The following is a 71,453-nucleotide window of genomic DNA, read 5'->3' as shown; positions in this document are numbered from 1 at the left end:
CACACACAATTCAGCGGCAAGGGAAGCGTTTTAATTGGTGAAACCCATCGTCAGCTGACATTGCAGCAGCTACAGGCGGGCTACAAAAGAGCCCCCTGGTCAAACAGTGGGGGCTCTGCATCATGGCCACAACTTTCCTGCCCAACCCCATTGCCAAAACATAAGACTTGAGAGCACAAAGATGTTTTTCCAAGTTAAATGTCACTTGTAAATATTCCACATTACAGTAGTTTCACTTTATTCATGTGTGCTTAATTGTTATTTGTTGAGCCTAGCTTAGTCAGAGAACTAAACACCTCGTGGTTGGCACGCATTGGTGGTTACAGGGAAGTTAGGGACATCTCTTTTATTGAGGAAGAAACAATGTTGTTTTTGTTCACTCTTTATTGAATGTTCGTGTTCAGTGTTGTACTGGCCACTCTGTGCGACTTGGCTGCTCTGGCAGGCTCAGCTGGCCCTCCCTTCTATACATTGTAAAGGACATTTTCCCGAGATCACTCTCAGCGGGGATAATTGAAATGTTGTAGGTGAACTCAAAGCCCTGTTAGGACTCTGCCAGCCAACTGTCTGAGGCAGATACACATTTGGACAGCACCGACACTGCCCTTTAGGCCCCTCATTTTCTTGCCTTGACTGACTGTCCCCACCATCACACCCCACCTGGCCCAGGACCTCCCACTTCACTCTTCCATGCCCCTGGCCCCACCCTTCAGTTTTCCCCTGGATCCCTCTTCTACTTCTCCATGCCCCGACACCACTGACTCACCCTTGCCAGTTCCAAGCCTCCATTCTCCTGCTCCCCTCACTTGTGCTGCCGAGTTCAACAAGAAAAACTGCTGAGCTTACACTCAAAGGCACAAAGCCGACATGTATACACCATCTTTAAACGATTGTGAATCGGCTGCCACGAGATTCTCCTGCACTGCTGACTTAATCCCAAGTGTAGGACGGTTTCATACTAATGAATATTTATGGATGCTAATGTATTACAAGCAGAAACACAGCACAGGCCGGTGTAATATCAAACATACCGCACCCTGACTTTACAGACCTCAACCTGCCATTGAGAAATCAGAATTTCACATCCTGCCTAATTGAATCACCCTGCACACTAAGTTCCTGCTCTTGTGGGCTCCATAAAACCCCCCCAGCCCCACCTTCAGTGTAACTCAGTAATTCACTGATTGGTGCATTTCCTGAACAACTGGGGCAACAATTAAACTTTTCATAAGATTAGAGTATGAAGTATTCCCAAAATAACAATTGCTTCTGTGGTTACAGCTCAGTGCTTTAAAATCAGCCTAAGGAATGAGAAAGCAGTCACATGGGGACTGTCAATTTGGAGAATAAAACACTGGAAAAGCAAACGTGCAAGTATATGATAGTGGGTTAGTGAGCGAGTATGTGAATTAGTGCCAGTATGAGTGTGAGACAGTCTATACAGTGAGTAAGTAGGTATATGTTAGTGACTACACATTCCTCCCATTTCATGATATTTTGTGTTATTTTTAAGGAATTTTGATGATATGCTGCTGCTGGTGGTGTAATCATCAGTTGGTCTTTTCACAGAAACAAATGCTCAGTGAAACCTTGAGCAAAACCAGTATTCAATCTCCTACATCATCAGCCTCGCCTCATTCTGCTTTGTAGAATTGGACAGGAATCTTAAAAATCGAAGGCCCAATACACTGGAAGGACAATGTTAATACAGGGACAGCTCCATGTACAGCATCTCAATAACATATGCTTATCTAATTTTCCCAACTTAAAAATCAAACTTATTTAATAAAGCTCAAATATTCACATCAAGTGATACATGGCAACAGTCATTGCACTAAAAGTAATTCACTTTGGAAAGTACTTTGATGCTTTGTTGTGATAAGATGCCGTATGAGTACAATTGTTGGCTGTCCCACAATGTGAGGATGATGTCTACACATGATCACAATTTTTACTATGGTGCTTCATGTGATTGAACAGGCCGATTCCCGACCTGTAGATCTTTGGACACATGAAGTCCCACAGGATAGTGGGATCCGGAGTGCAGTGTTTGCTTCCTTTTCTTTCCTTCTCTGCCACCACTCTGCCTCATCATTAAGGTGTCTGGACTCAAAGTGTGGATGCAGATTGATGGACCAGTTGCTCCTATTTTAAATGATGGGGTAGCAAGCTCCTGCCACTGTCATTAATGTCAATGCTGCTGCGCTTCCAGGGGAGCTTCAGAGTGTCTTTGTAGCTTTTGTCTCATGCTCCCAGGAACGCTGGGGGAAGCTGAGAAAACAGGGCCTAGCAGGGAGATGCTTTTTGGCCATTTGAACACAATGTTCTTTCTTAATTATTGTGCAGGAGTTTTGCCTTCAAGAAGGACACTGATAGAACAATTAATAAATGATAGAACTGTGTGAAATAATCCAAATAGCATTAACTACTAGGTGGCCATTCCAATGGTTAGTGTTGCTTTCTAGCAATCTCATTGGTCAAGAATTAGCCACCTAGCTTTAAGTGTTGATGACATTTCCAAGCAGCTTAATTGGTCAATAGTAAGGATGTGCCGATTGTGTGTGTCACTTGCGACCAATGCCATTGGCTACCAGCAAGCCTGCTTCCCCTGTGATTGGTAGGGCTCTGGACCAATGCCAGGTGAGGTAAAGGCCGGTATGTAGGATTATTTGGCTGACTTCCATAGGAACCGCTGTTTATTGGGCTCTGGGACTGTAGGAAGGTATATGGCTCTGGCATCAGAATGGTTCAAGCGGGCTACAAAAGAAATTGTTCTCAGGATAGAATGCAGACTGGAAGGAGAGGCCCAATATTTTCATCCAATTTACTATAAAAGTAATACAGTAATACTTTAATAGATGTAATGCAGCAAGGGGAGTGACAGAATGGCAGAGAAGAGACTTAGTCTATAAACGAAGAAAATCGCCTGTTCATTACCTGGTTATGAGTATTCATCATTCATGATTCTTTTTTTTTTAAGTAGAAATGGTGAAGACTTTTTTTAAAAATGTGATTCTTGAACTTAAACTTATTTTTCCTCACTGAGGATCACTTGATGATATTTGGGGCTGAACATATTAACAATGCTCAGGACATATCATGGGATTAAATCCAGTTGCATCTTCCCTACATGTCTAACCCAGCCACAGGCAGTAAAGCCAATTAAACGAGTTTTAGAGCTTTTGAATTGTTCCTATTTGTCTTTATCTTCCTGAAGTGTAGGTTTAATGAGATTGTGAACATTTACTGAAATGACCACGTAAGGGCCACCTGCTGAATCAATTGGAGTTTTATTCTAACTCTCCTTTCGTGACTAACATCCGAGCTTTGAGATTGATTTGCTCTGAAAGGCAGTTAAAGAGGGTCTGAAATTGCCAGAAGGCGCGCGTTCCATCATCGTTACTACTTCATCTTGGCATTTTTCACACACATCTTAATCCTGGGAGATCAACAATGTTTTCATAACTTGAAGTTAATCAACTTCTGTGCCTCAGATAGCCCCTGAACTCAGTCCAAGCTTTTATATCAGCTTAATCAAGAGAGGATCATCTCAAGCAGAACTAAATAAAAATATTTACACATTATTTAAAAATAATATTCGTCAGTTCCACAACAAATTCTTCTAACCAGGGTTCCACTCCTGCCACCATACTGAAATAGCTCTTAAAGTGACAAATGACATCCTATGTGACATGATAAAGGTAAACTATCCCTCCTCAACCTGTCTGCAACCTTTGACAGGCTGACCACAACATCTTCCTCCAACACCTTGCCATCATTGTCCAGTTGGGTGGACCTGCATCACTTTGGTTCTTATCTGTCCAATTGCAGCCAAAGAATCCCTTGCAATGGCTCCTCTTTCTGCTCCAACACCATTACTTCTGGCATCCCCCGAAGATCTATCCTCACCACCCACCCCCCCAACGTTTCTCATCTACTTGCTGCCCCTCGATGACATCATCCAAAAGCGGAGTCTTAGTTTCCCATGTATGCTGGTGACCCCCAGCTCTACCTCACAACCTCTCTTAACCCCTCCACTGTTGCTAAGTGCTCACTACTTATCTGACATCCAGCACTGGGTGAGCAGAAATTTCCTCCTCCTAAATGTTGGGAAGGCCAAAGCCATTGTCTTCATCCTCCATCACAAACTCTGTTGCCTCTTCACTGTTGTCATCCCTCTTCCTGGAAAATGGCTGAGGCCAAATCAACACTTTGCAACCTCGGCATCATATTTATCTCTGAGAAAAGTTACCAACCACATACTTGTGTCATCATTAAGACTGCCTATTTCCATAACACTGCCCCACTCCACTCTGCCTAAGCACATCCGCTGCTGAAACCCTCATTCCTTGCCTTTGTTATCTCGGGACTGACTATTCCAGGCCACTGTATTCTACACTCCATAAATTGAAGGTCATCCAAAACTCTGCTGCCCAAGTCCTAGCTTGTACTAAGTCCTGTGTTCGATGGTCTACATCGGCTTCCAGTTAAGTAATCTCTGTTTTAACATTTTCATCCTTGCTTTCAAATCTGTCCATGGCTCGTCCAATCCCCATCTCTAACCTCCTCCAACTGCACAACCCTCCACCATATATGCCCTTCTCTAATCCTGGCCTCTTGGGCGATTTAGGCTGTGCCCCCAGCTGCCCAGTCCCTATGCTCTGGAATTCCCTCCCTCAATCTGAGTCTCATCATCTTTTTCCTTATTTAAGGCATTCTCCTGAAAATCCACCTTTTCACCAAACTTTTGTCCATCAGCTTGCTTTCAGAATGTGGTGGTACAATTCTGTGAAGCATATTAGCGCTTTAAGATAACATTAAAGGCGCCATATAAATACAAGCTGTTGTTGCAGCAAATGAAGTGTTTCCTGAAACATTGTGGACGCTGTCAAATAATAAATAATTATGGCATATTTTTAACTCGCCTTATTTTCTTTTACAAATCCTCTCGTAGCTTAATTTCCCCTCCACTAGACCCCACATTCCAACTTATTCCCTTCATTTCTGATGGGGCTCAACCAAGCCTTCAATCGGCTCCCCAGCTCTAATATCTATTCCTTGCTCACTTTTCGGAAGTAACTTTGGACATTTCATTAGGTTAAAGGCGCTACAGACATTTAAATAGCTGTTACTCAAAGTTGATCATTTTAACCTGCAGTGCCTGAGGCTGGCTCTGTTCAAATGTAGCAACAGCGCCATTCAATGGTGATGTGGAGGAACAGACATCAGCAGTCCTTCCAGCAACCACAGAAATGTCTGGATGTTCAGTCAAGACTAACTTATAAGCGAGATGAACTAGAGAGAAAACAATTTGCTCAAAAAATACTTTTCAGAAAGTCAGATAATCTCAACTTTCTGAAGAGCCAAGTGAAGCGTGATCAATCTCACTTTTTATCTCTGATGTCATTGCTGTATTTTTTTTTTACACTCCTTCAGTGCCTCTTGTACTTGGGAGACCACACACACGAGTATTTCACTATTCTAAGTGTAGTCTAACCAAGGTCCAAATAAGTTTAGCATATAACTTCCCTGCTTTTCAATTCTGTTCCTCTAGAAGTGAGCCTCAATGTTCTCTTTGCATTTTTGTAGTCTTGCTAATCTGCATTGTTACTCTCAATGGTTTGTGAATCTGTAGCCCGAGATCTTTGTTCCTCTACCCCATTTAAATTTATTTTCAAAGGTATGTGGCTTTATTATTCCTCTTACGAAAATCACATTTATCTATATTGAAGCTAATTTGCTATTTACACATACTTTCTGCAAGTTTATTAACGGTAGATATTTGTTATTAGATATATACATGTGAAGTACCTTCACCTGTGTTGCAAGTTTGTGCATCTTCCATTAAAAAGCCAAGTCACGGTGGTCACACCCCTGGCTGATAAATGGAGTCTGCTAACCTGGGCACAACCTATTAGTGTCACAAAGGCGGCACCTGCTGGTCAACAACAGTAATTCAGTCCATCATTTGAAAGCCACTCACCTCTAATTCAGGCTCCCCAACGGAAAAGTCACCAGGCAACCTGCAGCCAAGGATCTGGACTCCTGGTCAGGAGGATAGCTGCATCCTATGAGAAAAGGAGGAAATGTCAGTAGCACAGGGAGAGGATGATGATTGGAGACCAGAGATGGAGACAGTGTAGACCCTTGCTGATTTCTCCCAGACCCCAGCCTGGACACATCCTTCATCACCTCAACTAACACACCAGAACTCAAATCTGGGCCCCTCCATTCATGTGCAGCTCAGTACACTACCAGGTGGAGAATCATCATGGATTTGAAGTTTTTGAAACACAGGAGAAAAAGGAATATAAAGAAGTTTCCTTTTTAAAAAAAAAAACAATGCCCTTTACATAATTAACAAGATCACAGGATTAAGGAGAAAGGCCAGTCTATTTTTATATATAAATTAAGAAAAACAATCCCCTCACTTCAATCACCAATTTCTTGCAATAATAAGACAAACACACAAATAGGTTTTTTTAAACATAATTATATGCTCAAAAACAAATTAACCGTCCATTGTACAAATGTCAACATATGAATTTGTTTAAAACAAAATTGTAAACTCATGTATGTACAGGTTTTACAAGTAGAGAAAAATACAATAAATTCAATTGCAATAAAAAGCATTTTACTGGAAATATATTATTGATCTCTGCCAAGAATTGACAAGTAACCTCCTGAATTTAGCCGAAAATCAGCCACAGTTTGTGCCGAAAAGGCTTCCCTTTCTCACTGTGCTGACAGGCAACATTGACCTAGGTTGCACCTTCACTAAGCTGAGCACGTTCTTCAGCAGAAAAACAGGCCATCAATAAAGCAAATGAGATCACTGGCTTTGTAAAAAAAGACACATGAGTAAAACAGCAAGGAAATTATGGTAAACTGTTACAAATCACCAATTAGGGCTTTGCTGAAGTACTGTGTCCAATTCAGGGCACCGCACTTAAGACGACATGTCAAGGTCTTGGAGAAGGTGCAGAGGAAGCAGGACTTCAGTTATTTGGAGAGACTTGAGAAGCTGGGGCTGTTCTTTGAATGGAGAAGGTTAAAGGGAGATTTAGGAGTGTTCAAAGAAGGGTTTTGATGGAGGAAACAGTTTCACCCTATCAGGAGAGTCACTAAGCAGAAAATACAGATCTATGATAATTAACAAAAGATCTAGATGGGAGATGAAGGGAATTTCTAATACTGGGCAAGTTATGATGATCTGGAATACATTGAAAAGTGCAGTGAAAACAGATTTAATAGCAACTTTCAAAAGAGAATTGGAAAAGGAAAACATTGCAAAATTATAGGGGAAGAGCAAGAGAGTGAGGATAATTGGATAGGTCCTTCAAAGAGCCAGCACAATCACGATAGGCTGAATAGCCTTCTACTTTGCTGTATGATTCTATCAAAAGCTAACAAGATCAATAATACAGCTCAAAATTTAAGCATTAGGCAATTGGAAGCATTTAAATATTTTGTTTGCTTCAAAAATTGTTTTGCTAATTAAACAGAATTTTATGAAAGCAAATATATTTTATCTCAAATTGTTCAGGTGTTGTCAACCCCATTTAAAAAAAAACTACATTCAGAAAAGGACAAAATCAAGTATAAAAAAGCAGGAAGATGAGGAACACAACTCAAACAGCTTCCTTGGTATATGTGGAATACAAAACAAGCACTTACATCATTAAAATAATATTTAAGATTACAGTCACAAGAAACACAACCAGTTCAATATGCCAAGAATTTATTCAATTATAGAAAAAAAACATTAAAAGAAAACCTGTTCCATCACGGTTTCCAGCCAGTATATTAGGAAATACAATGTAGTACAATCAAAATGTAATGAACTCATGAAACAGTTACCCTTTAAGTTGGTGATTTAGAAATTGTCACATCACTATTTACAAAAATAAAATTCCCTCCTAATACCGGATGCCCAAGACAGACCAGTTAATTTGAATAAACAGAGAAAGATCAGCTATTAAAAGGAAATGTGCTTAATCATACAGTTTAATGTACCTCCGCTCACTTTCAACACTGTGCTGAAAACACAAAGGAGACCAGTCACCATCTAATAGAGGTTCACATCCAAGGTGGGAATCCTTTTTAAGAGTTTCTTCAAGACCATGAACTGCCCTTCCGTGTTCCATATGCTGACAGACCTGCTGTGCATTTCCATCATTTTCTACTTTCCTTTGCATTGTGCAAGGCCTTCCGGACCAGAATCTACTCACAGATTGTGGTAAGTCAAACATTAGTGCACTCCTTCACAAACCAGCGCTCTAAAAGTGAGACACTGGGATATCAGTTTAAGTCCCTAAAAAGAAAAAAAAATCCCTTTGGGCTGTAACACTTCATATTAGGGGTTACATATAACAGTTTATCTCTGGCAAGATTTTAGTTTGGAGCTCCCCCAAATAGGTCAACAAATGTTTTCCTTGCCTCCATTTGCAAAACAACTCGGGAGAGGGAGAGTTCTTACATCGAAGTAATTACATTACAGTGAAAATCTGGAACTTTCTTCCCCCAAAGAGCTGTTAAGGCCAATTGAATAAATGAGGACTATTGAAATGACAAACCTGAGATTGATAAGATTTGGCTAGGCAAGGATTGAAAATTACTCAGGCCAACTGCGAATTGAACATTTTAAATAAATTTAGTATTTTCAAAAGGTCTGAGGAATTTGTTTGGTTGGGACAGGTTCCCTCACTTCCCTGGGATGGGGGGGGGGGGCGGGGAGCAGTAGCGAGGGTGTGTTCTTCTGGTTAAAAGATGGGCTCAATCTCAGTGTAAATCAGTTGCATTTCTAAAATAATTTCAATAAACTTGTGGGAGGACATCTGCTGCCAGCAAAAATATCAACCGGCTGTCAAAGTAAGTTTCTGTCAAGTTGCTCAGGAATGAGACGGTGGAGCTGTCTGCAAAACTAACCCAGGTAGGAAAATGGCATGACTTGTTAAAAATGCACAAATTATTGGCAAAGAATTCCAAAAGCGGTTAGAAATGTGAAGACCGATTTTTTAAAAAAATGTGCAATTTGAAATAAAAAATGTTCTTGTTGCACCCTTGGATAGAATGGAAAGTACCTGAGTAAACTTCTACACATCAATTAGTTTATGTAAAGTGCAAAGTTATCAATAGTCAGTTCAGGACAAACCTACATCCATTACACACAATTATTAATATTTGATTTTTTGTTTTAGATAATACTGTGGAAAGTCACAGGATGTAAAAATCATTGTTTTTAACTTTAAAAAAACAAGATGAAAGGTCAAGTCCCAGGATGAAGACAGCAGTGAACATTCCAAAGGTCAGGAGAGAAAAGCTAAAGAGAGGCTGAACCAAGCTTGGGTTTTGAGAAGCTTGTCTAAATATAGGGAGGAAAGGAAAATGAAAGGAGGTGATGAGTTCCATGTTCTTCCTCAAAAACTAAAGAAAAAGTATCTTGAGTACATGATTCCACAAATCTAAATTTCTTCACAGGGGAACATATGGAGGAGGAGGAAATGCATTTAGGAAAGAGTATTTGCAGCTGATGAGGAGCAGGAATGCTGATCACATCACTAACACACTGAAAATCCAAACTCTTTGGCATAGTTAGGTTTTGCTGCTCCCTAACCCTATGAGAGGTGAAAATCTCTCATGCCCCATGAAGAGATCCTGATGATTGAAATCAAATTCCAGCCTAGTTAATTATTTTCCTTTTAAAAACAAATTTTATAACCGTATCCCACAAATTTCAGAATAAGACCTCAGTGATTTCATCCTAAATGTCATACATGACATGGGAATATATTTCAGTTCCAATTCGCATTGTGCATTTTTAAACTGGAATTTATATTCACTGATAACCTGCACAGAGGCTGAGGGCTGGATTTTCCCAGTGGGTTTCTGAGCCTGCCCTCGGGTTCAACCGAAGTTGAAAAGCTTGCACCTTGTGGGAAACAGTCACTTGTGGTGATTTCTCCCAGTGCGTCCAATTACTAGCCAGGGGGCAGGCTCGCTGTCCAAGGTTGAAGCTAAGTAAGGGAGATAGCGCTTCAAAACAGAGCCGCTCTCTCTCCAACTCAGTTTAAATTAAAAATTAGCCAGGTGACTACTGTCGAGTCAGTTCGGCAGGTGGGGGTGGGGGCTTGGGGTGGCCTCTACGGGTGGTCTGCAGCTAATCCTGCGCCCAGGCTGACAGGGCCTCAGGCTGTCTATGGCACTAAACCGGCTCCGGCTGCCTGCAGAAATCCAAAGGCTGACTGGAAAGTCCCCCATTGGCCTTCTTTATCTGGCCTCAAGTAACTCATTAACAAGTGGATCGTTTTCCACCACAGGGCTGTCCTGCTGAACACCCCCACCACCAAATTCCGCCTCTGTAAATGGCTTGAGGGTGGGATAGAGCCAGAGGATCTGCACACTCGCCGGCCCACCTCTGATTCTGGTTCTAGTGGAGACTAAAAATTAAATGTCAATCATTCAGGTTCCCCCTCCATACGCATCGACTCACTGCTGGGATACGGGTTCCTGCCCAAGTGGCCATTTCCCATCCATGAACCTAGACAGCAACTGTGGAAAGGATCACAGCCTAGCCTGAGTATGCCCTCACCCAACATCTGCAGGCACTCTTTCCACTGGAGTTACTGGTACTAGACAATACAATTATCAGTGAGCTATACCCTCCCAGATTTAAACAGCTTTTTTGTATGTACTGGCCTTTTATGTTTAGCATTCTTGTTGTAATAACCATCTAAATGTAAACCAAATTGAACAAAAATATCACCGTATAGTTAAGAATAACAATCCTGTGCGGGTAGTTACATCAGCCACCCTGAGTAGCTATGGTTTTACTGGGTTGTAACAGGTATTAATGGTTCTTCGTTTCTGAATGTCACAGCCCCTCGACCACGACATTCAAAATGGGATTTGACTTTGACACTTCCAGCTCCTTGAAAGCGCCACTGGTCCACCTTACTGATTGATATCAACATGAAAGCAGGTTAAGTACCAAACTCCAATGGATCAATAATGGCATTCCTTACACCTGGATAGAAGTGACAAATCACTTGGGGCAGCTGAGTGGACAAGCCAATATGAAAGCACCAGTCCTGAATGAAGAATTGAAGTGGAGCTATTAGGTGCGCTTTACACCCACTGGGTCCTTATATTTCTGTCAGTGGCTTCACGTGTTGATTGATTTCCAGTGGTAGCAGTATCGTGTGCCGAACATTTATCTTCAGTCAGTGGCAACATGATGACATACAAGGAAAATTGTGAGACAAGTTTTTGTGTTTGAGGTTTCTCTGATGATTTTACATTGAGTATTTGCCAATTTATTGCTTCAAAAAAGAGTTTTCTAAAATAAACCAGGTTTTCCCACGAGACTGGTTTAATTTACTGTGGAGTTCATCATTTTCATCTCATTCTGCCTCACTGGTAAAGAGTTCTGTGCCCATTTGCAATAATTAATGGCTTTCTTTCATCGGAGTTCTGCCCTTGATATATGAAAAACTGAAACAAAATCTGCAGAGGTTTTATTAAGGATAAGCAAATTGTTTTGTGTGCTCAAGGTAAATCATGTTGGTACGTGGAAAGGAAACATATCCCACTTTTGGCACCCAGGCTCATTTATAAAAAACTCCAGGTCAGGCATAGCAGGGCCAAGGTCTAGAGTGAACCTCCATCTGCCCTGCTCCAATACATCCTAAAACAAGTTCCTCCTCTCTCACCCTCAATTTCACCAATAAGACATTTCCTTCCAATACTAGCCACCCAGACAGCTTGTTAATTTGCCAATTAAACGCTAAACATTACCCCCCACCTCAAAAAAAAATCACCTGGTCATTCTTCTTTGTGCTGTTTGTAGAATCACATTTACAAAGCGGTTGCCATTGCTTCCTACAAAATAGTCCCCACATTTTCAAAGTAATCCAGTGTACACAAAGCACCTTTCAGAAGATCCCCGGAGGTAAGATAAAGGTAATCATGTATAATTTTGGCTTGTAGGCCCATGTTCACTTGAAAAAAAGGACTGAACCAGCCAAATGCATTCATATTGGATATTTCCTACATTGCTAGGGTGATAACACTTCAAAAATATTTCAGTGGTTGTAACATGCTTCGGGGTATGAATAAATGTTTTTTTTTTTTACAACCCACAAGAGGGACTTTCACCCTAAGAGTCCAGGTTGGATTATTGCCTAAGTCCAGTTTGCGCTGCTACAGGAGAGTCCAACAGGTATCAAAGAAAATGTTAATCTTTAACAATTAACCTCAAAGCAAAAAATCCCCCATCACATGACATCTCAGCTCACCTGCTCACAGGTGCACACAGCTGTCCTAAAAGAGCCGCCACTCTGCCCCTTTTCCGTGAAGTGCATTAGTGTTGACTGAACCTTTACATTCATATGAGGAAAACATGCCCCCTGCCTGGGTATATTCAGTTAAAGGTTTCCTTAAAAAAAAATCCAACATCAATAAATAAACCAGAATAAAAAAAGACTCTGGTTGCTTTGGCAATGTCAGGGCCTTCATCAATTGATAGGGAAAGAACAATTATACACATCTAAAACTTAACTAAAAATCCCATATGGAAAGATGCTTGCTCTCTTCCAAGGGACTGCTGGTTCTATGCAAAATTCCTCAGTTATTCAGTCTCAAACACACAGGTGCAGAGGCAATGAACACCATCCAGTTCAAACTCTAGCAGTGTCCCACTCTATGAATATTACCTGAAGGGCCCCCAATGCTGCTTCTAAATTGTCCAGAGGCCTCCTTTAATGGGATATAAAGAGCTGATCTTCCCTCCCCTTCTTCCAACTGTGAATGGCTAACTTAGCATTTGGAAACGGAATAAAGTGAGCTGCCTGTAGTATACAGCAGCTGCAATCCTTACTATTCGCACTGGGATTAGTGACCGTGCTGAGCTGGTATTTTTGTAGCAAACACTAATTCACTGCCCAGTGATACCAGTGTGGAACACTTCACTCAGCTTCCCTCTGATGTTCCATTACTGCACTAGATGCAGCCCAAGGGCAAAGTGGAGAGACTGGGTCAAGGCTGCGTCGAAGGCACATTTACTACCTCATGCCATATTCAGACTCTTTATCTCTATTTTTCTCTCTCCTCCTGTGCAGAAGGTACTATCTAGGGTTTGATTTAATGAGTAAGCCACCCTTCTGTCCCTCACTCAAGTGCACATTCTTCATGTCTGAATCTAGATTGTCAGGCTATTCAACTTTTGTAAGCATCACAACGAAGCTCAATCCAGTCTTGCCCCTCTTCTGTACAGAGGCAGTGACCAGCAGGAGTGATTGGATAGTCGTGGGGATGAGCACCAGCCCAGCAGGCACTGAGGCCAACTACGGCAATACTACTACTGCCATTCTGGCTGGTGCCAAACACTCATTAGAAACTAGAAATGAAACCTGGGCCTTTCAGGACCTCACAAAGCTATTCCACACCGGGTGGCACGGTTATCTGCAGCCATCAGCGGAGCCCCTCCAGAATATCTGGCCATGAGGCACAATTGCAGAAGCCAGAGGAGTTTAGGAGGGTAAAAGGATACCATAAGGTCAAGTCCCATAGTTCCCAAGCTGCCAATCAACCAGGGAAGATGATGCACCACATAGTTGCTCTCACTTTGCCCTCTTTTTGGGGCTTTCAGCAGCACACTCAGGCCGTATGCAAGATTCCCTATAATCATCAGAGCAAAGAGGAAGGGGGAAATGCCTTCTGTGGACTTCCTTTTCATCTGAGAAGAAAAAAAACACAATTTTAAAAAGGAAAATACAAATAGCATTTCTTCCCCTCACTCCACTCCTCTGGAATCTTTCTGGGATTTGGATGCACTATAGGCTTCAGTACCACACAGTGTGCGACCATCAGCATGACAGCCTCTCAAACACTTACGGTTCTGCACAGCTGAGGTAATCTAGATGCGAGGTAAAATACAGACGAAAAGGAACCAATTGTAAATCCGATGATTTCTTGAGTAGTAAATACCTGCAAATGACAAGATGACAGACTGAATAGAAACAGTTTAATGTGATAAATAAAAGGAGAACCAATATTACAAATGCTTATGAACGTAAGAACTAGGAGGAGGCCACTCGGCCCTTCACGGCTGCTCCGCCATTCATTTAGATCGTGGCTGATCTTGTTGAATAGCAGTTGAGCTTTTATTCCCTGTAATTGAACTTTGTGGTTCTTCAAGGACTGGACCGATTCCAATGGAATCAGGGGAGGGAGTGTGTTACAATCAAGCTTTCTAACCAAATATTCAAAGGGTTGCTCTCTTACCATGATAAAAATACGAAAGGGAAGTTATTTAACTGGATTTACAGTTTTGGTGGGGGGGGGGGCGCTGGGAGGGAGAGAGAGAGAAAAGAGAGCACGAGAGCAGTTAAGAGAGAGAGAGAGTAGGTAGAAAGAGGGGCGGAGAGGCAGCTGGATGGAAAGAGAGGGAGAGTGAATAGAGTTCAACTACACAAATCTTTATTGCATTTTTTTCCTGCAGCTGAGAAAGCAGAAAAGCATTGGGATCCTCAGCTTAATAAATACCTCGTTAAAAAAGAGGAAATGTTACATCCGTAGAAATCATTGATTAGATCAACGAAAACATGTTCAATTTTGGATGGTCGGCTATAGGAAGGCTGTTAAAACCATGGGAAGGGTGCAAAAGGGATTTACAAAGGCATGAAAGTAGTTTAGGAAACACTTGAGAACTCTTGTGCAAATGCTGGATTAATAGTAAATTTTGAATATGATTGGCAATTTTTTATTAATCTGAGGGATTTGGGGCAAAGGCAGGTATACGGAATTAGGTCACAGATCAACCACTAAATGCCAGACCAGACTTAACTGGCAAAAATCTTCTCCTACATCATGACTGAGAGGCTCTAGCTATGAAGAGAATCTAGTGAAATAAAGGGTAAATGGGTGCTGGGTGGGGTCTTTTCATTAGGACATAGAAAGTTAAGGCAAGATGTGAAAGAGCTCTTGATCATGGAGAGGTTTGATACAGGCTCGAGGATTAGGGCTCTGTATGTCCATCATTTTATCTCTCTTCAGTTAATCACTTCTTCAATTCCCTTCCCTTGAAAACTTGCACTTAAAAATAGAGTGGGCATTCAAACTCCTGCTTGGAGGCTCCTGTCAATTCAGCAACAGTAACCCAAGCATCTCTGCCTTTGTATTTCTCAGTTGTGGGTTTGTCCAATTTGATGTTTTTGGAGCCTGGAGGTTTGCAAAATGCGGTTCCTAGTAGTTTTGACTCATTGGTGAATACATCTGAAAATGCCAAGATTTGTTTGTTATCAGCAGCCTCAGACATTTGAGAGCAGATAAATTCTATACAGCTGGACCAGACTCCATGATACACAGTAAAACAGCTCATGAAGACAAAACGTTTGGACATCTTTGCCTTAAAGGATGCGAGTGGATGTGAGTAAACGTGCATGGACTCAGGCAGATGATATCTTTTGTGCAGAAAGTGATGGTTAAGTTAGAACTGACCTGGTTAGCAGATAAATCAGAAACAGCCAATAGAGAACGGCTAGTGAGCCCCGGCCTTTCTTGAATCGGAGACCCAAAGTCTTTCCCTGGTAGCAAGGAGACAGTGGCTCCAAGCATCACAAATGCAACAAGAGTGTTGATTGCAGTTCCATCTGAAAGAAACCACAGCTTTAAATTCATTGCACATTGGAAACATTGTAATATTTAGGAGTAATTTGAAACATTTGCTCAATGAACAGAGATGGTTAGTATCCAGAAAAACATGAAATGCTGGAAATATTCAGCAAGCCAAGCAGCATCTGTGCAGAGAGAAACAGAGTCAACATTTCAGACTGATGATGACCTATTGTGCCAAAACTGGAACAACGTCAAGAGATGTGAAAGGTTTTAAGTACACAGGCAGGGAAGGGGCAGGGGAAGAGGCTAAAAGAACAAAAGGGAAGGTCTGTATCCGGGTGGAGAGGAGAGATTAAATGACGAAAGGGATGATGGTGCAAGACAAAGGGGATGGTAATGGGACAAAAACAAAAAAAAAAACAAACAAACATTACCTGCTGTCCGATGACAAACTGGAGTAGTGGTTATGATCTGATATTGTAGAATTTAATGTTGATTACAAGGTTGCAAAATACTCAATTGAAAGATGGGGTGCTGTTCCTCAAGCTTCATTAGAACAGAGTCAAGAGGCCACAGACAGAACAGGAGGTGAGGAACATTCAAATGAAAAGCGACTGGCAGCTTAGCAAAGCAATCACCCAGTCTATGTCCCAGTGTAGAGCAGACTCCATCGTGAGCTAAGCTGCCAATCTGATCTCTATTCTCTGCCTCCCACATTGTTGTAATGAAGCTCAACAAGAGCTCAAGGAACAGCACCTCGTCTTTCAATAGAAAGGGTCAGCTCAGTGAGAGATCGTGGTGGGATGTATGTATGGCACGTGGAAAGCTAGTTGAAAGGCACTTACCTTCTGGAACCAACATCTTTGCCTCCCTTTAGCTTGTGGGTTCGGCCAGGGTGAAATCGAAAATAGAGATTGTTTTGAAGCACGCAACCTCATTATAATATTGAAATGACCAACCTGCCCCCTGGGGGATGGCTGATTGGTTGTCTGCCTCTACTCCCATCTCAGTTAAAGCCAGAAGTGAGCAGACTGGAGTTGGGTCAGATGGGATGTAATAATGTAAATCTCAAATCCAAAATTTGGGGGTTAAAATTCCTAGCTACATTCCTGCACACTGCAACAGTCATGAATTTGGCCAGCAAATTTAAAATTCTAGACTCTTCTTCCAATTGGCACTAGACCCAAAACCCACTGGTGCATTCGTTTCAAGAGGAGTGCAGCAGCACACTTCCTTGGAACCCTTGAAATGTTACATTCTGGTTCATGTTTGACAGGTTTATCCTTAATAAATTGGTAATAAAAGCCCAGAAAAATAAGTGGCATTTGGATTTATCCATTTTCAAAAGACTATACAGAGCATCATTTCCCCAACACCAACCTCAAGTTACTCTTCTCTTCCCTCTTTACAAAAGGTACTCCCCTCCAACTAACCATCACACTGCCCCTCCAACCACATTATCATGGGCACTCTCACTGGTCCATTTAGCTAGACAAGGGGTCTTCCCACACTCTGATCATCCCAACTAATACTGACCTGGTGCAGCTGCTTTGAAGCTCCTTCTTCACCATCATTGAATCCCCTACTCCACCACCCACAGCACTATTCCTGCTCCAGTAGTGAAATGCTGTTCTGGGCAAGAATTTTCACAATAACTCTGCATTATCAAACAGCAGATACTCAGAAATTGCAGAGTCATAGCAACAGATGAGGCTGGAAACAAAGCTCATTTTTTGCCACTTTGGCAGCTTCGAAGTGTACACACGTTGCTTTTGCCCGCTGTGTCCATAGCAATACCAAAGATTAGCATACATCAGGGAAAGATAATCAAGAAAATCAACTGAGCTTCCCAGCTTTGATCATCTAATGACTGCTATGGGGATGTATATGTAGATTCTAGGTGAGGGTAGGACCAGGTTCTGATATGATGCCTGCACCCCTCAGCAAGTATCCTGCCAACAGAGCTCATGCAGGAATAATGGCTACTTTGGTCACGCACCAGAGCACTGTTGGCTTCTGTGGAACTGTATTGGAATAACAGTCTGGTGAGAAAAATGGAACCGCTTCATTACTAGTAACCCTTCCCAACCAAATTCAAGCACCAACTCTATGTCCAAAATGGCTGCAATGGACAGAATGCATCATCAAATAATGTAATATTCGATATTTCATTTGTGAAAACCAAGAATTCAGTATTATGTCCACTGAAAGGATGACAACTACAGCCATCACACTAATGCATGGGCTAAATAGTCTTCAGTGTTGTATCATTCTCCAATTGCACATATTGTCTATGCCTGGCTTCCATAAAACCTGTAAGCAACTATAACTATTGCAGTACATGAAATGTCAGACTTGGCATACTTCTTACAAAGACAAGCATAAGATATAAGAGAGAATCTGGCAAAGGGACTCAAAGAGCAACTAAATAGCAATGAACTACTATTAAATAGTTAACAAAGAGTCACTCACATTGTCTGGACCTATTCTTCCAATTGTAATAAGCATACAGTGAGACCATTATCACATCCACTATGACATAATACACAGCGGTGTAAGTCTGGAAGAACAAACAACAACAGTAGAGATAGGACAGGCATAACTAATTAAAATAGTTCACTTAAATACAAATCATCAGCAAAACATGTTCATTAAAGCAACATGGCCAGACTCAAGGGTAGTGCTGGTGTCTGGTGGAATTGAATCAAAACTATCCCAATGCCTCAGTGCATAGAGTTATTAAGCCACATTGACCAGACGCTCCAGGTTCCAGGCCTGATCTGTGTGGTGTTCGCTGATCTTGTTTTCAGTGGGGATGGGGTGATAGGAGGCTGCATCTAGACTTCTGGTTTGAAAAATTCCGCTTCACACAGGGCTGTGCACACAGTCAGCAAGGAAGAGAATTTTTCTGGTTTTTTTACATAATGATATCGATCTGGCTGGTTGTTTTCCAAGCAAGAGGCACAAATGTTGGGAAGGAAACAGTTAACTCACAAGGAGTTCAATTGTTAATCATCAGTTAAGAACCTAAGTACCCATTTGGATGTATAAAAAGGAAACAAGTGAGGCAATTTCTTTCTATTATATAGGATTTTATGCACTAGAAATGAAACTATCTGAAGGAGTCAGTTTTCGTCTCAGTCTTCATTGCCAAACAGCTATTGAAGCTTAATAAAAGTCACAGATGATGTTTGCTGTTTGTAAGTAAAAAAGACTGGAAACTAAGATTTCTTTGGACAAAAGATTGTATTTGGCGTTAACTTTAAGGGCAGAGTGGTTTAGAATCACTCTAAAATGGCTGAATCAAAATGTAGTGTGTCAGGGTATGATTACACCGATGTTTTCTGAGCGTCTTCCATATGACCAATGGAAGATTGAAGTAACCACGTGGACATGGGTTACATCCTTGTCAAAGTAAAAACAGGGAATGGTCTTGGCACTTTTGTTACCACACAAAAGCAAAATAAGATGCAAAGTATTTTCGGAGTTGGAGCCTGAGGGTTTGGATGCAGGTCTATGGATAAGATCTATCAAAAAGATGATTTATTAAGTGCTTACGAAGAGTGATCAGATTTTGACAAATTTAAAGAAGCTGGAGGATAGTTTCATAGATTACATAATGGAATTCAGTAGACTATATGCAAGATTGCAAAAATTCTGTCTGGAAATTCCCCAACCAGTGCTGGTTATTTAAGTTACTAGAGTGTACCAAGGTATCGAATGTGGACAGACTTCTACTTTTGATAGGAGTTAAGTTTGTGGAATGACACCCACTGTTAGAACAGATGCTCTTTAAAAAAGAAAATGCCTCGGAAAACATTCCTTTATCCAGCAGCGTTCGTGGTGCAATGAGCCATTTGGTGGTAAGACAGAAAATGGAGAATGCAATGTTAATGGGATGGCGTGATCGTCTAGAAACAGGACGCAGGCATCAACACAAAAGGAGATTTGAAACTAGAAACGACAAGGACAGAAACACCTTTGACAGTTATGGCAGGAAAAAAAAGAACTGGGGAATTACCACAAAAGAATGAACCCCAGAATTGCCCAGAGTGTGGTCAATTGGTGTTTTAGATGCGATTCAAAATACCATTATTTTATATCAAAGAACTCTCAAATGACGTGTTTGAAATTAAACATGAGACAGAAGACTCCAAAGAAGATGGAGATATTGACTAAAGAGAGGGTATTGTATTAGTTACAAAAGTTTCAGCCCAGTGATGAACGTCTTGCTTGCAGAATCCTTCAACTGTGGGGTGCTAGATAACAGATGCACATCTGTGTGTGGTTAAATAGACTGGTTAAAATGCTAAACAAAAATAACAATACCTGGAAAAACTCAGCAGGTCTGGCAGCATCTGCGGAGAGGAACACAGTTAACGTTTCGAGTCCGTATGACTTCAACAGAACTAAGTAAAAATAGAAGAGAGGTGAAATATAAGCTGGTTTAAGGGGGGCTCTACTTGTCCCACCACCCCTTAAACCAACTTATATTTCACCTCTCTTCTATTTTTACTTAGTTCTGTTGAAGAGTCATACGGACTCGAAACATTAACTGTATTCCTCTCCGCAGATGCTGCCAGACCCGCTGAGTTTTTCCAGGTATTTTTATTTTTGTTTTGGATTTCCAGCATCTGCAGTTTTTTGCTTTTATCTTAGTGATTAAAATGCTACCTGGCCTACTTAAATGACACGGATCAGAATAAGGTTAAGGAATTTGAGAGTTCCACCAGTTTTAGATTTGGAGATGATGATGATACCCTAAGATCTTTAAAAAGGGTAGTGATTCCCTGTAAGGTAGCTGGAATCAATCATTTCTAGTGAAATATTGTTACTGTTGAGCAGGCCATTGATGTAGAAAGCGTAAATGAAGCTGGACATAGAAAATGATGACAGGACAATTTTAATTGTAAAACTTGTGGATTTACAATTCATGCAATCTGGACACTACTGTATTCATTTAATGAAGTGTGGACATTTGTGTTTTTTTTAAAAAAGGGGAATAAGAGGGTTTATCAAATGGAAATATATATATTGATGTTTGTATTATGTAAGAAAAGATCTATCTTTATTAGTTTTTTTGTGATTATATATACTTAAGGGTTACTTTTATCCTAAGAGGGGAATCTGTTGGGGGAACCTCTCTCTCTCTCCCACCCTCTTCCCCCACCCTCTGACTGGAATTAATACAGTGCTTTAAAATTTCATCTTGGAGTCTAGAGAATCCCAAGTCAACATCTCACGAGAGATTTAATTACACAAGGCACATTAATTGTTATGTCTATGATACAGATTCTCAAATATCTATAGCTCAAATAGGGTAATTTAGTGGAGTTTCCACAGCTCCACTCAATGTACCTAGCTAATTTTGGTGCAGAATGCAAAACCAAGCCATAGCAGGCCACGTGATTCAGGTTGTTTGTTGTAGAGCAAAAGTCACATTGCAGTCACATTCAATGTTAATCCAATCCTCAACTGATAGTTTAACTGGGCTGTTGAATACAATAGGATCTTGCAAGTCTAAAGTGTGAAGCCTGCTTACCTGTATTGGCAATTGCTGAGCCAGGAAAGCACCAAGAAAATTGCATGAGTCACCTGCCAGCCAACCCAACAGGAACCAGATTGACACTGCTTGATCCATATTTCCATTCCGAACAGAACTGTAACACTGCCTAAAGTAAAATATTAACGAGTTAAAAATGATTTCACAAAACCTTTAAGAAAAAAAGATGTAGACATCTCTTCTATATGATGCCCCAACCCAATGTTGATACATTCATTTCTGGTTATGGGGGAGGGAAGTCAGATAGCATGCTCTTTAAAATGGTATATTCAGGTTCACTTTGGACACTTTGCATCTTATTTTTTTTTTATAAATGGTGAAACACCTAGAAAAAAAATGAAATGACATTTGGATTTATCTATTTTGAAGAGACCATTCAGATACATTTCCCTTATGGCTACCTTGAGTGATTCTTTGCTCCCTTCTTCACAGAGGATCATCCTCCCCCATCAACCATATTAATAAGAAAAATCTCAGATCTTCTTTGTTACTGATTCTGGGTATAGCAAAGAGAAGGTACAGAAACTGGGGAGTAGACTACCTTCTACAAAACCACACTTAAGTTACGTTAGCAAAACCAATGATTTCAAAGTAATAGGGAAGTATTTGTTGCAGTATGAAACATCCTAAGTTTATTTGTGAGAGGACATGGTGGTGGTCGGGGAGAATACAAATGGATTTCAAAAATCAAAACTGATTTTATTTATATATTTTTAAAAACATCTGGCTTGACTGGACACCTGAATTCAGCAAATTCTGCCTAAATGATTGCAGAGGGAATTGGTTCCTCAAAGTGCTCAACACCTCAGTGATGGTGAACCTCATCCTTTCAGGTACTGATTAAGGCAAAGTCACAAAATGACAAGCATGTTCCACACAGCAGCACAAAACACAACGAGGGAGATGAAACAATTTTAGAAGCAGAGAAAGCAACTGAGGAGAGTGTAGAATAATTGCTCCTTTAATAGTTAACTTGTGAATTTAAAACATTTCCATTTATAGGGGATTCGGTAGTTTCTCCCTTTTTTGCAGTACCAGAGTACACAGATTTAAGGTAATTTGGTAAAAGAACCAGAGGTGAAATGAGGAGACATTTTCTATGCAACGAGTTTTGATGATCTAAATGTGCAGTGTTTAGGGGTGGCAGAAGCAGATTCAATAGTCACATTCAAACAGGAATAGTATAAATATTTAAAAAAAAATTGCATGAGGAAATTGAGGTGGAGTGAGATTAATGGACAGCTCTTTCAAAGGTGGGCTGAATGGCAGCCTTCAATCTACAATAGATCTACGGTAGCTCACTGATTATGTTGTTACAAATAGCAAGCTTGTGAACCAGGGTTTGAGGAGAAATTGTGCACATTTTGGCAAAGCCATTCCAGTCTGGAAAAAGATAGTGTTAAGATCCTGGAGTGCTCAAATGTTCTCTACATCCATTGATAACTATACCTGGTAGTGATCCATATGGACCAACAAGTTCCAGATTCAGTCCCAAGTATGTTTTTAAATAAATTCTCAGAATGTGGTCATTATTGGCAAAGATGGCATTTATTAACCATCCTTAGTAGTTCTGAGAATGTGGATCACCTTCTTAAACCACTGTATAGTTTTGATACAAGTGAGTGGCTTGTTAGACCACTTAGTTGTGTCAGCTGCATTGCTCTGGGGCAGGTGCCATATAGGTCAGACCAGGTAACAATGCCTCATTTCTACCTTCTTTCAGTTCTGAAGACAGCCATATTCAACTTGAAACTGTTTCTCTCTTCACAGATGCTGCCAGCCCGAGTATATGCAGCACATTGTTTTATTTCAGATTTCCAGTGTCTGCAGTATTTTGCTCTTATTATAAAAGGACAGATTTCCTTCCCTGAAGGGTTTTGGAGGAGCTAGGTCCTCACAACAGTCCAGCAGTTTCACAGCCCCTTTTACTGACATCAGCTTTTCATTTTCCAGTTCTTTAAACTGAGTTAGGTGATCTGAATCCTGTGAACAGAAGAAAAAGCAAGGACTCCTGCATCTGATTGCTATCTAGCCCATCTAAATGAACAATTAAATGGGGGCGGCACCAGGCACAATTGTGATGCTAACCAGAGTTGAATAACCTGTCCGATGCATACTATCTAGGGTAACGCATGAAAAACAAACGCTTGGGCAAGGCGCTGACGATCAACCTGGTAGCTGTGGAACGCACACCCGAGAGTGTGTTTTCAGGAAGCGAGAAGGGGAAAATAGCAGACATGCAGAATGAGGCTGTGGTGGTGGAAATAATGGTGAAAAATTGGTAGTACAAGAGAACTGAAACCTAAAATTCATATTGATGCAAGTTTACTTAAAGTTAGTTTATTTTATTTCCTCATTCTGGTTAGTCCACTGGTCTTTGCTAAGCCCCCTATACATCAATGCTGCTGAATCAGTGACTTGTATTTCTCATCTCCAAACCTGTAGATGAGTCAGACATATTCATTGCTGTGGTCTACCACCATCAATACATCCCCCATTTCGGCACAGTACTAGCCATTTATGACAAAGTGGAAGTAGACAGAGCAGCAAGGTCATTTGAAACCTCAGGGCGTGGTCATCCCTGTTCAGTTGCAAGTCCACCCCCCACTGCCCAAGCCCAGTTAAGGGTCCCATGCTCATGGTTACAAGACATGGTCATTGGTGGCACCAACGAATTTTTGGCGATGGTGGAAGAGCTAGGACCTTGTGGGACAACAGCTACTTACAGGAAAAATAACTTGTTTCTTTCAAGGACGGATGAGGAAGACAGCTGGAAACCACATGTATTTGTTTCCCTGATCATATCACTCACTGAAATTGAAACCAGGAAGCTCTTACAAGCAATTGAAGAGCAAAATGTGAGCTTGCGAGGCAGAGATAAGGCAGAGGATCTGCCTTAGGCAGACCATGACTCCCATTAAGGGGGACTGAAGGTAGTTAGAGTGGAATCAGAGTCAAACCTGGAGGGAAATAGTTTAAACATTAAGGCCAGGCCTTTCAAAAGTGAAGTTAGGTAACACTTCTGTTTTGAGGGATGGGCAATAAAAATGCTAGCCACGAAAGAATAAAAAAAACTTCTACAAAGAGCTGTAGAAATTTGAAACGCTTAAGCAAACACAAAGTTGATGTTGATTAATTGTTAAAATCTGATTAATAGATTTTTGTTAACCAAGGGTATAAGGATAGGGGACAAAGGGAGGGATATAGTCAAAGCACAAATCCAACCATGATCACAATGAATGACAGAACAGGCTCAAGGGGTTGAATGGTCTCCTCTTGTTCCTACATTCCTATAAAGTAACATGGGCTCATTTATCTCAATCCATTACTCAACAGGTAAACGCATCATGTGTTATACTATCACGTCATATAGACAAGGAAGATCTCGGGTTGATTAGCAGTCTTTATTATGTTAATAGATCTCATCAATTAAGGTTCTACAAATGGCTTCAGGATTTTTAGGTTGAAGAAGGGAAGGTAATTGGATTTAAAACAAAACAAATGAAGGCTGATTGCTAAACAAGTCTAGCCAAACAGGCGAGCCATAAAATCCCAAATTCAATCCCCAGGCTGCCACTTATGGAATTGGAACAGCAAAGAGTTTGCAGTTAGATGACAAAGTGAAAAATATTAGAAGCTCAAACTGTACAAGTGTTGTCAAATGACCTGTACCTATCAGATCCCATGTAACTTTTGACCAGCAAGAGAGCTCCAAATGCAGAAACTCACAGGCCTTTTGTTCTTTTACGTAGAAAAACACCTCTGCCAAGACTAAACCAGGGCATTTTGAATAGAAAATGGGGTGAAGAGAAATGCCAGCTTGACCTGTTTATTTTCTGATTTTATTCCAGCTTTCCTCTTCAAACTGATATGTCTGATTTTACGAAATCCGAAACAAAAATTACTGGAAAAACTCAGTAGGTCTGACAGCTTCTGTGGAAAGAAATAGAGTCCGTATGCCTTCTTCAGAACCCTTTTCCAGCATCGGCAGTATTTTGCTTTTATCTTTGCGAAATCCGATTCAGGTTGCAACAGAAATATGCAATGCATTGAAAATATTTATGCTTAAGACTATTCGCCGGTGGTCGAGGGAGCTGGACGTTTAGCTGATGGACTGAATTATGATTATATAATTCATTATCAGTAGCAATAGGAGTTCCAGTAAATTGTACTTACGGGAAAGCAGACACCATGAAACAGAGGACAGAGAATAATCCCAGAGTAATACTGGCCGTGTCCCAGCCGTCTTGCGTGCACTCTTGCAAAATTTTCCAAACAAATAGCGATCCGTTCGGGCAATCGGTAGTAAAATTTCTTATGAGGTAGCCAGCCATCATTCACGCCGTGTTGTTTGGAGGACTACTAGGTTTCAAAGACAGCTTGGGCAGCAAGAGTCCAGTCAACACTTGGGAGGGTAACCGGAACAGAATGGAAGTCACATAAACAATGCAAATTAAATACTGAAAGAAACTACATTAACACCCAGATTGGCGGCAGTCTGTGTAATGTGAGCGGCCCTTTGGTGAAGGAACAGAGGGGGGAAAGAATTCAGCCAAGTTTAGGAGTTAAATAGCTGACTCGTGTTGGATTAAGAAGGGAATGGCTGTAACCAGGAAACGCAGACTTTCAGGTCTCTACACATTAATCTGTCCATTCATTAATGTGTTGGCTTTGTACGGAGTGATTTTGTTAATAGTTACCTAAAAATGGCATTGGTCAGCGTTGTTTTACCGGATTTACGCGGGGTGGGGGGGGGAGCTGAATCAGATTCGGTACTCAAATCCAGGCTCACTTGACAAACCAACTGCTTCCGCAATCTGTCTCCGCTTTAACCCCCATAATCATTGAAAACCAAGACCCCGATCCCCATTAAATGAGCAGGTAACAGAATAAAATTAAGAAGCTCTTTACCCATCCAGTGATTCCCGAATTTGACATCAACAATGGATGGAACACTCGGTCACATGATGAGTGATGCGGCAACAGATCACGTGAGAACGTCTGTGACATCATTTGGGCGATGTGCATTGGCTCGAGTTCCAGGACCATTCACGTGGCAATGGATAGGGCTGATATTACTGTCACGCTGGTTCCGTGTGTATTGGCTTGGGGTTTTCAATTCGTATCACAAAGCATCCCGAGGAAACTAGCACCAAAAGTTACCACTTCAGCAATGTCTTGGTGCAAGCCTCTTAACATGTAAAAAAACAGTGGTTAATATGTATTTATGTATTAGCTGTGGCTCAGTGGATAGCACTCTTGTCCCTTCGTCATAAGGTTACGGTTTCAAGTCCTGCTCTAAGGCTTAGATAAAAGCAAAATACTCCGGACACGGGAAATCTGAAACACAAACAGAAAATGCTGGAAAAGCTCGGCAGTATCTGTGGAGAGAGAAACTGAGTTGACGTTTTGAGTCTGTATGACCTTTCTTCAGAGCTACAGAGAAGTAGAAATGTGATTAAATTCAAACTGTTTAAGGTGGGTGGAGCAGCTGAAGCTGGATAGAAAGCCCAGTGATAGGTGGGGGCAAAGGAGAGATTGACAAAGATGTCATGGACAAATGGTAGTGGTAAGGGCTAAAAAAAGGTGCTGATACTGGCAAATGTAAGAAAGCAGAATGTGATAATAGCAGTACAAGGGTAAGCACTCTGAAAAGAACAATATGGACAAGTAACAGATGGGGTGGGGGGCAGTGGTTGGAGGAAAAGATTGAAAATGGCATAAATGAATAAAGATAAGTGGATAAAAAGTAAAAATGAATTTTGAAAAAAGGGGTGCAGATAGAGGAGAGAGTTCAAGGTCTGAAGTTGTTGAACTCAATACTAAGTCTGGAAGGCTGTAAAGTGCCTAATCGGAAGATGAGGTGCTGTTCCTCTTTTGTTCCTCTATTTTGCATTGGGCTTCACTGGAACATTGCAGCAGGCCAAGGACAGACATGTGGGCATGTCTAAGGCTTGCTTGAGTGCAGAAATCAAGGACATTCCAGTGCAGCACTGAGGGACTGCGATGCTTTCTTTCAGATGGGATGTTAAAGTAAGGGACCATCTGCCTGTTTAGGTGGATGTAAAAGATCCCATGGCATTATTTTGAAGAAGAGCAGACTTATCTTCAGTGGCCTGGTCAATGCTTATCCCTCCATCAACATTACAAAAAAAAAATCTGGTCTTTAACATTGATGTTTGTGGTTGTTTACTGTGCACATATTGGTCATCATGTTTCCTATATTACAATAGTGACTATATTTCAAAAGTGTTAGAAAGAAACTCAATGCAAGCTCAAGGAACAGCAGCTCATCTTTGGATTTAGCACTCTACAGCTGTCTGGATTCAACATTGTCATAAGCTATGCCTCCATTTTGTTTTTTTTGGATGGTTTGATTTATTTTCTCTTTATTTCCTCACTTTGCATTCAGAGGGCTGCTGTGCTTTGATTCACACTTCATCTGGAAACATCTTTTGTTTCTTTACCATTACCATCCCTTTGGCTTTGTACCATGAAACCTTTTGTCATTTAATTTTTCCTTCCCTCCATCACCTTGCCTTTTGTTCTTCTCCTCCCCCTTTTACTTGCTCAAAATCTATTCAGTTTCCATCTTTCCTCAACAAAATCAGAATTACCTGGAAAAACTCAGCAGGTCTGGCAGCATCGGCGGAGAAGAAAAGAGTTGACGTTTCGAGTCCTCATGACCCTTCGACAGAACTTGCGTTCGAGTCCAAGAAAGAGTTGAAATATAAGCTGGTTTAAGGTGTGTGTGTGGGGGGCGGAGAGAGAATGGCGTAAGCAGCACTTTCCAGAAAATAGAGAATAGTGGGACCATGCCAAAAGCAGGTGAATGTCTTCTCAAAATGAACTACAGTGAAATCCACCACAATATCTTGCATATAAAACAACTCATTTTCAACCCCTGAACAATGATCCACATTTCTAGTCATTGGCACTGGACCTGTCCTTTGGGAAATATCATACTCTGGAGCAGTGCTTACATACAATAGAAAAGGGAGGGTTACCTGAATTCTGATGATGGATCAGTAATTAAACATTATCTTTTTCTATTTCAAAAAAGAAAGACTTGCATTTACAACCATTTTAACCTTTAATGACCTCTGGCTGTAAAGCATTTTAATTCATCCTATGAAATACTTTTGCAGTGTAGTCAGTGTTGTAATGTAGGAGTCATGGAAGCTAATTTGCACACAGCAAGCTCCCATAAACAGCAATGTGACGATGACCAGATAAAAAGATTTGTGTGCTCAAGTCCTAGATTGGGACTTGAACCCACAACATTCTGACACCAACAGAACTACAGCTGATACAAGATGTTTTTATATTATGGGTGGAATCATCCCAGATTTGTAGTAAGTGTGGTAGCGAGCAGGAAAAAGGATGTTTTACCTGCTGGCTGCAATGGCGGCTTTTCACACCGTTTTGTCCCAATCTCACCTCATTGTTTATGCAGCCACAGGAAACATGCCATCTCACTGGCGGGTAGGATCTGAATTGGCCTCCATGCCATTACCTTGCCATTTCCTTACTCCGCGGGCCATATCCAAACTGCAGCCAACCACACAGTTCTCAATGTTTGCAGCCCCGGACTGCTCCAGAGAAGACTTTGCCCTAAAAGCCAAGAAGAGTTCTGTGATCTGTCACTGAAATGCCTTTTGGATGCCCCCCGTGATGTCCTCCACCCGGACTCTGGCTGCACAAGGCCCAGCAATCTCACCACTCCAGCTTGGGAGGTAGTGGCAGTGGTGGTCAGTGCCAACACTGCACGGAAGTGGTTGGCCGTCCAGTGCAGGAAGAGGATGAATTATCTCATCCATGCCTCCAGGGTAAGGCAACCATCTCATCACTCTAAACTCACACTCACAAGCCCATCACACATTCACTGGCATCTCACTCACTGCCAGCTCAAGGGACATCAGCACTCACTCGCTCATACACACTCTCACATCTCCATCTGGCCTCATCTCCTCTGGAGATTATCTCCTCGGCCCTCATCATCTTGAGGCCACTTGCACAGGTCAACATGTGCCCCCATGCACGCCCTCCCATCCCCAGTACAGCCCTAGCCCTGCAGCCTTTTCCGTTGCCTGAGACCACTTCTCCCCCTTCCCCATGCAACCTGCAGCTGTTAAAAAGCTATCACCACCTTATGGCTGGCCTGGTAGGTAGGGTCCTGCCCGTGACCCCCCCCAAAAGTGATGTTGTACTGCCTGCAAAGCCTGGTGCTGATGACCACGAGTGCTGCCCATAACCTGGTAGGCAAACAAACCTCGAAGTTCCGAGCTAAGTGCAACTCGAGAGGTGCACATCAGTTATTTACAGTTGAGAAACACGGCGTGATTGCTAGGATGATCCAGCATGGGGGATGATTCTGGCGAGCTGGGCTTATAATGTTATGCACATGAATTACAAGGAAGTGCCCAATGAGGGGTAGTGGGAAACGCAGCCCACCACTGACGAGTGGAGCAGACGATTGCAAACTGGTTCTATGACATTGTGAAACCGATTTTTGGCCTTCCTGCCATATTGTCTGCTCATGCCTGCCATGATGCCCGATGCCAGTGGGCACAGAAAATTCCGCCCTATGTGCCCAGCTGACAGGAGATATTTGGGTCTCTTCCTAAATCCCCTTCCCCTGCTCCAGTGCATACATAGTATAAATACCTCTATGCTCAAGTTACTGATGGCATTGATAAGAATGTGCTATTGAATTAAGGGGCTGGTTTCAATTAAGTAAATACAGGTCCTTGCATTTTATGATGTAGAAAATGGATCTCTGCACTCAACAGTGGAGATAGTAAGGAGAGGAGTAATAAAGGGCAGAAGCGAGGTGAATATAAAGGAGGCAAATAGATAATGAAGAGGACAATGGTTGGTAATATTTGGAAGGCAACAAAGAAGCAATGGGTGTGGAAAGGGGAAGAATGGTGACAGCTATGAAGGGGAGGAGCTGGGATGATCAATCAAAAGTGAGGGAAAAAGAGTGTCAGCATTCACTGGGAGGAGGGGTATAGTGTAATTTTTAATGGAAGCTGGATGGAAAAGAATGTCAGCTTTAACAAAGAGTGGGGGAGGGAGAATGGCAACATTTACAGAGTGGTAGAAGATAGTTACCAACTTCATTTAAGTTGGATGGAGCATAGAGAGTTGTTGAATTTGAATGTGGGGTAAGGAAGAAAAGTGCCTTTATAAACTGGTGGTGTATTTGTGGAGTTTAGAGTGTCTTTGAGAAAAGAATGGGGAGTTGCACAGGGTAAAGTTTATTTTGGGGGGAAGGAAGAACAGATGTGGGAATCTCTCTACTGAGGTAACTTCAAGTAATGTGATGATCAGGTTCGTGTATTAAAAATCCAGATGTCACTTAGTTTTCTTAATTTCCTTAAAATTATTTTGTTTCTTATTAACTCGAGAAATATAGAAGTGGTTAAAAATAATGCAGCATTCTATTACATGAAAGACACTATATAAATATATGTTGTTGTTGTAACCAGAATGCATACTTCGTAATATGTAAGTTCAAATTTTCCATGGGAATATGATGCCCAGGATTCCCCTCCTTGAAGGAATTTTGCATATTCAACATTTGGATTTTTCCCTTGAGGCTCTCGGGTGCTTACACTTATTTTCCCAAACATTACAAGCAAAGTAATCAAAACAGAAAATGCTGAAAGCACTCAGCAGGTTGCACGGCATCAGTGCAGAGAAACACAGAGTTAACCTTTCAGGTCAATGATCTCTTATCAGAACTGGAACGAGATAAGAGATTTAATACAACAGAGATGTAACAGTTTATAAGCAAGTACAGAGCAAGGGAAAAGGTGGGGGGCCAATGGGGAGGGGGAGAAAAGAGGAGAGTGTGAAATGTAGAACTGAACTAAACAAAAAGAAAAGCTGTGATAAGGTGAAGTGACAGAAGGGACAATGGGAAGAAGGCAAAATGGGGGAGCCTTAATGAGACCATAAAGAAACAAAAGATGGGTCCAGCTGGAGGAATATTGGGTAGATGGACATCTTAGTTACCAGTGTTGTATAACCACTTATTGTTATCCCTCATAAGGGATGTTCTTGAGTTCTGGGCTTTTTGGGAGACTGTGTCCACTATTTTTCAAGCCTTTGGTCGCCTTTTTCACAGGGTTGGCCTGTCTAATTGTGTGTCACTGCTCATTTTCACTTGTTGTGAGCTTGGATCAGGGGATGTCCTGGAGTTGTTTTTGAGGCTGTTGATGCCTCCTTCACCCCCACCCCCCATTTACTAGGCTGGCCTACATGTGGTATTACCTGGGAACAGGATAAAGCTGTTTCCGTGTCCTTTTTGTTGTGCCCGGGGTGAGGGCGCGGGCGGATATTATGGTAAAAATAAAGCTGCAGTTTGTTTGGTTTGACGCTGTCAGGGTGTGAGGCGGCCGCGGTCTATTTGTGGGTGTTGCCATGGTGACGGCTCTTGTTTGAGGTAAATCCTGAACGTTGACAGGATTAACGCTTCCCTTCAGACTCTGGCTCAAACACCAGCTTCATTCCACCACCGCTCCCCCCACCCACCCACCATGTTGAAAACCAAGACGGAGGTTTAAGCCTTCAAAATGTCGGTGCGACGGCTCCTGGCCCGCGGCTTCGAGCTCGGCCGCTCGGCCTTGCGCCTCGTCGCCCCCGCGGCCAGGGCCAAGGGCAGCGCGGCCTTCGGGCGGCCCTGGGCCCAGCAGCCGCTGCGGGCCGCCCTACCCGCCCGTTACCGCTATTTCCGCCTGTCCGTGGGCGGCCTGGCGGTTCAGCTCCAGCGCCGAGCGTCCCGGCAGATCCCCGGGCTTGGCGGGGCCTTGCTGGCCTTCGGCCTGGGGCTAGGCTTCATCGAGCAGCAGGTGGAGGAGGTGAGGATGGGGGTTGCTGCCTGCGAGGACATCCAGGTAAAAACAAAACAAAACAAGTGTTGGTTCAGACAACTTCTGAATAGTCAGACGAACGTTTCAGGGCTGAATTTTCATCTTGCTGCTCTGGCCTAAAACTGGCGTTGCCCAATCATTGCCAGATGTTAATTGGGGATGAATTCAATTTAGGTGAAAATCGTGCGGGAAGCCAATTCCTAACGCTAGTTTTAGGCCCAAATAGCAAGTTGATAATCCACCCCTCTAAAATCAGTTGATGTTTGAGCTAATCAAACTGCTAATTTGGAAGTTAGGAAGCCTTGACTCTGCTAACTTGCCTTTAAACTCTGATTTGATAGCCCAGGCTCATGAATAAGCAATCACTTGAGCAAGATATTGGTAGAAGCCTGTGCAACCCTATCCTAACATGTATTGGTTTAATCAAAAAGAGCATATCCTAATGTGTCAATTAGGGGCCTGGCAAATTAATGGTGTTACCCATTCGTTATACTTGCACTTGTTACAGACTTTACGTGAGCTTTTGCAATAGAACTTGTGGCGGTTGGAAATCCAAACAATACATTGCCTCCTGTAGAGGATCTGGGAACTGTGTGAACAGGGCAAGTAACCATACCTTAGTCAGATTGAAGAATCCTTACTGAGATATGCAGAGTCTGAACCAGGAAGTGTAAGTTAGAATATTGAATTCATTGACAAGTCATGTATAGAAATTGAAAGATGAGATTAACATCTTACGAATTCACCAAGGCTCCTTCGACAGCACCTTCCAAAACCACGACCACTGCCATCTAGAAGGACAAGGGCAGCAGATAGACGGGAACACCACCACCTGGAAGTCCCCCTCCAAGCCGCTCACTATCCTGACTTGGAAATATGTCGCCATTCCTTCACTGTCACTGGGTCAAAATCCTGGGACTCCCTTCTTAACAGCACTGTGGGTGTACCTAGACCACATGGACTGCAGCTGTTCAAGAAGGCAGGCTCACCACCACCTTCTCGAGGGCAATTAGGGATGGGCAATAAATGCTGGCCTAGCCGATGATGCCCACATCCCATGAATGAATAAAAAATTAGGCAGAAAGAAATAGTGAAACAAATACTCAAAAAAATGTGTCTATAATTAAAATCTGAAGGAATGAGACTTCACACTTATATAAGTTAATTTTCAGTGCCAGAGGCTGTTTGGTAGTAATTAAAACTTATCATGCCATTATCACTTAGGCTGGAATGGACAAGCCCTAGGTTTTTCTTGCATCTGTTAGGTAAGTACCCCAACTTCATACCCTTCTGCATATGTCAATGCTGATCTCTCAGCAAGGTACTGTTATAGCACAGCAACCCAGAAGGCAGCTTCCTGATTTTCTCATTTTACTGCGCATGCATGACTACTGGATATGCCCTCAATAATGTTATTTTTACTACAAAATCCTGGTTATTGTTCTCAGGGGAGATGAGGAATTTTCCTGAGTTTAATATCAAATATGATCAGTCATTATTTAAGATGGATAATGGTGAATGTAAACCAATACCACAGCAGAGATTAAACCATTTTCCTACTCCTCCAAAATAAAACTTCACTGAGCAACAAAGTGATTTAATAGCAAAAGTTCTACCCCATCAGTGACCATTGGTTTGATTTGCTTGATGTGATTCACTCCCTACTCTGGTGAAGCACTTCAGCTTCATTATTATGAAATTTAGGAATTTTTCAGTTTCAGTCTTGCTAGCTTCCTGATTATCTGGGATGGTGGATCTGACAATGAAGCCATGGCATCTTAATTTCCTAGAATAGCCTGGAGAACTTGCCCTGTTAACCGGTGGGCAGGAATTTAGTAGATTACTAAGAGTGCTAATGGCAGGGCTAAATTTTTTAGCAGTTCTACTCATAAAGCTGAATAAAGATTTGCAGTTCATTCAAAACTAACTGCACTTGATAAAAGTTCTAATATCCATAAATATGTGCTCATTGGTAAATTTTGGTTAGTCACTGAATGCTATTTCTCCCCTCACCTGCATCTTCATAAATGTATTTGTTCTATTATTTCCATTTGCCAGACATTGTTTAAAAGGAAGAAAATTAAATATGAAAACTCCATACCTTTGTGCACCCGTGGATATCGGTTTGAAGATTACCAGATTGGATACCACATTGGAAAGGGGTGTAATGCAGCTGTGTACAAGGCGTTTATCCCTGGACTGGTCAACCCAAAGGCAAGCAATACGATCACAACAAAGCAGACAGTCCAAGAGGGTAGTGGGGAGGGAAAGACTGAACCCACTGTAAAGGATGTCTCCAGTGAGAATCCCGAAATACGAAAGAGCACAATGATTATAGAGGAAACATCAAGTTTGAGTTTTACGATTTTGAAGAGCGAACCATCAACTGACCCTGACCCACTGAGTGTGTCTGAAGGAGACATCAGCTACCCACAGGGTGCTTCCAAGGGAGACATCAGCTACCCACTGGGTGCTTCCGAAGGAGACATCAGCTACCCACTGGGTGCTTCCGAAGGAGACATCAGCCACCCACTGGGTGCTTCCGAAGGAGACATCAGCCACCCACTGGGTGCTTCCGAAGGAGACATCAGCCACCCACTGCGTGCTTCCGAAGGAGACATCAGCCACCCACTGGGTGCTTCCGAAGGAGACATCAGCCACCCACTGGGTGCTTCCGAAGGAGACATCAGCCACGCACTGGGTGCTTCCGAAGGAGACATCAGCCACCCACTAGCTGCTTCCGAAGGAGACATCAGCCACCCACTAGCTGCTTCTGAAGGAGACATCAGCCACCCACTAGCTGCTTCTGAAGGAGACATCAGCCACCCACTAGCTGCTTCTGAAGGAGACATCAGCCACCCACTAGCTGCTTCTGAAGGAGACATCAGCCACCCACTAGCTGCTTCTGAAGGAGACATCAGCCACCCACTAGCTGCTTCTGAAGGAGACATCAGCCACCCACTAGCTGCTTCTGAAGGAGACATCAGCCACCCACTAGCTGCTTCTGAAGGAGACATCAGCCACCCACTAGCTGCTTCTGAAGGAGACATCAGCCACCCACTAGCTGCTTCTGAAGGAGACATCAGCCACCCACTAGCTGCTTCTGAAGGAGACATCAGCCACCCACTAGCTGCTTCTGAAGGAGACATCAGCCACCCACTAGCTGCTTCTGAAGGAGACATCAGCCACCCACTAGCTGCTTCTGAAGGAGACATCAGCCACCCACTAGCTGCTTCTGAAGGAGACATCAGCCACCCACTAGCTGCTTCTGAAGGAGACATCAGCCACCCACTAGCTGCTTCTGAAGGAGACATCAGCCACCCACTAGCTGCTTCTGAAGGAGACATCAGCCACCCACTAGCTGCTTCTGAAGGAGACATCAGCCACCCACTAGCTGCTTCTGAAGGAGACATCAGCCACCCACTAGCTGCTTCTGAAGGAGACATCAGCCACCCACTAGCTGCTTCTGAAGGAGACATCAGCCACCCACTAGCCGCTTCTGAAGGAGACATCAGCCACCCACTAGCCGCTTCTGAAGGAGACATCTGCTGCCTACTGGATGCTTCCGAGGGAGACGTCAGCTACCCACTGAGTGCTTCCGAAGGAGACGTCAGCTACCCACTGAGTGCTTCTGAAGGAGACGTCAGCTACCCACTGGGTGCTTCCATGGGAGAAGTCAGCTACCCACTGGCTCTAAAAATGCTTTGGAACATAAAAGTAAGTTACATACAGTGAAAGTTTGTTGCTTGAGCCTGGATCAAAAATGACCAAACAGGTCTAGGCAGTGGGCGGTGAGGGGGGTCATTCAACCTGACAGTCTGCCTCTCTTCTGTGGTTACATTTGTATCCAGGTATTCTTGGAGAAGGAGCAGGTGGTATCTGCTGGTGTGCTTGAGGCTTTCTGCCCACCCCAGTGGGTGCCGCAGGGGCTGGAATACATTGTCTCCCCTCAAAATATTATTTTAATTAAATAAATTTCCTCTAAAGATTTGTTTTTTGTTACGGTGCCCCTTTAAGGGGCTGTCAATCTGTTCATTAGTTTGTTAATTTGTTTATTTAATTTTAAAAGAGTATACTGGGGTATTTGGCATACAGCTTGAGTGGGCATATAATGAATATTTTGAAGGCCGTATTCTGAATTTAACATACTTCACTCTCCACCTATTTGTAAAAAGAAAGTCATAATTTTTTAATGTAATATTTCTCCTGTTTTAGGGCTCAATTGCTTGATTAACAATGTAATTAATTCCCTAACAATAACAGTGTAACATCAGGAAAGTAAAATTATGTATGAAAAATATTTGCAGTGGATGAATACACCAGAATTAAACTTGTCTGGTGTGCAGCCTGTGGAGGATTTAAAATTTGTCACTGCTCTGGTGGTAACACTTTCCAAATCATGTTGAGGTGGATCATCAAGGAATAATCAACTCTTTGCAGGTAAATAGGTGGCTGTGCAGGTATATTTGAATTGTGTTTCTCTATCATGTTTAAGCCTTTCTGTTTCCTAAGCCATGAAGAACTGTCATTTCGATTTCCCCTTACATCAAAATATTGCTCAGCACGGGAGGAGCACTACAGATCAATTTGGGAATTAGCACCTTGGATCTGCCTGAATTGTGACCCAGCTGAGAAAAGCTAACACTAGCTGTTTTCTGTACCATCAGCACCAAATTTGTGACCTGTCTGAGATTTTAGCTGATGGGTTTGACTGGATCACATTACTTAACATGCAAGACAGTTGTTGATGTGCTTCTTCTCTTGGGTGAAATGACATGAACTTGAGAAAATAAGGCTGAATTGAAGGGAACTTTATTGTTAACGTTTTGTGGATCCCTGAGACAGAGATCATGGTTTTCACTGTCTCCTCCACCTCCCATTTTAAACTTTCTACTTCTGCTGTAAAGTGAAAAATGAAACTACTTGAGGCAAAAAGTATTTTAAAGCAAACGCTCGTGTTTTGCACATTAAGCCTCATGGAATTAATTGCCTTGATGCTTGAACTTTTCATTGCAGGCGGGGTCCTCCAGTGATGCAATCCTGACAGCAATGGGCAAGGAGCTGGTCCCAACCATCCCCAACGCTTTAACCAGAGAGTTTGACAGAACCAAAGGGTTAGTTACACACACGCAGCACCTATATTAGCAACCGTTGCCTCATTGGTATGAATGTGATAGGATAAGTGATTGCAGATATAGTACAGTTGGTTAAATACATTTGTTTGCAGGTGGATTTTTGTTTTGCTTAATATTCTTGTTTATGTAGTTATCATGTATTGTATCCCTCCTCAAAGGGCATACAGTTATTAGACCTGTCCAGATCAAGCTAATGCCAATGCAGTCAATGGGAGAACTATAAAAACCAGTAATAGGATACAAAAAAGCAATCAAAACGGCAAAAGGGTGTATGAAAAATAAAAAACTTGTAAGGGTCCTTATAGCTAACAACATGAGTTTTAATAAATATACTGAGACAGCACGGTAAACAGGAATTAAACACATTAAATACAGATGGAGGGGAGATTATAATGGATAACAAGGAAATACCTGTTAAGTTAGTACTTTGTATTGTTTTACAGCGGAGGAGGAGGATACATTACATATGGTACAAGGGAGAATAAAATAAGTAAAGGGGAGGAACCCGGTGGGTTTAATACAAAATAATGGCAATAATGGAGAAAGTAATGGTTCTGAAGATAGACAGGTGTCCAGAATCTGGTTTCTACTCCAGGGTGTTAACAGAAATAGGTGAGAAAACTACATCAGTAGTGGGGAACTTACTGATTACATCATCAGAGACAGGAGTGACTAAGCAATTCGACAAGTATCAGCTAATAAAAGAGAGTCATAAAATCGTAGAATAGTTCAGCAAAGGAGGAGGCCATTCAGACCATCCAGCCAGCTCTTTCGAAGAACAATTCAGAAAGACTCATTCCCCGTTTAACTGCCCATGTACACACACCGCTAAAGCTAGTGCAGAGGTACAAAAAGTAACCAACAAGGTGAATGATATGTGGGCCTTTATCTCAAGGTGCTTAAATTCAAAAGTGAGGAATTGATGCTTAAGTTGTACAGAGCCTTGATCATACCCAATATGATACACTGTGTTCAATTTTGGGCCACCAAACCTCAGGAATGATATATTGACTTTGGAAGGGGTACAATGCAGATTGACCAGAATGATACCAGGGCTTAACAGATTACAGTACGAGGACAAGTTACATAAACTTAGTTTGGATTCCCTTGAATTTAGAATGCTGAGGTATGATCTAATTGAGCCCTTTAAAATGATAATGGAATAAATACAGATAAATCATTTTCTCTGGTGATGGAACCAGAAAAAGGGGCATAATCTTAAAATTGGAGCTAGGAAAGGTTGGACAGACTGGGCTTGTTTCCACTGGAGTTTAGCAAAATGAGGGGTGATTTGATTGAAGTATACAAGATCCTGAACTGCCTTGACAAGGTGGCGGTGGAAAGGATGTTTCCTCTGGCGGGTGAGTCCAGGGCTAGGGGGCACTGTTTTAAAATTAGGGGTCTCCCATTTAGGACCAAGATGAGATTAATTTTCTCTGAGGGCTATGCGACTTTGGAACTCTCTGCCTCAGAATGCGGTGGAGGTGGGGTCATTGAACATTTTTAAGGCAGAGGTAGATAGAGTCTTGTTAGGCAAGGGAATCAAAGGTTATCGGGGGTAGATGGGAGTGTGGAATTTGAAAACACAAGCAGATCAGCTGTGATCTTATTGAATGGAAGAGCAGGCTCGAGGGGCCGAATGGTCTACTCCTGTTCAGTGATGAAACTGGCTCGTGAGGCTGAAATACCTACACCTGTTCCTGTGTTTCCTCTGACATGAAAGAGTGGCTTTGGGTGACTTCCTCTTACCTCACAGTTATAGCCAAGATAAAATTCTGCACCTGTGGCATTGAATCTGCCCCTTAATATTGTGGGATAGCTTGCTGCTGTGCCAGCTTACAGCACTGCAGCTCCACCAACAAATTGGAGTATAATGGCAATTTCAATTGAAATCATGTAACATTATCTTATGTGCTACAGCCAGGGACAACAAGACACAGATTATGTGAATTTTCCTCCTGAATTATTCTTATAGCTTGTCCCTATAACTTTGATCAGACCCTACAGTCATAACAGAAAGAAGATGAAACCACATCCAAACATCATCCAGATTGTCCGAGCTTTCATAGACAATGTCCCTCTCTTGCCTGGAGCTTGGATAGATTACCCTGATGTACTGCCAACCAGATTGAATCCTTGTGGGTTGGGACACAACCGCACCCTCTTTCTAGTGATGAAAAGGTAAGCAGTTTAGACCCTGCCAGGCATTATGCGTTCAAGGACCGCAAGCTGAAGAATTAGTCCAGGTCCATCATGTGTTGTGCTTGAGTTTGGACAAGAAGGAAACCTGAAAGTGACCATGGTGAAACACGATGTAGATCTCTGCATGGGGTGGAAGAGATTGACTGAATCCTAGATCTTGAACATCTGTTCTATGTAGCCAGAGTTAGCCTACCTCACAATTCATTGATCCCAGATTTATGTTGGTTAAGCAGGAAGAGATTGCTGGAAGAGATTCATAACTGTTTTTAATGCCTGTCAGCATTCCTTTTGTACTTTTTTGTAAAACTGGTACAACATGGATAGCTTGTGAACCCCTGGTTGGGAGATAATCTATATAACATGTTGCGGTGTTGGTTGCAGTATTAAACTAAATTTGGTCTGAGGATTCAGGTTATTTAAACGCGTCTGTGTGTCTGGGTGCGTGCACGCGATGGTGCTAATAATACAGCCAGTGGGGGAGACTTAGAAGTGTTCTCTCTAAGCTGTGCAGCCATGCAACAGTCCATCATGTGCTGCGCACGTAATCAAGGGCATGCCAACACACAGACCTGCTCCCCCAGAGCTGGTTTCCACTTCCCTGTTGGCCGTATCCACTGGCTGCTGTGCACGGGTCACTATGCCGAGCGTGTCGGGGCCGGAGCCTCCATCTACCTGGTTGCTGTCCTTGAGTACCTCACCACTGAGATCCTTCAGCTGGCCGGCAACACGGCCCTGCCACCAGCAGCTCACCATCTGCAATGATGAGGAGCTCAGCAAGCTGCTAGGAGGGTGCACCATAGCCCAGGATGGAGTCCTGCCCAACAACCAGGCTATGCTACTGCCCAAGAATACCAGGCACCCCAGCAAGGTTTATGCCTGAAGGGGCGAGATGAGAAAAAGATTCTGATGGTTAAATGAGGTTTCCTGCTACTTTAGCCCATGAGGAAAGAACTGATAGAATCCCCTGTGGCAGGAAATGAATGGAGAAGAGCCAAGCCTGACACAATTAGTGAGGTGGAATTAACAGCTGAAATTCTTCGTGTCGGTTCCTAGAGGCCAAAGCTGTCATTGGTCCTGATTAATGTGCACCAGCTGATTCCCTGAAACTAAACAGCAAGCCAGTGCCCTCCCACTCCACACCATTAGTTGGATTGATCAAATCTCCAGTTTCTCCCAGTCCTTCTCTTTCTCTCCCCGGCTCCATTACCCTGTGCAGCAATGAAAACAGTGCTCATTCTCTGCTTCCCTCCCCGACCCTCCTGCTCGCTGCTTCCCTCTCTGAGCTCTCGCTCACAGTGAGATGGGAGAGAAGTGGTAAGTGGGAAAGTCACGGAGGGAAGCAGTGAGTTGAAATAGACAGCAGGTCAGGAGTAGTGGCAAGCTGGAGGCAGGGAGCTGTGAACAAAGGCTAAATTGAAAGAGGTACTGAGTTATTTAGAGTTAGTAAGAGGATTTTTGGGCCAGTTAATGCTACTGACGTAGCCATTCTGCTGCAGCTTGTTTTGTAGAATTATTAAAGAAAGGTTGATCCCAAAGACATTTGACACATTAAAAACACAAGGACATTTCTAGGGAGTGTGTGAAAAGTTTTGGACTCCTATCCCTGATCTCCAGATAATAATGCAAAGTTTCATGTAGCTCTATTTTGAGCTTGTTAAATTGAAACAAATGAGCCATTGCTACCAATTCAACATTTCTTTTGTCACTAAAATACAAGCTATAATATAAAAGCTAACAAAGCCTCTCCCAAGTATAGTTTTGAGGTGGTTATGACATTGAACTTAAAACCTAAATGTTTTGCAACCGTGGTAAATTTAAAATTGAATTCACTAAATCTGGTAATTTGTGGACTAGCATGTTATTGTATCAGTGGCTGAGGGTGTGTTCTTTCTTCTTCCATACGTATGGTAACTTTTCAAAAATATATATTATAAATAGGTTTTTATTGTTTCTACTGGTGGCATACATCTGCACCTCACCTTGATAAAGGTGCACATAACAAAATTAATTCCACACGGATGGAAAAAAAATAGATCATTATTTGCAACCCTCATACCTTTCACCTGATCCAGGCAGACCTTCTTTGAATGCATTTCCATCTCTGTAGGAGTTGCTAGAGTGTCTAGAGAGAGAGGGAGGGAGAAAGTGAGGTTCTGTTAGGGATTTCTGCAGTCTCCCCACTAGACCTATAAAATAAACTCAAAACAAAAACAGAAACAGAATTAGCTGGAAAAACTCAGCAGGTCTGGCAGCATCGGCGGAGAAGAAAAGAATTGACGTTTCGAGTCCTCATGACCCTTCGACAGAACTTGAGTTCGAGTCCAAGAAAGAGTTGAAATATAAGCTGGTTTAAGGTGTGTGTGTGGGGGGCGGAGAGAGAGAGAAAGAGAGAGAGAGAGGTGGAGGTGGGGGGGTGGTGTGGTTGTAGGGACAAACAAGCAGTGATAGAAGCAGATCATCAAAAGATGTCAACAACAATAGTACAAAAGAACACATAGGTGTTAAAGTTAAAGTTGGTGATATTATCTAAACGAATGTGCTAATTAAGAATGGATGGTAGGGCACTCAAGGTATAGCTCTAGTGGGGGTGTTTTTTTTTAAAAAATAATGGAAATAGGTGGGAAAAGGAAAATCTTTATAATTTATTGGGAAAAAAAAGGAAGGGGGAAACAGAAAGGGGGTGGGAGCTCACGACCTAAAGTTGTTGAATTCAATATTCAGTCCGGAAGGCTGTAAAGTGCCTAGTCGGAAGATGAGATGTTGTTCCTCCAGTTTGCGTTGGGCTTCACTGGAACAATGCAGCAAGCCAAGGACAGACATGTGGGCAAGAGAGCAGGGTGGAGTGTTAAAATGGCAAGCGACAGGGAGGTTTGGGTCATTCTTGCGGACAGACCGCAGGTGTTCTGCAAAGCGGTCGCCCAGTTTATGTTTGGTCTCTCCAATGTAGAGGAGACCACATTGGGAGCAATGAATGCAGTAGGCTAAGTTGGGGGAAATGCAAGTGAAATGCTGCTTCACTTGAAAGGAGTGTTTGGGTCCTTGGACGGTGAGGAGAGAGGAAGTGAAGGGGCAGGTGTTGCATCTTTTGCGTGGGCATGGGGTGGTGCCATAGGAGGGGGTTGAGGAGTAGGGGGTGATGGAGGAGTGGACCAGGGTGTCCCGGAGGGAGCGATCCCTACGGAATGCCGATAGGGGGGGGTGAAGGGAAGATGTGTTTGGTGGTGGCATCATGCTGGAGTTGGCGGAAATGGCAGAGGATGATCCTTTGAATGCGGAGGCTGGTGGGGTGATAAGTGAGGACAAGAGGGACCCTATCATGTTTCTGGGAGGGAGGAGAAGGCGTGAGGGCGGATGCGCGGGAGATGGACCGGACACGGTTGAGGGCCCTGTCAACGACCGTGGGTGGAAAACCTCGGTTAAGGAAGAAGGAGGACATGTCAGAGGAACTGTTTTTGAAGGTAGCATCATCAGAACAGATGCGACGGAGGCGAAGGAACTGAGAGAATGGGATGGAGTCCTTACAGGAAACGGGGTGTGAGGAGCTGTAGTTGAGATAGCTGTGGGAGTCGGTGGGTTTGTAATGGATATTGGTGGACAGTCTATCACCAGAGATTGAGACAGAGAGGTCAAGGAAGGGAAGGGAAGTGTCAGAGATGGACCACGTGAAAATGATGGAGGGGTGGAGATTGGAAGCAAAATTAATAAATTTTTTCAAGTCCCGACGAGAGCATGAAGCAGCACCGAAGTAATCATCGATGTACCGGAGAAAGAGTTGTGGAAGGGGGCCAGAGTAGGACTGGAACAAGGAATGTTCCACATACCCCATAAAGAGACAGGCATAGCTGGGGCCCGCTATCTCGACTACAGCTCCTCACACCCCGCTTCCTGTAAGGACTCAATCCCATTCTCTCAGTTCCCTGTCCTCCTTCTTCCTTAACCGAGGTTTTCCACCCACGGTCGTTGACAGGGCCCTCAACCGTGTCTGGTCCATCTCCCGCGCATCCGCCCTCACGCCTTCTCCTCCCTCCCAGAAACATGATAGGGTCCCTCTTGTCCTCACTTATCACCCCACCAGCCTCCGCATTCAAAGGATCATCCTCCGCCATTTCCGCCAACTCCAGCATGATGCCACCACCAAACACATCTTCCCTTCATCCCCCCTATCAGCATTCCGTAGGGATCGCTCCCTCCGGGACACCCTGGTCCACTCCTCCATCACCCCCTACTCCTCAACCCCCTCCTATGGCACCACCCCATGCCCACGCAAAAGATGCAACACCTGCCCCTTCACTTCCTCTCTCCTCACCGTCCAAGGACCCAAACACTCCTTTCAAGTGAAGCAGCATTTCACTTGCATTTCCCCCAACTTAGTCTACTGCATTCGTTGCTCCCAATGTGGTCTCCTCTACATTGGAGAGACCAAACATAAACTGGGCGACCGCTTTGCAGAACACCTGCGGTCTGTCCACAAGAATGACCCAAACCTCCCTGTCGCTTGCCATTTTAACACTCCACCCTGCTCTCTTGCCCACATGTCTGTCCTTGGCTTGCTGCATTGTTCCAGTGAAGCCCAACGCAAACTGGAGGAACAACACCTCATCTTCCGACTAGGGACTTTACAGCCTTCCGGACTGAATATTGAATTCAACAACTTTAGGTCGTGAGCTCCCTCCCCCATCCCCACCCTCTTTCTGTTTCCCCCTTCCTTTTTTTTTTCCAATAAATTGTAAAGATTTTCCTTTTCCCACCTATTTCCATTATTTTTAAAAAAAAACACCCCCACTAGAGCTATACCTTGAGTGCCCTACCATCCATTCTTAATTAGCACATTCGTTTAGATAATATCACCAACTTTAACTTTAACACCTATGTGTTCTTTTGTACTATTGTTGTTGACATCTTTTGATGATCTGCTTCTATCACTGGTTGTTTGTCCCTACAACCACACCACCCCCCCCACCTCCACCTCTCTCTCTCTCTCTCCGCCCCCCCCACACACACACCTTAAACCAGCTTATATTTCAACTCTTTCTTAGACTCGAACTCAAGTTCTGTCGAAGAGTCATGAGGACTCGAAACGTCAACTCTTTTCTTCTCCGCTGATGCTGCCAGACCTGCTGAGTTTTCCAGGTAATTCTGTTTTTGTTTTTGTTTTGAATTTCCAGCATCCGCAGTTTTTTTGTTTTTATCTCTATAAAATAAACTATTGGAACTGTAGATTTTTCCTCCTTCCTGTTGGGAAACATTCAGCCTCCACTTAGGAAAAGCCAAGGTGACATGTTTGAAATCAGAAACTCACGATGGTGAAGTATGTGCAACATTGAATAGAATGACTTTTGAGCAAGTCATGCTCTAGACTGCACCCAAAACAAAAAGTCGCTTAAACACTGATGGCTCAGCTATTTGTGACAGATTAGGAAGGTCAAACATTCAGTCACTGGTCTGTGCTGCACTGAGTAGTACAACTGGTCCCTTATGGCTCTGTGTTAGAGATCTGATTCTTGATTGTTATCCACTGACCGTTGCTGGAACTCTGAGTGGAGATTGAGTCAGGACAGGATAGTCTTTGGCTATGTTGTCCCTACAAGTCAGATGCTTGCTATCTGGCTTCGCTTGGATGAGGTGCCAGAGGTTACTTTGCTACAGGAGGGGTTGTATTGCAACATAAGTCAACACCTTTAGCGGGGAAACAGAAAATTAATGTGAAAGGAGTAGTGGTGAAAAAAGCACCATTTTAGACAATGGGCATTTTGAACCATGTGAGGTTGCATGCTGCTATTGGAAGTGTTGCTGCTTTTTAAAAAAGTGGCATGTTGAATAATTTGAAAAACTTTGTAGTCAGCTATTTGATAACACCCTTTTTGGCAGGACAACATGCAGAGTTGACATTTGTGTGTTTTCTGCCCTAGCTATCCATGCACCCTGCGCCAGTACCTTCAGGTCTGTATCCCCAACACAAACTGTGCGACTCTGATGATTCTTCAATTACTGGAGGGAGTGGATCATCTAGTTCAGCATGGCATTGCACACAGAGACCTGAAGTCTGATAACATCCTGGTGGAGTTTGATTCAGGTGATTGTACGAATTGAGTGGGAGCAGTCATTAACACTTAGATTTTTTAAAGTTTTACTGACTCTGCATGCACAAAAAATAGTTAGACATTCTGGGCATAACATATCAGTAAGAGAAGATTTGTCCATAATTCCAGTCTTGAGCCACAGAATTCCTGTACGGGATAAAGCCCTAGCTCAGTATTTACACAATGTATAGTGGTACTCATTTTTGAAGATCATTTTTTTTGCCTTTTTCTAAAAATATTCAATGAGAAAAATGGAATGGTTTGCAGTCAGTATTTCATGTAGGACACTGACATGTAGGTCACTGCTTCTGAGGCACATCATAAGATTATTTTTCTGCTATATTTTGTAGATCGTTTTTTTTCTTTTTACCATTTTAATTCTACGAAAAATAATTAATTTTCAATTCATAGCACCCTTGCCTCAGTTGTAGAGTTGCTGATTCAAGACCCACTAATAAAGGGTATAAATTCAAGTCTTTTTTCTGTGCTTTGTTCAGTTGGCTGTCCACGTTTGGTGATCACTGATTTTGGTTGCTGTCTGGCAGAGGAATGTCTCGGGTTGAGGCTTCCTTTTACTAGCATGGATGTCGACCGGGGAGGAAATGGCTGCCTAATGGCTCCTGAGGCAAGTGCACTGGGAAAAATAAGTAAAATCAGGCAGAGCTGCTACTTGTGCACAGTTAATGTTTGTAGTGCAACATATTTGTCTGTAAATGCAATCAGAGTGAACAAGTCAACATTCTTTGACTTATTGGTGCACTATGTCTTAAATCTAATCCTTACTACTGTGCTTTCTAGATTTCTGCAGCAGTCCCTGGACCCAGTGTAACTATTGATTACAGCAAATCAGATGCCTGGTCGGTGGGTACCTTAGCCTATGAGATCCTGGATCTTCATAATCCATTTTATGGATGTGGAATGGATTACCTGGAGAGCAGGAACTATCAAGAGGATAAGCTGCCACCTCTGCCTGGCTCTGTTCACAGAGACGTGAGGCTGGTGGTGAAACTTTTGTTGTGCAGAGATCCTAAGAGGGTGAGTACAGCAGCAATGGTTGAAACAGTTCATTGACTGGAAATGACATGATCGTTTTATAAGTGCCCTTGGAAGATCACAACTTTGCTTTTTATGAACGTACAAAATTGACAGCCAGGTGGTTCATTGAACCTGTCCAAGAATGCAAGAGCAAGAGTAGGCCATACGGCTCATTGAGCCTGCTCTTCCATTCAGTACGATCATGGCTGATCTTGGGCTTTAACTTGATTTTCCCGCTTGGTCCCCATATTCCTCGATTCCCTGAGACCCCAAAATTTTGTCTATCCCAGCCTTAAATGTATTCAGTGATGGAACATCCACAACCCTCTGGAGTAGAGAATTCCAAAGATTCACAACCCTTTAAGCCCTACACAATGGCCAGAACATTATTATCACATATCTCCTCTCCATAACCACCCCAGCAAACACCCATCACCTTCCCAACTGCTCCCACTGAGCTTTGCAACCATGTACTCTCCTGGGAGGAAAAAAACCCAGGGCCAATAAGGTTAAAAAAAAAGACTTGGAAAAATTCTTCGTCAAACCCCTGAGACAATCGAAATCAGTCTGGGAGATCGCATAGACCAAGTATTTCTATAAAGACACTAGCTTATGATATGTCCCAGCTAAGAACAGGTTTGACTCCCTCTCGAAGCACCCACCACACCAGCTGGCAATGTATTCCACCTCTTCTAAAAACGCTGACTTGCTGGGGTACAGGTTCAAAGACATGGTACCTGGCTGCCTATTATGTGTGAGCTCTAGGCAGTGAATGCCAACAAGCTTATTCAAGTAAACAGTGCCATAGCCAACCCCAAACTCAACTCTGTCCTTGCCTAATGTCGCTACTGTAGGGGTCACTGGACAGGGAAACCATGTGGTTTATCTTGAGGCCAGTTGTAGTGCCCCATCTCTACCCTGACTGGCTTTGCTGAATTCTCAGGGAATCGAGGGATTATGGGGAGTGAATTGGAAAGTGGAGTTTAAAGCCCAAGGTCAGCCATGATGGTATTCAGTGATGGAGCAGGCCTGATGACCCGTACGGGCTACACCTGCTCCTATTTGTTGTGTTCTTGTACTCCTCCAAAATTTCAACACATGCAGATATGCAGGTGCCATCCACCCGGCAGTGACTCACTCAATTGTCCATGGAAGTGAAGATGAGAATCTTGAAATATAAACAGAAAATGCTGGAAACATTCAGCAGGTCAGGCAGCATCTGTGGAGAGGAACTTAGTAGGCATTTCAGGTTGATGAATTTTAATTTTTGACTCTCTGCAGCACAGGGTACCAATGGAACTTGTAAGGAAAGATGAAGGGATTATCTCCTTCCATCCTGTATTCAAAGACCTCCTAAAGACTTTTCCCCCTTGGCTGTTTTTCTCAGTTTTTGGCACTGGGGCACTGAGGCTGAACATACTGTCCTCCCTCCCAACCTCAGCTGACATAAGCTAAAAGTGTGGAATTTCATTATCTGTCGATCTGTATAACCTAGGAATGACCAATTTTTTTTCTTCCTTCTCGCAGCGCCTGTCAGCAAGAGCTGCTGCAAACATGCTGCACCTACACCTGTGGGGGGCAGAGCTCCTTGCCTCCACACAGATCAGTGTGGAGAAGGTTTTCGATTGGCTTCGGTGCCAGACTCTGTTCACCTTCCTGCAGGTCGCAATGAATCATGAATTATCCGTGGAGACCGAACTAAAGAGAAGCTTCTTGGCAAATATCAACTTCGAAGAATTGAGCCTGGGACTGGATCTACTGCAACACGGGAAGGGCTGAATGAGTTCACATCAATAAATAAAACCCTGGGTTCTAAAACAGAATTTAGTTAAATTACTGCTACTAATTAGGGATCTGGGAATAAAACTTTGCATTTAGTTCATGATTAATGAGATGAATAAGAGCTTGACATTATGTCTGGGACTTATCCTGACCCAATAGTTAATGATAAACATCTAATGCAATCTCTCACCATACAGTACTCGACTGACATTTAAGGGAAATAAATGATTGGCTTCCATGGATCTGAAGCAGCTGGTAAATAAATATGTGCATATGTGATTAACCCTGTGTTTACTGTAGAATTTTACTGACCCTGCCATTCTGAAATAGAGGCCAGCTGCTATTGAGTTGATTTTTTGCACAGCTTGTACCTCGAAGTTGAGCCCTGGAACTCAGCAGTTTTAGTTAACAAAATGAGTCCAGGGGAAAGTCCAAGGTTCACAGTGCATGACACCGTCAAGTTGTAAAGTGTATGAGAAGAACAAAGACAAATCGTTAGTAGTTGTAGGTGACACTGAGCCTAGGTTTTTAACTCCCATAGATTGTCAGAGGAAAGGGAGACTGGGGGGATGCAAGAAATTCCAGTTTTGAGATTTTGGGGAGGGAAAATTAAGTTTGTGGACATGAGATATTAATCCTGTGAGCAGGCACTGTTTGTCATGTGCCGGTTCCATTTAGGGGAAAAAATCTAGCAAATAACTGGAACATTTTTCTGCACATCTTGCTTGTTTTCTGTATTGCAGCAGTTTATCTTGCAGCTAAATTAGTTACTGGGCTTGCTAAGTAGGCAGTCACGCTGATGCACAGGTATGTTTTCAGTCTGCATTTACAATACAGTCCTGTTTAAAGTAGCTTAAATAAACAGTACCATCTGATATTTGAACATTGATCTCATTTTCATTTCCCTCAGGCCTTTTGTTTTTGTTGCTGCTGTCAATCATTGATATCCAACACTGATCTCTCACATGAGTCAACATCAACAATTTAAATACATTTTCAGCTATGAACTAAACTTCAAAAATACTTAGTCTAGATCGATTCCATTCAAATTTGGAAATTCAATACCATCTAACATTTAAACAATAAGATGAAACACAAGATTCTGAAGGGAATTGACAGGGTAGATACTGAGAGGTTTTTTTCTTCTGGCTGGGGAATCTAGAACACTGGCAGTCTCAGGATGAGGGGCGAATCATATAGGACTGAGATGAGGAGAAATTTCTTCTCTCAAAATTTGTGAATATTTGGACTCTATCCCAGAGGGTTGTGAATACTCCACTATTGTCTATCTTGACGTTAAATTCAAGATTTTTGGTCTCAGGGAATCGATGGATATAGAGAGCATGCTGGAAAGTGGAGTTGAAGCTGAGGATCAGCCATGTTGAATTGAATAGCGGAGGAGGCCTGAAGGCTCGTAGGGTCTTCTCTTGCCCTTATGTTCTTATGATGCCTTCTATTTGTATAACGTATGTACTTAATCACCTACCATCCACTCAGAAAATTACTTTCAACAATTCCCTTTCAGAAATTCCTCTTATTGTCTTTACTGCTTAAATGGCCTCCCCTTCTCCATAAGCATTTATATTTTCCCCTTTCAAATTTCATATACTACAACTTTATAAGCTCCTTGTGCTCGATAGATTAAAGTTCAAAATCCTTACTTTAGAATTTTTCCAAGGCTTTAATGTCTCTACAATGTCACCTCCCACACTGCATTCAAAAGTTTTCCAAAGATCCTTCTCTTCAACCATGCTTTTGTCCTAGCCCTGTAAAGTGCTCTGAGACATCTCTCTATGTGCAATGCACTATAGAAACAATTGTTTTTTCCCTGTCTTCTCATGCAGATAATGACTCTCACTGTAAGAGATCCCTAGGTCACTGTCAGCCCTGTGCTACCTCATCCAATTTCCAATCAAATCTTACATGGAACATGTAGTACCAAGACATGTTATGCATGCTAATTGGTCAGTGACATCACCTGTATCATTGACAAAAACTTAATTAAGTTCATAAAACACTGTTGGGAATTGTTATTTATTTGGACACAAACAGCCAAGTAAACATAAGCATTTGGCTCTTAAGGAGGTGGAAATTAGTTGGTTCAATAAATGAAAGTGTTGCCCACTAAGCCATATAGACCAGGAAGATTTCAGTTTCAATCATGGTCTCCCTTGAGTTAGTTGATCTCAGCTGGAATATGTGATGGGTTGTCAACAGTGCCCCTGGACTGTGGAGGCAAAAATCAGCCAGGGTTTGCGCTCCTGATCATTATAGTGACCTCAGCTTTAGAAGTACAGATGTGGAAGGCAGAAGTATACAGCAATGGACTCAGGTATATTGCTTCCTGCAATACAATCCCCTGCTGATGATCACCATTAAGGCTCACTCATGAAGAACAGCCACTACATTGCGGTATCACAGTGTGAGGAACTCTACTGCAGGAAGGATCAGTACCTTCAGGACAGAAAAGATTAAAAAAAAATACTCCCAAATTAGGATTACTTGGGGCTCAGAGTCAACCTTAGCTAGAGAACTTGGCATCTGTTGCAAAATCGGCTGATCAGATTTCCAAAAGTCTAGCTGTGACGGGCCTTCAGGCCACGCTGTGATTTAGTAAAGGGATTTGATCTAACAACCATGGGATAATCACTCTTCACTTTGCAATTACAGAGAAAATATATTTTGAATAATGCTTTATTTAAGTCGATGTCTTTAGGGGACGAAGGAGCAATAAGTTGTTTTTGGGTGGATGTAAACGTCACCCGGCCTCTGCTTTCCTGGGCCCCTGGACAGCATGGAGACGAAAACAAGGAAGGAGACAATTCAGTCAGAGCTGGTCTGCAAATAGCTTAAGAGTGACATTGGCAGATGGATCAGGGTGGGACACTCGTCGGGACTCTCAGATTGGAAATGGGAGTTTAAACTGATGGTTTCAAAGAGAGAAAATTTCTTTAAATACATTCTGAGACCTGAGTAGGGTTGCTGTAGCGACAAAACTGAAGAGTATGAGTGGTTCAATGTTACTAGTTCAGCTGCAGCTGTCTCACTCGCCAAGGTTCTGGGGTGGGCGGAGTTTCAGCTGGTAAACGCACTTTGACCAAAAGCGGAGTCCTGCCATTCTTATAAAACTCCTGAGATGTTTCCAACTTACTCAGTAAGAATGGAGCGGATTCTCCTGCGCTGTGTTCCCTCTTCACTGAAGGCAGGGTACCCGCGGGACTGGCTGCTGCAGAGCCTGTCCCGCTGGAGCTCCTCCTCGTCTCGGTTCAACACGCCACTCAGCGCTGCCGAGGTAGCCCGGCCAGCCGGAATTTGCTCCATGATGCGCCTCCCGGTGCAGGATTCCTCGAAGGGCTTGGACGCTGCTTTTGTTGGAGTACCTCTGGACATTGGCACCTCGAACCGGCCTGGTACTAGGTGGGAAGCACAAGCAAATCATGAACCATGTACTGTTCTGCCATTAAAACCTGTTAATTAAGTTTCTGAGCATGCAGTTTGAGATACTCCCAATTGAGTTGCAATTTATTAATAACCCATACAAGCTTGTTCCGAATTTAGCATCAATTTAGGTACATTATTATTTGGCTGGCAGCATGATGACAGCCTTCCAAAGATGAGGAGGAGCAGCCTATCCAAATTTAAACCAAGAATGGGCTGAATTTTTCTTTCAAAATAACATTGAGTCTAATAGCGCTTACTGTTGTAAATAGGAGTGTTGTAAATAGGACAGCAACATAGGGTGAAGAGCATGTGTGAGGTTAAATGCCAATATCCAAAAGTTGTCGTTGTTATAGGGTGGTAAATGCAATTCAGAGGTCTGAAGAAGTCTTCATAGTCATACATAGGTTAACTGTAAGTCTTTATTGACTCTTAGAACTATTTATAAATATGCAGTAAAGGGTACAAGCGAGGAGCTGCCTCCATGCTTGCTGGTACACACTGCTCTGTCCAACACTAGTCTGACCCTGGGTCTGGGTCATGTTCTCTCTTTCATCACTATGTAGGCAGTAATGTACTCAGTACCACATTAACCTATATGTGCCAGACCCTTATAATAGAGCACAGCTCCACTGTCAGCATTGCAAATATGGCATTGTTTCTGCCTCACCTTTAACCTGCATTGAACATCCTGAACTTTCTGTATTTGTGTGGTGGATATGAACTAAAGACCTTAGAAAGGTAAACAAAAACAGAATTACCTGGAAAAACTCAGCAGGTCTGGCAGCATCCAGCATCCACAGATTTCCAGCATCTGCAGTTTTTTGTTTTTATCTTAGAAAAGTAAGTCTCGTCATTCCATGCAAAAAAATTAAATAACCTAAAAATGCAAGGGTAAGGCTAACTATTAGCAAATGTCTTTAAATAATCTGCGACAACGAATTATGACCCAAAAGAAAACTGTCAATTGATAAAACAGCAAATTACACAACCTGCCTACTTTTCAGATAGCAGGATTGTATAGGAAACTAAATATGGTGGAGCGATCAGAATAATTCTTTCCAGCAACTAGTTGGGGCAGTTATCCCTGACCTGGAAGTCTTTCATGTTAGCAATAGTTGCCCAGCAATAACAAATCTCAGCTTAAAGAGAAAATGGCAAAAGAAAGTTCCAAGTTTTACATTGGCTGAAGGATTGATTCTCTTTTGCAATGTTATTATGTTCAGAATAAGGGGGAAATCTTTCAATTCTGTTTTTACATTTAGATTTGGACCCCGACATATCCGAGCAGAGTCAGCCATGGTTAGAGCCTACAATGGCAGCACCAGGGCAGCCCCTTTTGAATCTCTGATGGTGGCTGACATTGGTGATGTCAACGTGAATCTTTTTGACCTGAAGGGGAGTTGCAAGATGATCAGGAACTCTTTTAAGAAGATTGTGTCCACAGGCTGTATACCACTGACAATGGGTATGGATTTGCATTGGTCAGCAGCTCTTGGGGGGAATAGAAGAGAGAATGGAATAAAATTCAGAAAAAAGGCAAAAAGGAAATTTTAAATCTTTTTACACTGCTTGGCAAAATCACTAATTATGTCTGTTGTGTCTAGGTGGTGATCACACAATAACATACCCCATATTGCAGACAATGGCAGACAAGTAAGTCTCGTTGCATGTTATTGTTATTGAAATGCATCAAACATTTTTCTAATAAATGCTAATTCTACATAAGGAGCTGTACTCTTTGCCAAACTGTCATGTACATGCCCTGGAAATGTTTGACTGGGCAGGGTAGCTGTACCATTGCTTGAAACTGTGCCATTTGTTTGCTTGAAGAAGCTGGGCTGCATTGCAGGGAAACATGTTCTACGTTTGGAATTGTCCCTGATTTGCACAGTGTGGTAGCGGGCGGGAAAAATGATGTTTTACCTGCCGGCCGAAACAGTGGTTTCTCAGGCCGTATTGTCCCAACCCTGCCTCATTAATTATGCATTCGATGGCAGGCAGGCTCTCATTCGCCCGCTGCGCCGTCACCTCACCACTTCCTCACACCGGATGCCGTATTTAAAGTGCAGCTTCGTGCACATCTCTCAGTGCTTCCAGCCCAGGACTGCTGCATGGAAGACATGGCCTGAAAGGCAAAAAGACTGCAGCCCTCATGTCCCTCAAGTGCCTTTTGGACGCCATAGAGGCCCACCGTGACGTTCTGTACCCACGCTCTGGCCACAGGATGGGCAGCAATGTCACCAAACTGGCCTGGGAGACGGTGGCAGCAGTGGTCAGCGCCAAAACCCTGTAAAAGAGGACAGCCACCCAGTGCCAAAAAAATGAATGATCTCCGTTCCGCCAGGGTAAGTCACTCTTTTCATCACTTTCAACTCACACACTCACAAACTCATCACACATCCACGAGACCTCATTCACTGTCAGTTCAAGGAACATCACCATTCACTCTCTCACACACACCTTCATTGTCCTCATCCTACCCATAGGACCACTCACCACCCACACATGCCAGGCATACTTATCATCTGACCTGACAGGTGTCCTGCTTACACTCTCTCCATCTTTATTTATGCAGGACAAGCTGGCACACAACAAGAGGGAGAAGTTCCAGACTGGTGGAGGAATGCCTGAAATCCAGGTCCTCACGGACTTTGATAATAGAGCCATCCAGCTGGCCAGCAAGGATCTGGACCGTTCTTGTGCTGATAGTGAGGCTGGCGGTGCTGTACCAAGTGAGGATCCAGCAGTGCCACGTCCATCAGCCGGCCATGCTGTGAGTGATGTATCCTGTTTCACAGGCCACTGCCATGCGCTAATTATCTCTCCTTGCTTTCGCAGGCACATCTGGGAAACAGCCAACGGAGTCCACAATCCACGGCTTCCAATCAAGCCCTGAAGAAACCTCTGAAGAGCAATTGAAGGCACCTTCATTGAAGACCCGTCACAGTGCTCACCCAGCGCAGAGACACACGCTTCGTTGGGACCTAGCTTTAGAGTAGCCCTGAGATCACAATCTGATGAGCACATTGCACTGTCTGATCCACAGCAGGCAGCAGCAGGGACTTCCCAGGTGTCTGGCACTTGAAGGACTGCTGGAGGCCAAAGATTTGCTGAGTTCAAGTCAGCTGACAAGCCTCTGGACTTGGTCATACCTCCGTTGCTAGAGCTGCAAAGGCAAGCTTGGGAACATCAGGAAGGAATGTCCGTGCATTCCTCAGATTGCAAGGTACGATGGAGGAGTCTGTCCGCCTTCAGGCTGAGATGATAGCACTGGCATGCCAATGCACTGAGGTCAACACTGGTAGATTGGCAGCCGCCATGGAGACCTTGGTCCACGACATTGCTTCTGCATTGTTGCGCGGGCTGAACTCCATCGCTGATGCCATAGTCAGCCTCTAACAGTGTGTATGCGAGAGGGTGCGGGGAAACTTGATCTCACTCCAGCTTCCCCTTCTCCTGAAGGAGTCAGCCAGGGGCCCTGGGGCACCCATAGGGAGGAGGATCAGCAGATGCACACCCCAGGGCCTTCCACCCAGGTAACTCCGGGAGAGTCCAGCCCATCCAACTCCCCTCTTCCTGTGACCCCAGCAGTTCCAGCTCTATAGGTTAAGGAGGATGCCACTGCCACACAGCAGGACCCGAAAGTAGGCCGGATCCTCCAGGTCTTGGTCCTCCAGAGGACGCCTGCCAAGGTCATCACAGACAGCAGGCTGCCTCCACCTCCACTGTGGATATCCGGGGGCACCAAGACCTAGTGGCAGGGTTAGGAAGGTTAAGAAGGTGTAGTTGTACAGCCTAGGCACGGGTGTTAATCACTTGTACATAATGTTCACTATTGTAAAACTCTCAACAATGTCTTCCTGCCTATGGGTCCTTGTTCTGATGAGCAGTATTCCTGTCACTCAGATACTCAGATGTGAAACCATGTGATAAAGGCAAGTGTCTCAGTCCAGGGTCACTTCCCTGTGCTTTGTGCGGCCTTCAGACCAAAGTGATGGTCTGACTTCAAACTCCCTGGACAAATTAGTGATGCCTACACCTCGATGGTGCATGTCATTGCTGCCAGAATGCCATGGGCAGGTGCCACAGAGTTCCGTCATTCTCTCTGTGTGCTCTCAGCACCATTAAGTTGGGGCTGGGTCCCATCGCATCAGCATTTGTGTCCGGTGACGCTGTGCCCCTGAAGGGCTCAGGTGTTGAAGGCTGACAAAGGATCAGGTGCTTTTAAAGTTTCGTGCCTGCAACTCTATGATATGACCCTGATCACAGAGTGCAAGCGAGCTGCCCTCAGCCACACAGAAGTCAGAGATTCTCAGAGGCTATGTGAAGATCCATAGAGTGTCCTCACTGCATGTCATCATCATCCTCCTGCAATTGGGTGACTAATAGGGCCTCCATTGATATCAGCCACATCCTCTGCTAGTAGCCCTTGTCCCTGAGGAGCCATCCCTGCAGCCTCTGTAGACCCTGGAAGATGTCAGGTATCTGTGACCAACTGAGAATATAGGAGTCATGGACAATCCCTGGAAACCATGCACACACCTGCAGATCAGTGAATGGAAGACCTTGCAGGTTGACATAGTTGACCGTCTGTTGCAACGGAGATCTGAGTGCTACATGATTGCAGTTGATGGCACCCTGCACCTGTGGGAAACCTAAGATCTGGGCAAATCCTGGCTGCCCTGGTCCCGGGTGAAATGCACAAAGTTGTGTGGCCTTGCGAAGATGGCGTCCATGACCTCATGGATGCATTTGTGGGTGGAGGCTTATGAGATCCAACAGAGGTTACCTGTAGAGCCCTGAAAGAAGCCAATGGCATAAAATTTGAGCGCCGCGATCACTTTCACAGCCATGGGCAGTGGATGCCCTCCATGTCCCCATGGCGCCAAATCCCGCAGCAGCTGGCAGATGTGACTGACCAGTTCCTTAGGCATGTGCAGTCTTTGGCGACAGTGGTTCTTGGTCATTTGCAGGAATGAAAGGTGGCGTCTATAGACCCTGGGTCCAGCTAGGCGCTGACCAGTGATGGCTTGCTATGGCTCTTCAGCGGCATATGCGGTAGCCCCAGCTGCCCCATCTTCCTGAGGGAGCTGTTCCTCCCTCTGCACAGCCAGGTGCCTCCATCGCTCTCTTCTCCATCGTCTTTACTCTCTGTACACCATGAGTCATACAGCTTGTTCATCGGGCTCCATGCTCCTGATGTACTCCCCCTGCAGGATGAAAGAGAGATGAATGGGTTAGCTTGGGTGTTCTAAGAACCTCTCTTGGTTAAGTCTGAAAGCCCTTTAACTCATCCCAGAGAGTGCTGGCCACCACTTGGATGGCCAGAGATTAGTGCACTGCATGGCTGCCCAAAACCCCACCCTCATCCACCCCACTTCACCTGACCGATTGGTGGCAGCTTTGCCCGTTGGGCTGCATGCTGTGCTCTCAGCTCAGGCACAGGCATTCTAACCCACACTGCAAGGCTGCACTGTTAGCTTGAACCACGGGTGAGGCTGGTCCAAACCGGGTTGATGACATTGTAAGGGGCTGTGAGCACCTCCAGCTGTGACTGCTCCATGGTCAGCTTTTGCAAGGAGATTGTACAATGTGCCCAGTTGTCCAACTGTTCTACAGTCCACTAAAATGCTCATTAACTTGTAGTCTGTGCCCAAGGGGTGAAAAGCTTTGGAGCACTTGGTGGCACTTTCACGCCCTTGCGTTTGAGTGGGGCAGAGGAGCTAGAGGCCGGACTCCATGCATGTCAGTGCGGCTGCGTCTGCGTCTGAACTGTCTCAGCTTCGGAGGAATGGTCACTTTATACAAGATTTCATGAATGCATGGCCGCTTCCCTCCCCCCGCACCTTGCATGTGCTTGTGCACTACTTTCACCCGCTGGCCAGCCCTTGCCCTCCCAACCCTCCAGATCGCCTCAACCGCAGGGCAGCCCTTGTACCCCCCAACATGCCTCAACTTTGAAGTCCAATAGGCAACTCTCATGAGCACTGTGCACCGTTACTGTGCACTTACCTTCGAGTTCCCCTCAAATTGCAGCCCGCCAAGTGTACGCCTTATATGTGCTGTTGTGAAACACGTCGATGTGCAATCACACCGATGTGCTCGGACGATCCAATGTGGAGGGAAGATTCTGGCGGGCTGGCCTTATAATATGCAGGTGTATTACAGTGAGGGTCCTGACATCTGATGGCGGGAAACACGGCCCGCCATTGACGGACTGAATGGACGATTGCAAACTGGTTTCACGGCATCATGAAACCAATTTTTGGCCTTCTTGCTATATTGTCCACTCATGCCGCCAAAAACGTCCGATGCCAGCCAGCATGGAAAATTCCACCCTTCATGTGAGTTAGTGCTAAAAGTCAGTAACGGTAGAAAGACAGCAAATTTGGTTTCAAACAAGGTTAAACATTTTAAAGCAGACTCGCACAGAAAATGGAGATGCAGCTGAATGTTCAAAATGATTTTGCTCTTCAACTTTCTCCCCTGTGCCTCTCCTGAATGTGTCAACCGTTGACCTTCATTTTGGCGGTTTTCGGCCTTTCTCTATTTCATCTGTGGCCATTACTTATTATGAGCAAAGAACGGCTGTTCTACCATGAGCAGCAGCACAGTTGATTAGATCTTGACCGGACCTCTACCTACATGTGCTTCCAGCAGGAGTGAGTGAATAATGATCAGGATCAAAACAGTGCCTGATATGTGATCATTGCATCACGGCTACTGCTTCCCAGCAGTTAACTCTGCACAGAGCATAGATTGAATTTGTGACCTTCATGGAGCATTGGACTTAGGTACTCGCCAGATAAAAGTCACTGAATTGTTGTAAGAACTGGCACAGAAGGTGAAGTTAAAGAAAATTCCTGGAAGAATAAAATTAAGAAGCAGTTCAAAAGAATAGAAGATTAGATGACATAGTTTTTAAAAATTGATTCACAGGATGTGTGCACTGCTGGCTGGGCCAGCATTTATTGACCATCTCTAATTGCCCTTGAGAAAGTGGTGGTGAGCCACCTTCTTGAACTGCTGCAGTGCCTATGGTGTAGGTACACCCACAGTGCTGTTAGGGAGGGAGATCCAGGATTTTGACCCAGTGACAGTGAACGGCAATATATTTCCAAATCAGGATGGTGAGTGGCTTGGAGGGGAACTTGCAGGTGGTGCTGTTCCCATGTGTCTGCTCACCTTGTCCTTCGAGATGGTAGCGGTTGTGGGTTTGGAAGATGTTGCCTTAGGAGCTTTGATGAGTTTCTGTAATGCACCTTGTAGATGGTACACACTGCTGCCAGAGTGCGTCGGTGGTGGAGGGAGTGAATGTTTGTGGAAGGGGTGCCAATCAAGCAGGCTGCTTTGTCCTGGATAGTGTCAAGCTTCTTGAGTGTTGTTGGAGCTGCACTCATTCAGGCAAGTGGGGAGCATTCAATCACACTCCTGACTTGTGCCTTGTAGATGGTGGACAGGAGGTGAGTTACTTGCCACATGATTCCTAGCCTCTGATCTGCTCTTGTTGCCACAGTATTTACATGGCTAGTCCAATTCAGTTTCTGGTCAATGGCAACCCCCAGGATGTTGTTAGTGGGGGATTCAGCGATGGTAGTGCCATTGAATGTCAAGGGGCGATGGGTAGATTCTCTCTTGTTGGAGATGGTCATTGCCTGGCACTTGTATGGTGTGAATGTAACTTGCCACTTGTCAGCCCAAGCCTGGATATTGTCCGGGTCTTGTTACATTTGGACATAGACTGCTTCAGTATCTGAGGAGTCGCGAATGGTGCTGAACATTGAGCAATCATCAGTGAACATCCTCACTTCTGACCTTATGATGGAAGGAAGGTCATTGATAAAGCAGCTCAAGATGGTTGGGCCGAGACACTACCCTGAGGAACTCCTGCAGTGATGTCCTGGAGCTGAGATGACTGACCTCCAATAACCACAACCATCTTCCTTTATGCTAGATATGACTCCAACAGTGGAGAATTTTCTCCCAATTCCTATTGACTCCAGATTTGCTAGGGCTCCTTGACACCACATTCTGTCAAATGCTGCCTTGATGTCAAGGGCAGTCACTCTCACCTCACTCCTGGAGTTCAGATCTTTTGTCCATGCTTGAACTAAGGCTGTAATGAGGTCAGGAGCTGAGTGATCCTGGCAGAACCCAAACTGAGCATCAGTGAGCAGGTTACTGCTAAACAAGTGCTGCTTGGTAGCACTGTTGATGACCCCTTCCATTACTTTGCTAATAATCGAGTGTAGACTGATGGGCCGTTAATTGGCTGGGTTGGAATTGTCCTGCTCTTTGTGTACAGGACATACCTGGGCAGTTTTCCACATTGCTGGGTAGATGCCAGTGTTGTAGCTGTCCTGGAATAGCTTGGCTAGGGGTGCAGCAAGTTCTGGAGCACAAGTCTTCAGTACTACTTTTGGAATATTGCCAGGATGCATAGCCTTTGCAGTATCCAGTGCCTTCAGCTGTTTCTTGATATCATGTGGAGTGAACCAAAATGGCTGAAGACTGGCTTCTGTGATGCTGTGGACCTCTGAAGAAGGCCAAGTTGGATCATCAATTCGGCACTTCAGGCTGAAGATTCTTGCAAATGCTTCAGCCTTATCTTTTGCACTGATGTGCTGGGCTCCTCCTTCATTGAGGATGGGAATATTTGTGGAGCCTCCTCCTCCAGTGAGTTGTTTAATTGTCCACCACCATTCGTGACTGGATGTGGCAGGACTGCAGCGCTTACTTAGATCTAATCTGTTGGTTGTGGAATTGCTTAGCTCTGTCTATCACTTCCAGCTTATGCTGTTTGGCACACAAGTAGCTCTGTCCTGTAGCTTCACCAGATTGACACCTCATTTTTAGGTATGCCTGGTGCTGTTCCTGGCATGCCCTCTTGCACTCTTCATTGAACCAGGGTTGATCCTCTGGCTTGGTGGTTGTGGTAGAGTGAGAGATATGCCGGGCCATGAGGTTACAGATTGAGGTTGAGTACAGCTCTATTGCTGCTGATTGCCCACAGCCCCTCATGGATGCCCAGTCTTGCGCTGCTAAATCTGTTCAATATCTATTCCATTTAGCATGGTGGTAGTGCCACACATGATGTACGGTATCCTTAATGTGAAGGCGGGACTTCATCTCTACAAGGACTGTGCGGTGGTCATCCTACCGCTACTGTCATGGATAGATGCATCTGTGGCAGGCATGTTGGTATGTTTTTCCCTCTTGTTGATTCCCTCACCACCTGCTGCAGACCCAGTCTAGGATCCAGCTCAGTCTGTTGTGGTGTTTCTGAGCCACTCTTAGTAATGGACATTGAAGTCCCCCACACAGAGTACATTCTACGCCATTGTCACCCTCAGTGCTTCCTCCAAGCGGTGTTCAACATGGAGGAGCACTGATTCATCAGCTGAGGGAGGCCAGTACGCGATAATCAGTAGGAGGTTTGCTTTCCCATGTTTCACCTAATGCTATGAGACTTCATGGGTCTCTGGAATACTCGTGCAGTGACAATACCACTATGCCATCACCTCCCATTTTGTAAGGACTAAAGAAACAACTGGGTATGTGATAATGGAGGAGGAGTTGGAAAACTTGTAGAAACATTGAAATCTCATTGCTTGCTCTTATGAATTCTGACCTGTTGATTGCAAATTCTGTCCCATCATGACTTCCTGTTGCTCTGTTTTTATCAGATATGGCCCAATAGGCCTGGTTCACATTGATGCACATACTGACACAGGTGATATTGTCCTCGGGGAGAAGATTTGTCATGGAACGCCATTCAGGCGCTGTGTGGAAGAAGGGCTACTCGACTGTAAACGCGTGGTACAGATCGGCCTCCGTGGTTCAACTTATGAACCAGATGGTTTCCTTTGGGGCAGAGAACAGGTAAATTGCTTTTTTATTTTATTTTCTTCCCCTCTTTATGTTCCTTGCATGGGTGATGGGTGGGACCAGGTGAACTGTGAGCTAGACTTGGCTAATCCTGAATTTCCCACACCTATTCTCCCCTTCCTTTGTCTTCTGAAGCCAACTAAGCCTCCTGGACTTACATTTCCACAGGTATCGCAGTCTATTTGTGGACCTACACCTTAAGAGTCAGCAGACCATTTGACAGACATCACAGTTGAGCATCACCCTGTATTCAGGCAAAGTCCACAAACAATGGTCGCTTGAAAGCAAACAGGAGCAGGATTCCAGGCAACTTTCCTCCCTGTTCCTCATGCAGGGATACTTTGGCCAGTGGTTGTACTCCGATTGCCACCTGGCTGAGATCAGCTAATTAAACACACACCGAAGGTTGAACCTGAGACTCTCCTCGCCTGTACAGTGTCTCACTGACTTAGACAGCTGGATAACTGAAGAAAACTAATATTGATCTGTAACTACATAAACGTGCATTTATATAGTGCCTTTAACATAGTAATCTATGGCACTTCACAGGAGCATTTTCAAACTAAACACCAAGCCACATGGTTGAGAAGAGTGACACTGTATTCTCCAGAGTTTAGAAGAATGAGAGGTAATATCATTGAAACTTCTTTAGGGGCTGGACAGGGTAGATGCAAAGAGGATGTTTCCCTTGGCTGGGGGTCTAGAACCAGGGGACACAGTCTCCGAATAAAGGGCAAGCCATTCAGTACTGAGATAAGGAGGAATTTCTTTATTCAGAGAGTGGTAAATCTTTGGAATTCTCTACCCCAGGGGGCTGTGGAAGCTTAGTAATTGAGTATGTTCGAGACAGAGATTTCTAGGTACTAATGACATCAAAGGAAATGGGGATAGTGTAGGAAAATGGCATTGAGGTAGGCGATCAGCCATGATCTAACTGAATGGTGGAGCAGACTCGAGGGGCTGAATATCCTACACCCGCTCCTATGTTCCTATGAGAAGCTGTTAGAACAGGTGACTAAAAGCCTGGTCAAAATGATAAGTTTTAAGGAGCATCTTAAAAGAGAGAGAGAGAGAGAGAGATGGAGAGGTTTAGGGGAAAAATTCTAGAGCTTAGGATCTTAGGAAACTGAAACCATCCCCATCGTGAATGGGAGCAGCTGAGGGTGAAGCTCTATCTTTGTGAGAAAGCACAAGATCTCTTTAATTCACCTGCACAACGTTTCCTCTATATGTTCTCGTCTCATCGATAGGAAATTCATGATGTCAGCAAATGATGTGAGCACAAATTCCCAGCTTACAACCATGCCACTGGGGTAACACAACTCCAGCTCAACATACCAGTAAAGTCCAGATGCATTTGTTTGAAAATTGGTCAGTCAATCTCTGCTATTAATTCTGCATATTCACACCCTTAGGAAGACTGAATGTCTCAGTGCTGAACACAAAGCCCATGTAGTATGCATGGCTGACTGAATTGAGAAGGTGGAAAGCTAAGGGTCCATGTTTCTATTATAGACTGTTGTCATTCTTGCATTGCAATAATCAGCAGACAGGTGGTTTTGTGATTCTTTAATAATCTATACACGCTGCAATTTAGGTGTGATGCTAAAGTATATCTTCAGTTTTTTAAAAAGCACATAATTGTACAAAAATCAGTAACAACTATTTTTCTCTTGTGCACACTGCATCGTTGATCCAGTGAGGTAAATGGCTTTGAGGGATACAGTGTGAAAATGGGTTTGAGGTGCATCCTTGAATCAACCTGATAGTACCTCTTCTTTTTCCTATCTTACATTCTGAAAGCTGGATCTTTGATTCCCTTAATATTTGTAGTCATTTCCTTCAAACTGATGATCTGTAATTACTTGAGTAAATTTTTCATCGTTGATGCTTTTCATCCTCAGTGTTTTATTATTTCAGGGTTTTCGAGTGGTTAGTGGACAGGATTGTTGGCTACGTTCCCTTGCTCCACTTATGAAGGAGGTGAGGCAGCAAATGGGGGATGGCCCTGTGTACATTAGCTTTGATATCGATGGCCTGGATCCAGCCTTTGCTCCTGGTACTGGAACCCCAGAGATCGCTGGTCTTCAACCCAGTCAGGTAAATGAGCAGAATAAATAGTATCCCACTACATAGAAATAGTATCTGTCAAAGCTTCACAGTAGAGAAGGGGTGATACAAACCTTTAGCACTTGTTCAAGGCATCTGTGAATTCTACAGTCACAGGGTGTTTCTGATTAAAAGTGCATATGCAACTCTAATACATCATTTCAATCCAGCTAATGTGCTAATCTTATGTTTTAGAGGCTCGAGGAGTAGAGGACCGATTTACAGTGGACAAAAATTATTGTTCAGGGACAGATTAATATCGAGACAGAGAAAAGCAGGGAGAGAGAAAGGAGAGTAGCAGAGACACAGGGAGAAAGGAAAGTAACAAGCACAGGGACTATTAAAGCAAAACAGAAAGGGAAACATAATGGAGATGTGAGCATTGAGTAACCAAGGCATGGAGTAACAGAGTAAAGAGAGAACTTACAGAAAAATAGAAAGATAAAGATGAGCAACAAAGATAAAGAATAACAGAGACATAGGGAGAAAGTAACAGAGAGAAACACAGGGAAAACTAAGATAAAAGCAAAAAACTGCGGATGCTGGAAATCCAAAACAAAAATAAAAATAAAAATACCTGGAAAAACTCAGCAGGTCTGGCAGCATCTGTGGACAGGAACACAGTTAACGTTTTGAGTCTGTATGACTCTTCAACAGAACTAAGTAAAAGTAGAAGTGAGGTGAAATATAAGCTGGTTTAAGGGGGGGGCGGGTGGGACAAGTAGAGCTGGATAGAGGGCCAGTGATAGGTGGAGATAGCCAAAAGATGTCATAGACAAAAGGACAAAAAGGTGTTGAAGGTGGTGATATTATCTAATGAATGTTCTAATTAAGGGTAGAAAGCAGGACAAGCAAGGTACAGATATCCCTAGTGGAGGTGGGGTGAAGGATTCAAAATAGGCTAAAAGGTAGAGATAAAACAATGGAAAGATCTATATAAATTATTGGAAAAAAAAGGGAGGGGATTGGAAAGGGGGTGGGGATGGAGGACAGAGTTCATGATCTAAAATTGTTGACCTCAATATTCAGTCCGGAAGGCTGTAAAGTGCCTAGTCGGAAGATGAAGTGCTGTTCCAGTGAGGCTCAACACAAACTGGAGGAACAATGCAGCAGGCCAAGGATGGACATGTGGGCATGAGAGCAGGGTGGAGTATTGAAATGGCAAGCGACAGGGAAGTCTGGGTCATGCTTGTGGACAGACCGTTTGGTCTCTCCAATGTAGAGGAAACTGCATTGGGAGCAACGAATGCAGTAGACTAAATTGAGGGAAGTGTAAGTGAAATGCTGCTTCACTTGAAAGGAGTGTTTGGGCCCTTGGACGGTGAGGAGAGGGGAAGTAAAGGGGCAGGTGTTGGACCTTCTGCGGTTGCATGGGAAGGTGCCGGGGGAGGGGGTTGAGGTGTAGGGGGTGATGGAGGAGTGGACCAGGGTGTCCCGGAGGGAACAATCCCTGCGGAATGCCGCCAAGGGAGGTGAAGGGAAGATGTGTTTGGTGGTGGCATCATGCTGGAGTTGGCGGAAATGGCGGAAGATGATCCTTTGAATGCGGAGGCTGCTGGGGTGATAAGAACTAATTCTGTTGACTTCATACAAATGAGATTATGCCCTTGTCTTGACAATGTTAAGATTAATGAATTAGATAAGTGAAATCTATCTGAATATAGTTGGGATTCCCCTATGTTGTGCCCCAGCCCATAAATCAATAATTAGAATTCAGAATGCGCCACAATCTCATTTCAGAATATTATCACCATTTTCCTGCAGAAAGAATGTTAATTTATTTATCTTAAGCAATTGTATTGTCACAAAATTTTAAAAAAATCCCAAAGGGTGGTATATATGTTAATTGAAAGTTTCTTTCTGAGACTCTTCTATTTTTAGCAGACACTGAGAAAACTTCCAGCTCCTCTTCTAATGTTACAGGATCTTTTATTTGAACAGGCAGATGGGCTTTTGGTATAAATCCCTTCTGAAAGACAGCAAATATGGTGGTGTGCTACCAGAGTTTGTATGCAAAACTCCTAGGGGGCTAAATTGGATAGCCCTCAAAAATGGATACAGGGATTGCAATGCCATCATTGTTGCTGGAGCAAGTGCTGGGACCCGTGGTTGTGGAGAATCCAACTTGGGAAAGAGTGAGGAATGGTACAACAGAATAGAGACAGGACTCCAAGGTTTTCAGATGCCGAATTGGAGGTCTTGGTGGAGGAAGAGCAAAGGAGGAGGGACGTCCTCTATTCACATGGGGGTGAGCAAGCCCTTCAGAAGCATGGTCAAAAAGCAGTGGGAGCAGATGGTCATGGAGGTCAAAGTCAGGAGTCAAACCCTGGGGACCTGGATGCAGTGCCACAGCAAGTTGAATGACCTAACATGAATAGTCAAGATCAGCGAATACATCTTCAAATGCTTTTTCTTACCACTTGCAGCACCAGTCTCGGACACTTCTTATTTCAGCACAGACCCATCACTCATCTAATAATAATCTCTTAGCAACCTGGCTTCATACCTAACATTTGTATTTGTACATAACACTGCTGCAAGCCTCACATCTTGCAGGTTGGACAGCTATTCAATGACAGCCACGTCAACCAAACAGATTGCATGACATTCACTGACACAGTTTTCTCTCTCTCTTGCAGGACAAGGTGGTGCACAACTGCAGGCAGCAGGCGCTAACTGGAGAGGGCAGATGGGCTTGCATGTCCTAACCCCCATGGAGGTGAAGGTGCTGGCCATTATTGTGACACCCATTGCTGAAGCCGTGGCCAGTGGTGGGGTTGAAACTATCAAGGATGGCGGTACCCTCATACCTAGTCCTACTTCTCACAGCCCACTTCCCAGACTCTCTTCTGATTTACAAACTACAAAGTAAGTGTGCACCTTTTACTTTCCCCCCATTTGCCCCGCAACAAAACCATATCCCTGTGTCTTTTTCCTTTCAGACACCCGAGGTGCAACCTGGCCAGGCAGTGGAGGAACACCAAGAGTAATGATAAAGACACAACACGATTTAACACTCAAAGCCACAGCTCATATGCTGGCACTGCACATATTTTAGAGGATAGATTAGAGGCAGAATTTGCATGTAGTGAAACACAGGGCATGAATGGGCTGCAGCCAGGCAAGATAGTGCAGCTGCTAGCTCCCAGGAGGGCAATGTCACACATGGGTTCCACTGCAGAGGACTCAGATGAGGGCCCTGATGGGCCTACACAATAAAATGCCTCATGTATTGGGAAGCCTGTCAAAGCCTGTGGTCAATATGAAGAAGCATGGAGGAGTCCAGCACCAACTTGACACAAGGCTTTACACAGAGCTTGAAGCCCATCCCCTCCATCATGGAAGTTTACACAAGTGAATCCAACAACAAAGCAGTGTTTGGTAATCCATGTCGTAGCTTCCGTTACAACACAAGCAGTAACCACCCAATGTCTGAGTGCTGCAGGGTAAGCTCGCAAGCTCAGGCTGCTGCTAACAGTTCTGTGAATTACAGTATGCCAAGGGACTTGCATGGGTGCCACAGAAAACCAGCAATCTGTCCTCCAGTACATTAGGATTGCTGAGACACCATCATGGGGGAGTGGCAGTGGCTCCTTGAACACAGATCTGCTGTTCACTCCACTAGATACCTTGCTGTTGCCTGTGAGCTACCCATCTAGATTGCTACTGTTGATAATGTGATGGTGCAGTTTGCAACTGGGCCTCCGAGGCTCAAAGTTGCTGTGAGATCATCTGCAGTCTCCTCCACTGAAAGTCAGAAGCCTTCACCTGCCAGGGTGGGTGGCATTGCCTAGGAGCACTAGGACAGGTAAAGACATTTTGAAGATAAGCACTAAGGGAATGCACAAGGGTGACTAATTAATTTTTGTATGGAATATGGTATAGTTTGATTTGTAAAGCTGTTCCAGTACAGCTATAACCCTGGTATCTACCTGGCAATGTGGAAAATTGCCCAGGTGTTTCCTGTATACAAAAAGGACAAATCTAATCCAGCCATTTACCGCCCCATCAGTCTACTGTTGATCATCAGTAAGGTGATGGAAGGGGTCATCAGTGCTATCAAACGTCACTTGCTTAGCAATAACCTGCTCCTGTCGCTCAGTTTGGGTTCCGCCAGGGCCACTCAGCTCCTGATAAAAACAAAAAAAACTGCGGATGCTGGAAATCCAAAACAAAAACAGAATTACCTGGAAAACTCAGCAGGAAAGTAGTAGTTCTGTTGAAGGGTCATGAGGACTCGAAACGTCAACTCTTTTCTTCTCCGCCAATGCTGGCAGACCTGCTGAGTTTTTCCAGGTAATTCCACTCAGCTCCTGACCTCCTTACAGCCTTAGTTCAAACATGGACAAAAGAGCTGAACTCCCAAGGTGAGGTGGGAGTGGCTGCCCTTGACATCAAAGTAGCATTTGACCGTGTGTGGCTTCAAGGAGTCCTAGCATGGGAATCGGGGGAAAACTATCCAATGGTTGGAGTCATACCTAGCACAAAGGAAGATGGTTGTGGTTGTTGGAGGTCAATCATCTCAGTTCCAGGACATTACTGCAGAAGTTCCTCAGGGTAGTGTCCTCAGCCCAATCATCTTCAGCTGCTTCATCAATGACCTTCCTTCCATCATCATGTCAGAAGTGGGAATGTTCGCTGATGATTGCACAATGTTCAGCACCATTCGCGACTCCTCAGATACTGAAGCAGTCCCATGTCTAAATGCAGCAAGACCTGGACAATATCCAGGCTTGGGCTGCCAAGTGGCAAGTAATATTTGCGCCACACAGGTGCCAGGCAATGACCATCTCCGATGAGAGAGAATCTAGCCATTGCCCCTTGATATTCAATAGCATTACCATCACTGAATCCCCCACTATCAACATCCTGGTCACCATTAACCAGAAACTGAATTGGACTTTCCATATAAATACTGTGGCTACAAGAAAAGGTCAGAGACTAGGAACGCTGCAGTGACTAACTCACCTCCTGACACCCCAAAGCCTGTTCACCATCTGCAAGGCACAAGTCAGGAGCGTGATAGAATACTTTCCACTTCCCTGTGTGAGTGGCAGCTCCCACAACACTCAAGAAGCTCAACACCATCCAGGACAAAGCAACCCGCTTAATTGGCACCCCATCCACAAACACTCATTCCCTCCACCACCAATGCACAGTGGCAGCAGTGTGTACCGTCTAAGATACACTGCACGAACTCACCAAGGCTCCTTAGACAGCACCTTCCAAACCCATGACCATTACCATCTAGAGGGGCAAGGGCAGCAGACACATGTGAACACCACCATCTGGGAGTTCCCCTCCAAGCAACTCACCATTCTGACTTGGAAATATATTGCTATTCCTTCAATGTCGCTGGGTCAAAAACCTGGAACTCTCTCCTAACAGCACTGTGGGTGTACCTACACTACATGGACTATAGCAGTTCAAGAAGGTAGCTCACCATCACCTTCTCATGGGCAATAGGGATGGGCAATAAATATGTTGGCCTAGCCAATGACACACACATCCCATGGATGAATGTTTAAAAAAACTGGTTTGGAATTTTTATTTTGTGGTGGCTTTTATTTTTTGCATTGTGACCAAGCAGATGCAGCATCTGCCACCCCAATCTCTAGCAATTTGAAACAACATTAGAAAACATCAAACCCCATTGACTAGTAGCAACAGTCATAAGAAATCAACTAGAAACTAAACTGCAAGTTGTTTGATGATCTCTTTAAAATAGCACTGCTGTTGGGCTGGGTGATGGGGGGGTGGGGGGTGGGGTTGTTGTCCTTCCTGCTGTGAATGCGTGTTCAGTTGTGTGAGGTTAAGAGAATGCATTGGCTAGAGCATTGAGCTCCAAAAAGCATCACTGATGTCAAATCAGCATTGCATGCTGATTGACATCATGCTCTGCCTGCTCTGGATATCTCCAGCGCACATTCACCTTAATGGAGTCCAGCACAATTTGCACCATAGATGTGCCCATGAATCACAGATGCCATTTTGGAGCTCTAAGGGATACCAGTGAGCCTAATTAATTCTTTCCTTTACATGTGACTTACAGGTGAGAATACTACCATTAACTGGGCTGACACTCAATCCAATTGGGTGATGTTCACATTATGGGAAAGGTTTGAGGGAATGGAATTCAATAATATATGGTACTAAAAAAGCAAAATTTTGGCTGTTCAAATTATTCTTGATAAATCATGCAATATAACGAGGAATTGAAAAATTGCCATTTGTACGTTCACCAGGCTTTGGAAATCATACGAGGTTGTCAGGGAATGAAAATAATCGGCTGCGACTTGGTTGAGGTTTCACCACCATACGATACTTCTGGTAAGAAAGTAATGAAACTAAAATGTTGCATGATTGTAACTGAGGGTTTCTGTCAACCGCCACAAACTAGTAGGTGTCAATAACTGCTTGACTGATTTGGTAATACCGTCAGCACCAAATCAGAATATTGTAGTCTCAAGCTCCACTCCAAGACTTGAGCACATAATCTTGGCTGGCACTCCATTGCAGAACAGTGGGAATGCAGCGTTGTTGGAGGAGTTGCTCTTTGGCCAGTATGGATGAATGTATAAATTTGGTAAATCCTGTGCACAAGTTTCCTGTGAATTAAAAGTAATTAGTGGAAAATTGTGGGTGGTATGCCATGGAATTCCTGATATGTGGGGCATACCGGCAAGGCTTTTCCGAATTTTCCCAGTTAGTACTATCTGACATACGCAGCTGAGGATAATAAATATTAACATGATAGTGCCACCATTACCAGTTGTTATGCTGATATATATTAACACTAATTAATACTGCATAAAAGGAAAGTCTGAGGGGAAATGAGTCAATGCCAGTTTATTTCAACAAGTTCACAAATCTGTTTCTTTCAGGTAACACGGCTCTGACAGCTGCCAACCTGCTCTTCGAGATGCTCTGTGTTCTGCCCAATGTTAAGTATTATTGAGTTTTGTAGAGTGTTTGGGTCACACTGCTAGTGTTAACTCAAATTGAATATTACTTATTATAATCAAATCCATTTGATAATTAACTGCATCTCATCCAGCTGCAGCTGTTATTAAATAAAACTTACATGTGTACTATTAACTTAAACTTTAAGCAACTTGTAAGGTGCAGCACTTCACATGAACAAGACTCAGTTGCAACTCTATATACTGCACGTGAAAAGTCAAAGAAACATCTGTATATTCTGAGTTTTCCTGATTATAATGCCACTGTCTTAACTGTTTTTATTACTGTTAAAAACTTCCACCTGGAGCACCCAATTAAACTGCAGCTGATTCATGGCACGGATTGAGAAATATTTTGGGATCTACACTTACAATTTTCTTTTTATTATAACTGCTCATTTGCATAACACACTAATAAACATCAATGACTTAAGACAGAGAAGTGGGAACTAGAATTTTTTTACTGGGATAGGTTGGTGAACAGTAACACTGAAAACATTAACTTTTTCAATCTTCATAAATCTTATGTGATTTGTGAACAAGTCATTTATTAAACCCCAGCACTCACCTAGTTGGTAAACTCATCGTTAAAGCTATGAAACCATAAAAAGAACCCAGGCGTGATCAGTAGCCTGCACTTTGATATAGCTATACAAGATAGTAATAAAGACCACAATTTTACTCAGTGTCTTTAGGTTTGGGAGGGGAAGAATGGACAAGGATTCCTGCTGCATCAAACCACAACAAAAGTCAGTGCCAAA

General features: G+C 43.6%; 3 protein-coding genes across 5 annotated transcripts; 2 read left to right on the top strand and 1 right to left on the bottom strand.

The window, feature by feature from the left end:
* Window positions 1-6,479: 6,479 nt before the first annotated feature.
* slc66a1 (solute carrier family 66 member 1) lies at window positions 6,480-26,170 on the bottom strand. The gene is made up of 8 exons (XM_041207105.1): window positions 26,090-26,170; window positions 25,355-25,583; window positions 21,158-21,287; window positions 18,088-18,175; window positions 15,499-15,650; window positions 13,894-13,986; window positions 13,550-13,735; window positions 6,480-11,505 (listed from the first exon to the last, which is right to left on the bottom strand). The coding sequence occupies exons 2-8, from the start codon at window positions 25,513-25,515 to the stop codon at window positions 11,413-11,415; spliced, it is 903 nt and encodes a 300-aa protein (XP_041063039.1). The 5' UTR covers window positions 25,516-25,583; window positions 26,090-26,170; the 3' UTR covers window positions 6,480-11,412.
* A 5,574-nt stretch (window positions 26,171-31,744) lies between these two features.
* Window positions 31,745-49,175, top strand: pink1 (PTEN induced kinase 1). 3 transcript variants are annotated; one of them, XM_041206724.1, is made up of 9 exons: window positions 31,746-32,082; window positions 34,117-35,568; window positions 35,602-35,775; window positions 37,075-37,172; window positions 39,192-39,374; window positions 45,305-45,468; window positions 45,973-46,100; window positions 46,274-46,510; window positions 48,038-49,175. In XM_041206724.1, exons 1-9 carry the CDS (start codon window positions 31,762-31,764, stop codon window positions 48,287-48,289), a joined length of 3,009 nt encoding a protein of 1,002 aa, XP_041062658.1. In that variant the 5' UTR covers window positions 31,746-31,761; the 3' UTR covers window positions 48,290-49,175. The 3 variants fall into 3 exon arrangements, with proteins under 3 accessions (XP_041062659.1, XP_041062658.1, XP_041062657.1); XM_041206723.1 differs by having other exon boundaries at window positions 34,117-35,775; XM_041206725.1 differs by lacking the exon at window positions 39,192-39,374 and having other exon boundaries at window positions 31,745-32,082; window positions 34,117-35,775.
* Window positions 49,176-51,452: 2,277 nt separating this feature from the next.
* Window positions 51,453-70,688, top strand: agmat (agmatine ureohydrolase (agmatinase)). Its single transcript, XM_041206388.1, has 7 exons — window positions 51,453-51,709; window positions 52,996-53,198; window positions 53,338-53,386; window positions 61,420-61,615; window positions 63,542-63,721; window positions 69,976-70,060; window positions 70,615-70,688. The coding sequence occupies exons 1-7, from the start codon at window positions 51,453-51,455 to the stop codon at window positions 70,686-70,688; spliced, it is 1,044 nt and encodes a 347-aa protein (XP_041062322.1).
* Window positions 70,689-71,453: the final 765 nt, after the last annotated feature.

Source organism: Carcharodon carcharias, chromosome 15, assembly GCF_017639515.1.
Source record: "Carcharodon carcharias isolate sCarCar2 chromosome 15, sCarCar2.pri, whole genome shotgun sequence".
In the NCBI taxonomy this organism is placed as follows: Eukaryota; Metazoa; Chordata; class Chondrichthyes; order Lamniformes; family Lamnidae; genus Carcharodon; species Carcharodon carcharias.
The sequence above is the reverse complement of the archived record's forward strand: the minus strand, read 5'-3'. Positions and strand labels throughout refer to the sequence as shown.

Excerpts from the sequence above, each read along its gene's own strand:
- slc66a1 (XM_041207105.1), bottom strand. The coding sequence starts at position 25,515 with ATGATGGCTGGCTACCTCATAAGAAATTTTACTACCGATTGCCCGAAC. Across the intron at positions 15,651-18,087 it reads GAAGAATAGGTCCAGACAAT|ATGGAACTGCAATCAACACT; the intron begins GTGAGTGACTCT and ends GGTTTCTTTCAG. Across the intron at positions 13,736-13,893 it reads TACCTCAGCTGTGCAGAACC|ATGAAAAGGAAGTCCACAGA; the intron begins GTAAGTGTTTGA and ends TTTTCTTCTCAG.
- pink1 (XM_041206723.1), top strand. The coding sequence starts at position 31,762 with ATGTCGGTGCGACGGCTCCTGGCCCGCGGCTTCGAGCTCGGCCGCTCG. Across the intron at positions 32,083-34,116 it reads CTGCCTGCGAGGACATCCAG|ACATTGTTTAAAAGGAAGAA; the intron begins GTAAAAACAAAA and ends TCCATTTGCCAG. Across the intron at positions 35,776-37,074 it reads AAATGCTTTGGAACATAAAA|GCGGGGTCCTCCAGTGATGC; the intron begins GTAAGTTACATA and ends TTTTCATTGCAG.
- agmat (XM_041206388.1), top strand. The coding sequence starts at position 51,453 with ATGGAGCGGATTCTCCTGCGCTGTGTTCCCTCTTCACTGAAGGCAGGG. Across the intron at positions 51,710-52,995 it reads TCGAACCGGCCTGGTACTAG|ATTTGGACCCCGACATATCC; the intron begins GTGGGAAGCACA and ends TTTTACATTTAG. Across the intron at positions 53,199-53,337 it reads CTGTATACCACTGACAATGG|GTGGTGATCACACAATAACA; the intron begins GTATGGATTTGC and ends TGTTGTGTCTAG.